General features: G+C 38.6%; 2 protein-coding genes and 2 long non-coding RNA genes across 4 annotated transcripts; 1 reads left to right on the top strand and 3 right to left on the bottom strand.

Annotated features, from left to right (window-relative positions):
* Nucleotides 1–5633: 5633 nt before the first annotated feature.
* On the bottom strand, nt 5634–7461 carry LOC125230537. The gene is made up of 4 exons (XR_007177530.1): nt 7322–7461; nt 6655–6732; nt 6395–6521; nt 5634–6015 (listed from the first exon to the last, which is right to left on the bottom strand). It is a non-coding gene; the product is annotated as an uncharacterized LOC125230537 (long non-coding RNA).
* Nucleotides 7462–7584: 123 nt separating this feature from the next.
* On the bottom strand, nt 7585–9074 carry LOC125230511. Its single transcript, XR_007177525.1, has 3 exons — nt 8861–9074; nt 8344–8458; nt 7585–8143 (listed from the first exon to the last, which is right to left on the bottom strand). It is a non-coding gene; the product is annotated as an uncharacterized LOC125230511 (long non-coding RNA).
* Nucleotides 9075–15470: 6396 nt separating this feature from the next.
* Nucleotides 15471–48403, bottom strand: LOC125230285 (ecdysone oxidase-like). The gene is made up of 4 exons (XM_048135403.1): nt 48354–48403; nt 37088–37185; nt 17291–17421; nt 15471–17130 (listed from the first exon to the last, which is right to left on the bottom strand). Exons 2-4 carry the CDS (start codon nt 37176–37178, stop codon nt 15478–15480), a joined length of 1875 nt encoding a protein of 624 aa, XP_047991360.1. The 5' UTR covers nt 37179–37185; nt 48354–48403; the 3' UTR covers nt 15471–15477.
* Nucleotides 48404–54329: 5926 nt separating this feature from the next.
* Nucleotides 54330–58283, top strand: LOC125230321. The gene is made up of 3 exons (XM_048135451.1): nt 54330–54608; nt 57565–57747; nt 58276–58283. The coding sequence occupies exons 1-3, from the start codon at nt 54425–54427 to the stop codon at nt 58281–58283; spliced, it is 375 nt and encodes a 124-aa protein (XP_047991408.1). The 5' UTR covers nt 54330–54424.
* The last annotated feature ends 13806 nt before the right edge of the window (nt 58284–72089 follow it).

Here is a 72089-nt window from a genome sequence, read left to right on the forward strand (position 1 = left end):
TTATTTTAGAAACTGTGTCAAATACCCTGGAATAGCTATGTATTGTTAATTTCTTGAATCACTACTGTACAGTTATTTGTAAACGTTGAGATGAAATGCATTGAGCCCGCAAGCTAGTCTAATAACCCGTGTATGCAGATGCAGATGCAGTGCAAACAACAACGTATAATAATGGCTCTAACGTTATTAGCGGAGAATAAATTTGCACAGGGTTCGCCGCCGATATTGTAACAAACTTGCTAATATTTATTAATTACTAGCTTTTGCCCGCGGCTTTGATCGCGTTAGAAAGAGACAAAAAAGTAGCCTATGTCACTCTCCATCCCTTCAACTATCCACTAAAAAAATCACGTCAATTTGTCGCTCCGTTTTGCCGTGAATGACGGACAAACAAACAGACACACACACTTTCCCATTTATAATATTATAGTATGGATTAGTGCCAAATTCTGTTTTTTATGGGATAGGAGGCAAACGAGCAGACAGGTCGCCTGATGGTAGGCGATCACTTCTGCCCATGGACACCCGAAACACCAGTAGTGCCGTAAGTGCGTTGCCGGCCTTTAAGATGGGTGTACGCTCTTTTCTTGAAGGTTTGTGGGCTATTTACACCATAATGACATTGACACTTGACACTGAAAATTCTGCGCCTATTTCTGTGTTGATAAGTAACATTGTTACTCAGCGTCAATAGTTCCTTGTTGAACAGGCAATGAACAGCGCAGTGTCAGTCCAATTGTCAGTATTGTCACTCTTGTGAAATAGGCCACTGTCCGTATGTAGATAATTTCACGCTTTAGTCGATGAACACAATTAGATGAAAGGCATACTTAGGTACAGTTTCTGACACAATAATTTTCAAAACTCACCATCCAACGAAGTCCCAGGTAGAAACTAGAAGGAAAATAAATGCGTTTCAGAGAAGAATTTCATAAATAACTTATTGTAAAATAATGTAATGTTTTCGTTAGTAGGTACAAAATAATTTGATTATCTTAATTTAAAACCAGTCAAAATAGATTTTTTAGATCACCTAGTTAGGTTCTGCAACGTTTAATATGTACGAAACCGAAATCCATATTTCCAAAGTGGCTCCCAAACCCTCGCAGGTCACAGGTTGGCTATCTCAGGCCTGATTAAAACAAATGGTTCCCCGCGGCGCAGTAACGGCTTATCAAAACCATACCAATCTTTTCCTGTAACTCCCCGAAATCCCGCTAGATGGCGCTGCTGGTACTTTGTTATACGTGGATTTAATTTAAGTGATGCCATTCCTATTGCGAGTACAATGTGACAAAATAAGCCCGAACCAGGATAAAAAGATACTATGAAGTTTCAATACATATGAAAAGGTTGCGAAACTGAAGGCTGCTTTTTTTAAGAAAAATGACAAACTTATAATGAATTTGCTAGTCAGCAATATAATTAGCTGAGCACCATTGCATACAAGTTTCCGCGCAGGTATATCTTCTCTGCACCATTGTAGTTTTACTGTTTATTATTGCACGTACATACATATAGAATCAATAATAATACCGTTATCGTAGCTAGCTATCTCTATTGCTCTTACATACTGGCGCGACAGAGCCAGACTGCTTTCCAATCGGCGACGTCTAGCGTCAACGAAACACTAAAATATGGTGATGGTTTCGAATTTCAAGGCCAAATTCGAGGCCCAATATCAGACCACGGGTTAAATTTTTAATTGCCTAACCACAATATTAAAATTTTGAAAAAACCCCGACCGCGACATAGTATACCGATTTTCATGAAACATGGCTAAGAACACTCCCGACTTACTCAGCTTTCAGACAAAAAAAACTAAATCCAAATCGGTTCATCCGTTCGGGAGCTACGATGCCACAGACAGACACACTCACAAACAGACAGACAGACACACACACACACAGACAGACACGTCAAACTTATAACACCCCGTCGTTTTTGCGTCGTCTGTCTGTCATCAAAGTTGTCCACCCATAGTGTTGTGAATTTAAGCTTTGAGGCGTAAACTATAAAACTCGAGTCGCGACTTCTGAGTCTTAAAGCCTCGAACCTTAAAGCCTCGTCCATATAAGCCTCAACTTAATAAGTTCGCGTTGCTGCTTACGAGCACAGAAGCCTCGAGCCTTTAGGCCTCAAGCTTTAAAGCCTCCTAAGCTTTGAAGGTTTAAGTTTATAAGGTTTGGAGCATTAAAGTCTTAAAAGCTTTCAACAAATTAGATTAATCTATGCCATATTTGATAGTTATACCACGTTATACAAGGTGCCCGTGATTAACCCGAGAGATTTTAACAGCATAAACCTGAGGTCGATAGAAGTAAAAAAACCGGCAAAGTGCGAGTCGGACTCGCCCACTGAGGGTTCCGTACTTTTTAGTATTTGTTGTTGTATCGACAATAAAAATAAATAATTTGTGAAAATTTCAGCTGTCTAGCCTACCTATCCGCCTTAACCTTAAGCGCCTCACACTTTTAAAGGAGCTGAACAATTTACAAAAAAAAATACAATGAACAAAAATGGATTTATATGTAATTTTCAAACGCGCTCACACGCGAGATATCAGATAGATTGCAGCGTAAATATTTTTGAAATGCTCTTTCATTTGTTATGTACACAGCATTATTCAAAAAACCTTAAGATTTAATTTTCACGTTACTCCCTTAAAGTAACATATATATCTAATAAAAATATATTAATTTAAGTTACATACATTTCCATCGTTGGGTCACAGGTTTAAATATGTGAACCAAATTTCAAGTGTTTGAGCTCTTAACGCTTGACTCAGGCCTTTGAGGTTCGGGGGCTTGAGTTTTCAATAGGCCCCAGTTTTAAAGCTTGAGCTCTCTATGAAGCCCGAGTCTTAAAGACTTACTCTTAAGAGCTCATAAAAAGCTTGAGTCGTTAAGGTTCTGAACCGTTTCTGAGCTCAAACCTTTAACGCTTGAGGCTTCAAAACTTTAACCTTTAAGGTTTGCAAGTCTTTAAGGTTCAAAAGTCTTCAAGACTAGTCTTTTAACAACACTAGGATTAAAGGCCATTTTTAATCACGTTACATAATATTTTTTTTAACGATTAATTATATCTAGCGTGTTTTATTGTTATTTAAAGCATGACCAGAAATATATGAATACGCGCCATGTTGCGGATTTTCATTGGAACTATTTTTAACCCCCGACGCAAAAACGAAGGGGTGTTATAAGTTTGACGTGTCTGTCTGTCTGTGTGTTTGTCTGTCTGTCTGTCTGTCTGTTTGTCTGTTTGTCTGTCTGTCTGTGTGTGTGTGTGTCTGTCTGTGGCATCGTAGCTCCCGAACGGATGAACCGATTTTGATTTAGTTTTTTTTTCTGAAAGCTGAGTTAGTCGGGAGTGTTCTTAGCCATGTTTCATGAAAATCGGTCCACTATGTCGCGGTCGGGGGTTTATTCAAAATTTTAATTTTGTGGTTAGGTTAGTCTTCATACTAAACAGAACTAGCTGTCACCCCATACATCATAGTAACAGCGCCCTCCTGACAATAGTCATATATTTCTGGCCACGCCCCGTAGCCGAATGGTACTTGTACGACGCGAAACGAAAACAAACGCCGCAAAAGGTAGTCTGGTTCTGTAGCGCCAATACGCAAGAGCGATAGAGATAGATGTCTACGAGCGTTTCGTTTCGTGAGCGTTTCGTAAGCGTTTGTGCATTCGGTTACGCACGGCCCCGTAGCCGAATGGCATTTCTACGACGCTAAACGAAAACCAAGCGCCGCGAAAGGTAGTCTGGCTCTGTTGCGCCAATACGCATGAACGATATCTACGAGCGTTTAATTTCGTGAGCGTTTGTGCCATTCGGCTACGCTCCCAGGCTTTAAAAATGTAGATGATAATTATCATACTTAGCTGCTTATACTAAAAAAAACACACTTCTTTTTCTCTTTACTATAAGTAACCAATTACACTCTAAAAAAAATTTGTTTGCTCCTATCAATATTTTGATCGTCGTAGTCAAGCATCTTGATTCCATACGAGCCTGATAAGATCTTAGACAAATGGAATAAGGTAATTTTGATTGCTCTTACTTTTGCAACGTAACTGAGACAATTAAGATCTTGTTCAATAATTACATGAAAAATAATTAGGCGAACTAAATTACCTTAGTAAGTTCAACTAAGCACTTGATAATTATTATCATGATACGTAACTGTATCAACTAACGCAAACCAGTTAGTTCAACTATGACGTTGCTCAATATTAACATGGAGAATGATTGTATTAATTATTTGACCTAAATAAATTCAACTAAGAACATGATTACATCTACTTACGAACCTTGTGAGTCTGAACTAAGATATTGGTTAATTTGAATATTAATTGTTTAATCAATTCAACTAAGACATCTGTCAATATTAACATGAAGCATTACTGTATTAACTATTTAATCCGAATAAGTTCAACTAAGAACATGATTACATCTACTTACGCACCTTGTGAGACTGAACTAAGATATTTTTCTATTTGAACATGAATTGTTTAATCGATTCAACCAAGATGTAGGTCAATATTAACATGAGGCATTACTGTAGTAACCATTAAAACCAAATAAGTTCAATTAAGGACATGATTACATCGATATACACACTTTGTGAGAGTGAACTATGATATTGTTCAATTTGAATCTTTGTTTTGTTATACATTTCAACTGAGAAGCTTGTTCAGTACTATCATTCATGTTCAATTGTACTATGACTTACTTTGTCTCATTTACTAAGACAACAACCCCTTATTGATAATTGTCATAAAACACCACGGGACTGAATTAGACAAATTATGTTTTATACCTATTTACAAATACATACGTTAACTTGACAGATAACATAAAACGATTCATATCTAATTCAGGCTGGTGATGCGTTTATGAATAACGCCATAAATAAAACAAAAGTTATAAAAAAATGACATTTATTCATAATATACTTGGCACCTACTACTACTACCTACTTAGAATAAATAGTTTTTTCTTGCGGCGGTTATCACATCACAGCTAACCTAACAACTTACAAGTTCAATGGAGGAAGAAATCGAAATTTTAAAAACATGGGAGTTGGAGAACTTAAGACGCTACAGGAGCGAAAATGCTAAAATGGAAAGGAGCCCCCCTTTCAATTTGGGAATTCAAATTTAATATACAAGTGTTATTAACTAGATTTATCGAAAAAAAATGTCCATTAAGAACTCAGTTAAAAAATATTGCGAAAAAAATCTTTAAAATCGAGGTTCCGCTCTCGACTGTTTCCCCCTTCAAAATTAGGTCAATCGTAACTAAATTTGAGAATCTGAATAACAATGAAATAATCAGTGTCGGACCGTTCAGTTTTTGTGGCTAATTGTTACCAATTTTGAATACCACACCTTTTTTACGCCATAATCAATAACACCGTTTTTGAAAATTTTCGATGGGCTCTAGCGTCTTTAAAAATAAGAATCTCAAAAAATCAAAACGGTCCGACACAGATAAAAATTATTATAATCTGTCTTGAAAAAAATCATTGCTGTATCTTGAAAAACCAGGGAGGAAATAGTCGAGAGCGTTTGTATGGAGAATAGATCACTCCTGTATCGTCTTAATACCAGAGTTCACCAGTAAGTACAATGTATTATATTTTCATTGTATTATATATTTTGTAGCACGTATCTACTGCGTTCATAATGGACTGTCTTTCATAGATTATCGATCTGCTGACAACAACTAGAAATGATTCGATTTTTTCAAGAGACTCACCCACAACAATTATGTATGGCTGGCATGACAATCCTATTTTTTGAAGTGTTGCTATGCGAAGTTCGATGGTCTGGCTAATTTCTACACTAGAGCGGATATGCTTTATGAAACCTTCCCTTACTTCCATTTTACTGGGCTTCCAATTTTGACTTGCACCGGAACCTCGCTTCTTCTTTTGGCGGACTGCCGCAGTGTTCAGCAAAAATGGAATGGTGAGAAATCCGGCTATATTCGTTGTTTCCTCATAGGGCGCTATAAAAATGGGACTAGTTAGTAAAATATTATTACAAACGATATAATATAAGGAAAGATCAATGCGGGTAAGTGAACAGTGGGGCAACTGAAACGAGCCACGAAGGTTAAACAAACTTTGCCACCGAGTGAAATACAAAATTTTACACTACACCGACACAAACAAAATATTAACTGTAAAACATCTAACTAAATCAAATCTATCAAGCTTGAGACATCCAGTTAAAATTTGTATGAAATTTCTTTGCACTCTTGTGGACAAAATGCAGTTTTGCTATCTGTTTTTGAAGACTAAAGAGAGCCTTTGCCAGTCGGTGTGGTGAAACTAACTATTTTAACATAGACAACATCTGCTTTATCAATTTTATCATATACTTACAATTGGTAAGTGCAGTAAGTTCGACTTTTTGTATTTCAGCTGTTCCTGAAGATTTATTTTCATTGATGGAAAATTTATAAACAAATTGTCCTAGTAAATTTCATGTGCTTTTGAAGTCGTTAAGCCGCTGGAATGATAAAACAAACAATTAAAAACAAAAAGTAAAAAGAAACGAATGCAGTATTCAGTTATACATATAATAATTATTTTAAAGTTACATAGTAAAAAGTGACTTAGCTAGTTAATGTTATTATATTTACCAAAGAATATCCTTGTGGTTTTTTGAGAGCAGAATATTTTCAAAATAGTGATGCAGAGTCCAATGACTTTTCCACAATCTGAAAAATATTTAGAAACTTTACTTTTCATTTGCCTCTTTAATTAATATAATTATAATACAATTAATTACAGTCATAACCTATACACTCACAGTATAATGTATCATAATAATAAATAAATTAATTAATGTAATAGGACATTCTTACACAGATTGACTGGGTCCCACAGTAAGCTCAAGAAGGCTTGTGATGTGGGTACTCAGACAACGATATAATTAATAAACAAATAATTATATAAATAAAAAACATCCATGACTCAGGATTCTCAGGAACATACCTGTGCTCATCACACAAATAAATGTCCTTACCGGGATTCGAACCCAGAACTGCGGCTTAGTAGGGACGGTCACTTAGTCACTCGCTAGGCCAGCCCGGTATCTTGCCTAACAAACAATGCAGTTATATTAAAAATATTATTGTGATAAGATGAGTATGTTACTTCAAAAATGGTTGGAATAAAATCTCTCTCTGGTATGTTGGTCTGCCTATGCAGTATTCATTTATTGAATTGTAATTCTTATAATGTTTTTTACAATAAAATACAGAACTTCCTCCTTCTAGGTAAAGAAGTCTGTTAGAAACTGCTTACCCTGGAATTATAACTGGGCTCTGCTTTCTTCTCAGCAATTGCAGATGGCACATTTTCCTTTTCCGAGGACAAGTTTTCCTTTTCTGAAGTTTCTATAACTATTAGGTCTGTGCTTATGTTAAACTCAGAAAAATCCATCAGAGTCTGGAAATGAATGATACAATTAATATCACATACCATACTACAAAATTATGAACAGCGTGGAAAAATATTTGGCCCTAGAGGAACCGTATTACATATTTTTTTAACTCAAAGTTAATATTTTTCAATATTGCTACAATATCTATAATTGGGGGGCCATTATGCTAGCAGACAAGATTTAAAATTGAAACAACTCTTAAGGGCAAAAGGTAATTATTTCTCTGTTAATTAATCTATTACAAAGGACTCCACTGAGCCTTGCCTTATATTATGAAATTACTCTCTAATTTACTAAGTTTACAGAGCCGAGGGCTAGCTACACTTGAACATGAGACTAAGGTTTTAAATTATTTAAGGGAACAAACGTGGATCAGCGAACTCTTGAGTTAAAACTACGGGTAGAAACGGTGTACGGCGGATATTAAAATAAAAGGTATAGTAACACGGAGGGTGCCAGAACCATAATTATGCCGGTTCGATGATGTAGATAAGAGTGATTGGAAAGGTCTAACCTCAAACGTGCTACGTCAGCCGCCTCAGACCACCACGACTGCCACGTCAGCCGCCTCAGAGATGGTGTCGTGTGGATGACGGCAGCGTCAGCTTGCCGCCTGTAGGTTACCGGAACACAGCGGGGAATGCTGGCGACCGGCGCGAGGATTAGGCGACGCGGCGTGAACCCTGAAATGTGTATACCAGTCTTTAAGTAAAATTCCAAAGACGGCGTCCGTGAGACTTGGATCGCCCGTAGGACAGGGGAATTGCCCCGGAATTCGAATTCCGAACGTCAACGCGTTCTGTGAAACGACCTACTGCTAATTTGGAATTACACATAACCTAAGTGACAATTTGACAAGGTTTTTAAAGAATGTACAATTTACCGTTGGTGGACAAAAGGCGAGCGGAGAGCAGTTTTGCACTTATTTCAACACCCGGGCACGCTGGGCGTCGCCTATTACCATCGGAACATGGTTTTATTAGCGTCCGATTCCGGGGCTGGAAAATATGCAACGCTTTGTTAGAAACTATCCAACTATAAGAAAATACACAACAGAATCACTATCAAAACTCACTCAAACGGGCGATTGCGCCCGATTTTGACTCGGGCTAAAGATCCCCTCGCAATTCTCTCCCTGGCAAAAATAATTCCGGTCTCTCTCATTTTGACGGAACTATAGTTACCATACCAAGTCTAAATCGGCTCGCGCCGCGAACAGCACATGCCGGACGTTCAACGAAAATTGAGCCAACTTAAATGTGTATTTTATAGACAAGAAATTTAAATGTGTATTATTACGAGATTGCATCCATTATCGGCCGGGGCCGCAGCCCAGCAAGCTATTGGCCTCGTGTCATTAGCAACTTGACTAAATAATGAAAAAAATACATTGTACTTACTGGTGAATTTTCGTATTAAGTTCTCCAACTCCCATGTTTTTAAAGATTCGATCACTTACTCCATTGAACTTGTAAGTTGTTAGATCTGTGATGTGATAGATAACCGCAAAAAAATTAACACAAGACGCGTTGACAAATCACTTCGGCGTCAGTGTTGCCAACTCCGATTTTGAAAAACGCTAGGCTAATGTATAGAAGATGTCTAAAATACGTTAACATTTTTTTTTAAATGAGTCTACCTCGAATTAAAGGCATAAAGGTACTTAAAATAAATGATTAAAAATAATTCATGAATGATTAAAAATAATTCAGTACCTATCTAAAATTGAAATGCCGTCAAATGATACCTAATGTGCAGTAAAATTCACCTTTGTTATTTGGTTACGAGTCTGTTGTTTTTTAGCAATATATTTGATGGAATTTTTATTTTAACTAATAGATAGTAATCAATAGTAAAGTAATCAATAGTAAATTACGATACAAGTGCGAAAAATGGGAAATTTGAAACGAGTTGTGATTAAAACACGAACGAAGAGAGTTTTTTAAATCGACAGGAGTAGTGAATTACCTATAATACTTATTCTATTCGTACATGTATCGTACAACGTTTTACAATACATACCATAATTATGTAATAGTACATTACGATACAAGTGCGAAAAGGTGGAAGTTCGAAACGAGTGGCAATAAATTAAAACACAACAGAAGGGAGTGTTCTAAATCAACACGAGTTACGAATTTCCTTTTCGCACGTGTATGGTACGACGTTTTTCAGTACAGATGGTCCTCCGAAGTTTCGACCTGACAAGAAATGAATCACTTTTCACACTAGTGCGTAAAAAACGCAACATCTGTACTGAAAACTATATTATAAGTCAATAAAAATATATATTAGCCCCAGTGTCAATATATTGTAAGTAATATATTATATGTTGCCCGTGTGGTGACGGGTTAAGAATTTCACAACCCCTTTCTTCCCGTGGGTGTCGTAGAAGGCGACTGTGGGATACCTATGGGTTAAATTGTGGCGTAGGCGAGAGGCTGGCAACCTGTCACTGCAATGTCACAGTTTCGTTTTCTTTCAATCCCTTATTTGCCAAGAGTGGCACTGAAACGAGTAGATTCATGTGCTACCCCTTCATGGGATACAGGCGTGATTGTATGTATGTATGTATGTATATTATAAGTCATAATTTATTGATTATTTCTCCTCATTTCCTCGCAAATTAGGACAAATTAAATAAATATACTAAAGCAATCTAAGCCTTGGAATGCTTGAATTTTCTGCCTTAACATGTACCTATATAATTATATGCTTAAAATCCTTGCACTTTAAGATGAAGCCTCACGCGCTACGCCGAGTCACGTGATCACGCGTATATATATATATAGCGTAACCGAAATTGCTCTAGTGTGGCTTCACCCTTTAGGGCTTCTAGATAGAACTTGCTACAGGCTCTGCGCTGCTTTATCCGGCACTGCGTCTGAGCTGAGCCAATTATATCATTTTTTCTGGGAAGGGGTGGATCCGTTCCTGACTTGGATACTCATGAAGAATACAAAACTGAACCCATATCGAGTCCGGCTATGCTAACGCTGCAGCGTTTTTGATAACAGTGTGCAAGCGTTATTGCGATTATTAAATAACTTTAACGATTCTGACAACACTTTCATAGTGGGCTATCAAATATGAAAAGCATGGTTAGCTTAATAGGATCAGCATGGCAATCCGTTAATAACTCACCCTTCCATTTATTTTGAAAATTGTTATATTACATCGACGTCCGCCACACACGAAAATTCATAATAAAATTGAATACCATATGGCGATGACAAATATGGTTGCTTTCAAGTTGATGCCTTAGACCAAATATGTAAAAATATGTGCCCAATGCTAAATAAAAATTTTCGATGAAAGAGCCGTGAAAATATCCCAGATCTGGTATATTTTATTCCGAGTTGGCAACACTCGCACGCGCTGCGGGAGGGGCGCGGGCGGAAGGCGGATGTACAAACGCTTACCCCTACTATTCACTTGATTGATCAGATTACCAATTATTTGATTTGTTTATTATGATAATAGATTTAACAATTCATTCTTAGTAGAACTCAATTCATTTCGTAATTGATACAACAATTTGATCATAATGGGATTGAGAAATGTATCTTCGTTGTTTCAAAATTTTATATGTCTAGAACTATTGACATACTTATCTGTCTTAAAGAATTAGTTGAGGATTGAAGCAACCTAGATTTAGTTTATGTCAAATACCAAGTCTTATTTGAATCAACAAAGACAAAATAATCAAATTAAGCATGAAAATGCTTAAAACCATTAACATACTTATTTGTTTTAATGAATTAGTTCAGGATTGAATGTACCTACACGTTTAGTTGTTTCAAATACCTAATCTTATTTGAACCAACAGACAAAATAATCAAATCAACTATGAAAATGTTTAAAACCATTAACATACTTATTTGTTTTAATGAATTCGATCAGGATTGAATCTACCTATGTTTAGTTGTTTCAAATACCTAATCTTATTTGAATCAACAAAGATAAAATAATCAAATTTACTATAAAAATGTTCAGAACTATTAACATACTTATCTGTTTTAATGAACTAGTTCAGGATTGAATCAACCTATGTTACATAGTTTTGCCTAACAAGTTAATAATTGATTCAAGGTGTTCATTGGTTAGGAATAACAAAACACCTAAGTTATTAGTTCAATCATACATTCCTTTATTGTTTTAGTAATCAGCTTTATTTGAATTGTATAAGATCGTAATTGTAGTGATTAACTTAACGTCAACTAAGAGAAAACTGCTCTTAGTTGGCCTTCATTTTTTAGAGTGTATGACAAACAACGGAGAATGTTGTTCATTTCAGTCTTAGACTGAAAATGACCATAATCTGGTTTATTTTGCATTGCACTGATACGGTTCGCTGGTCAGACGATAACTCCCAAGAGTCTTAACGCGACATTCTAACTTCATAACATTATTACTATGCATTTTACATCGTGTAGGTACAAACAAGTGACGATCAAAATGGCAGTAGTTTTGAGAAAACTAGCAACAAAGCCAGTTTTAGAGATCTTATCTTATCTTATCTTAAATCTGCGGGGACCCTTCTGGATACACTTCGATCCATCGGGATCTTTTATGCAATTACCCCCTTCGATCCTAAGATCCTTCAGCTATTCAGCAGCTTCTCGACCATCTCCACGTTTCGGATGATGAGGCTCATGGGTAGATTGGGTAGCTCTCTGAAGTCCTTTGGTACCAGGTAGCCTGCTCCAAAGTTCTTAATTCTTTGTCTGGCGAGGGCGTGACATTTGCACGTTAGATGTCTGACGGTCTCTTCCTCTTCACCACACATGCGACAATCAGTGTTGTCAGCGTGTCCCATCTTGGCCAAGATTAATTTGACCCCGTAATGGCCTGTGAACACCCCCGTTATAATTTGGAGTTATCTTTTGCCTAGCTTTCCTAGCTTTTTGCTCCATCCAGAGTCTAGGTTTTAGAGATCAGTGGGCTATTTTGCCACAGTGACATTGACACTTGACACTGACAATTCTGTGCCTATTTCTAGGTTGATAACATTGTTACTCAGCGTCAAATGTTTCCTTGTTGAACAGGCAATGAACATCTATTGTGAAATAGGCAACGTTACCAAGAGGGGATCTCATGAGCCGTGACAGAAAGTCGAGATGACGTAAGACATTTACCGCAGGATAACGGTATTATATTACTGAAAACAACTGAAAATAAGGAAAACAAATATTATATTCGGATTATCATGCGTTTAATGATTTACCCTTGATTAAAACCAAGTTAAAACATATGCAAATGCCAAAAGAGATGTTGAGAGACCATTGCTTCGCTTCAAAGACTGCGCCAAGAGGGACATGGCAGCCTTTAAAATCGACTACCAAAACTGGGAGAAGCTTGCGGAAAAGCGAACGGAGTGGCGAAAGTGCGTTGGAGATGGTCGCAAGTTCGTCGAGTTTGCGGCACTTGCTGACAAAAGGGAAAGAAGACACCATAGCGGAACGTCGCGATCGGTTGCAAGCTTCCCTTGTCACAAAATATGTCGCTCTCGCATAGGTCTCTTTAGTCATCAAAAACGATGTCTGTCGGACATTGCACCATAAATCGTCTGAAATAGACGCTAAGACCAGTAGTAGTAATATGATAGCAAAAAACATGTCTATACCTATGTCTAAATTGTCTAACAATCTATTTCTAAATACGTATGTGCCTCATATTTAATCTAACTAACAAATTATTTTGGCTCAGTGATCCAAAGTGAATCTTGGCCTCCGAAATGAAAGATCACCGCCGTTCTCAATACTGTCCAGCCTCTTGCCATATTTAATCTATGCCGTAAAAAATGTGTAGGTTATGTATGTGTGTATAGTATACACTATGTAACATAATTGCCGAAGATAAATCCCACGGCTTATACATTACTTTCTATAGTACCTTTAATTTTCATGGTGTTTATTTTTAAAAAAAGGAAGTGGTATTCGTAACCGCTATTCGATACCGGTTATGCTCTTAAATGGATCACCAGCATTAATGTTACACCCTGTACAGTACGTACGAATATGTTGCCACGCCCTAAGAGGTTCTTTTTTTATACCACGTCGATGGCAAATAGGCATACGGTCTGCCTGATGCAAAGCGGTCACCGTAACCTGTGGACGCCTGCAGCTCAAGGTTCTATGTGTGTGCCTACGAAATTTTAAGAACACTTTTGTAAATACTATGGAATCAAAAAGAATACAATCCTTTTAGAGCATTCGTGTAATAAATAAATGATTATGATTATTAATGTCATATCAAGATCATATAGTTAAAGTATAAATGGCACTGAAGGCGAGACTAATTTAATCGAGCGAAGCAAAACTGTTGTTTAATGGCAGCGGCCCTTAAGCTCTCGTTCCCGTCGTCAGTGATCACATTAATTAATTGAAATACGGTTGTACTCACGTTATTATATCGCTATTGCTGCGACATGTTTCGGGCCAATATTTTTACACCCCCCGATATTTTTACACTTGACTGTACGTAGACTTTTTGGTCTTGTCACGAATTTGACAAGGCTATTATCCTTTTGTCACTGCATGCTCCAATAACTTCCTATTCCGGACGATGGCTATTATTCTACAGACACTAGGCTTACTTCGAAGATCGTATACTTGTCATTCATATAATACCATATAATTAGGTACATATCGACTCATATGTATATCTCGGTTTTTATTAATTGATATTGTTGCTCAAAGCAAAATGTGCGGTGGTGCAAGTGACCGTTAAGGAACGAAAACTGATGAAGTGATAATGAAGAAAGTCGTAAACTTCATTAGATATCATATTCGACGACCTCCGTTTCCTACTGAAAAATCCGAAAACATACTATAAGTACCTACTGCTTGAGGGAGTTATTCACACCGACTAATTTGCAAACATCCAGAGGCACCAACACATTGTACAGCGACAATTTCGTGACAACATTATTTTTAGAGGTTACACAAGCTCACAGCCATTTTTGTAACCACAAAAGGCTTCAAAACTTTATGTAATCCACTTTGTAGGCGATACAAAGCCACTTTTGGCAACCTTGAAATATGGTTTTTAAAAACATTTTAGCGACTTAAACAGCTGCGTACATATTTGTGCGTACCCGTGGCGGCCAGTGACGTGCGGAAGTTAAGCGTTACCTAATTATCAATTCATTTAGTAGAAGCGTAAAAATAACAAATACAATCATTTGAAAACATTTAGAATGAATGACAAAAAGCTCAGGACGCGGTTATCATTAGAAATTATCGACCCCCGGTTTTATTGTACACTATATTATTAAAATATATTATTTTAACAAAGTTAAATCTTATGGCACTGTTGTTCATTGAAAAGATATGTCATTTTGGATCTGGTAAGGAACAGTTTGTCGGCGCTGTTCGCTTTTCTCCATACGATGAAAGTTATTTTCCATGACGATCTCGGTATCCAGTAACATATTAAAATTCCTACCATGAGTCTTCATCCTACACAATTTTGTTACCAAGTCGTTATCGTAACGGTAACGATTATACGAATATGGAAATCGCGCGAGTTCAGTCGAAATGAGATACGGGATTCGCAAAGCTCACGGGGGATAGAGGATTTCATATTCTTTCTCGTTATAAAGGTGTTGTTTTGTAAAATATAATCGTATATTTTCGTTTTTGTTTCCAAGGTGATTCGGTGTAGGGTATATGTAGGAGTATCACAGACTCTGGATAGAGCTCTCCTTTTGAACGGGTGACGTTAGTACTCTAAATAAATGGTTATGTAAAATTATAGAAATGACTGGGAGTGAGAAAGTTTCTTAGGTATCTTCTAAGGGTATTTTAACCTTTGCTGGGTTTTTAGTGACATCTTAAGATGCATTTAAAAATTAAAGAATACTACTCACTAAAATGAGTTTTTGGCCTCCACAACAAGAGCATGCACTTTGCTCGGTCTTGAGCGGTATCGCGCTAGCTTTCGCTGACGCCGAGCTCACGAAGGTCAAGCTCCACTCTATCAAATAATAAAAAGGCAATGTTTGTCTGATCATTTATTCATCATCATAGTCGTCATTCGAGCCAACATTGCCATTCAAGATGAAGTCAGCCACGCGTTCACCGAGGGCGATGGCAGTGGCGGCGGTATTCGCTCGCGGCAGCTCCGGCATGGCGCTGAGGTCGGCCACGCGCAGCCCGTCCACGCCGCGCACGCGCAGCTGTTCATCCAGCACCGGCCCCAGCGCCGCCGTGCCCACCGCGTGGAACACCGAGTACGTCATGTGCCGGCAGAAACACGTCCAGTACCCCACACGATCCTCCTCGTACTCTGGACATCCATCGAACTTCAAGTGCAACATAGACGCATTGTGCGCCTTGTATTCAGGCGTTTCCACCAGATGTTCCAAAATTGTGATACTGCGCAACATTTCCTCTATATCGCGCTCGTCACCTAGGTAATTCGGGAATATAGCTGGAACATCAGTAGGGTCTGTGCTCTTCAGTCGAATAGTACCTCGAGAGTAAGGTCGTAATACTACAGGTGAAACGGCCATTAAAGCTTTGTGCACGTTGGCGGCACTGAGCTGACGAACGACATCCAGTTTCAAACCGACAGCGTTTTGAACGATCAGCTCGATGCTTTGCAGTAGATTGCGGTCTACAAAGGCGTTGATTAGTTGCAGCGTCGGGAGTTCGCAGTCGGAGCTGTTATGGGTGAGCTTCCGCTGTTCGAAGTCGTAGCACTTGGTGTTCGCGAGCGCGGTGGCGTCGGTAAGGCCGTTGGAGGCGAGAGGTCCGTCTTTAGTGGCTATCCACTGCACGCCCTGCACGCCTTTAAGTCCGATCACGAAGGGGTTCAGCACGGGGATGCCGGGGCCCGGGTCGGCTTGTATAAAGCAGAGCGGCAGCACGTGGTCGCTCATGTTGTCGCCGACGGGCAGGTCGACGCGCACGGGGATCCCCAAGCTTTTCAAATGGTCGGCGTGTCCTATCCCGGACAACATTAATATCTGAGGGGTTCCGATTGTCCCCGCTGAGAGGATCACTTCTTTCCTTACGTAAAGATTGATTTCCTTTTTAAGCAAACCGAGCACATCTAGATTTTTTTGAGTTATAACCTTAATTCCCTTCGCTTTATTGTTATCGTCTAAGATCACGCCAGTGCACCGTGTGCGTTTTGCCACTTTCAGTGCTTTTTTGACGTCTTTTCTTGTAAGGTATCCACGCGCAGTGCTCATACGAGTGCCTTTGTGCACGTACCCTACCACTTGAGTTACACCAATTTGCGATTGAGCATTCACATTTGGATTGAAAGGGAAATCTAGAAGTTGTAGACTCCTAATTATTCTGTCGTGCCACGAGTTTTCGGAGTTGGTGAAGAAGCCTACTTTCATGGTTCCGTTGGTGTTGTGATAGGGAGCTGAAGTGGGTGGTAGCTCGTCCAAGACTTGCAAGCCCTCGTATTTGAGGAAGTATGGTCTGACGTCTTCCCAGGCCCAGCCGTCGATGGCGAGGTCGTCGAAGTCGCGGGGGTTGCCTCGCGTGTACATCATGTAGTTGATGCTGGTGGAGCCGCCGAGGCACTTGCCGCGGCTGAAGCGGCACGCGTTGTTGTCCCGCGAGGCGAGGCAGGAGACGTTGTTGGGGATGGTCGGGTATTGCCAGTCTATGTTTGAGCCGAGGAGAGCCTGGGCACCGCTTGGGATCTGGAAAGAAATCGAAAATAAATTGTGTGTTAAACATTTAAAAAAATTACATAATATGTCATCCGTCTTGTGTCGATATTTCTAGCATGTTCTTAAAGATCTGCAATGATACAGGAACATTATGAGGAAGATGCAAGCGTGATAATTGTTTGTTCCTTACATCGCTGAGTATATTGGGGTCGTCCCCCGCTTCCACAAGCAGCACTTCATATCCAGCCAGCGCCAGTCGAGACGCGGCGGGAACACCGCCCCCTCCACCCCCCACTACGATGTAGTCAAACTCCTGACCATCTGAAAAACAGACATTTTTAGCTGCTTCAAGTAAATTGATGACATGAGATCTGATGTCATCGGTAAAAGTTTATTTTACTTCACTAGTGGCATAGGTAGTATAGGTACCTATATTATGTGGCCTGGTTACGTTTTTACTTGCTTCAGATTCGAGACAAATTTGTTGATCCTTAATCATCATTCCACACACATTTTAACTGCATACTGATACTGTGTTCGAGCTACGATACCCCTCATTTCTCCATACAAACGCTCTCGCCTGTTTCCTCTCTGGTTTTTGAAGCTAGATCAATGGTTTTTTCAACACAGACTTTTATTATCAATATCTGTGTCGGACCGTTTTGCTTTTTTTGATATTTTTGTTTTAAAAGGAATTAGAGCCTCTCAAAGTTGGCAAAAACGGCTTAATTGAATTTGCCAGAAAGAAAGGCGTGGTATTCAAAACTGAGATCAATTATCCAAAAAAACGAAACGGTCCGACACAGATAATTTCCTTGTCATTTTGAATTCCAAATTTCGTAACGATTGGTTAAGTTTTGGAGGAGGAAACAGTCGAGAGCGGAACCTCGATTTTTGCAGTTTTTACGCGGGATTTCGCGCCTGAGCTGCAGTTGTCCCTATCGCACCAAATTTAGGGGCGGGGCTAAGTTTTTATATACGTACACTGAAATAAAGTGATGGGAAATACTCGACATCTAATGTCGATAATCTAGTGATGTGAAAAGTTATCGATATACTACGTCGAAATATCGACATACCGTGTTTGACGAACTTTTTAGTTAGAAATACGTACTATTATATGTTCATATTTAAAATTGGTGGTCCAAAAAAGACCAGTCTGCTCCGAGACCACGGGGACAATGCCGTCCTTGAAACGTCGGAGGTTAGTGTTTAAAACATAGTAAATACGCGATTAAGTCCCGTTTGCAATTTTAAATAATCAATGTAAAAATCGTGAAAGTTTGAATCTGTATTATATATTCTGTGGAAATACTAAGTCCATATTTTATAAGTATAGGTACGTAACAATTGCATACAGGTATAGGTTTATTTTATACATGCATAACTTTTCTCGTCATTGGTTTACTAGTAACAATTATAAAGTTATGCTGTATTTTACGATAGATTCCACGAATATTAGGCAACTATTTGGTATTCGGTCTTTTCAGCCATTTTGCCGAAAATTTGGTATTCGGTCATCATTGTTTATTTATTACTATTCTGCCGAACACCAATTAGGTAAGTAGTTATATTAGTCATATTATATGTACTTAAATTATTTACACACAATAAAAACAGACATAATATTAATAATTTAAGTCATGTTTTAAAATATTTAAAAAAACAATGGGCCTTATTTAGTAATACATAGTTTGTTCAGGTTGGTACCAGTACCTGCCCTTAATAAGGCCCAGTGCTTATATTTCTTCTAAGTTTTATCAATCATGCCGTTTTGTATATTTTCTTCGCAGACATAGAATCAAAAAATGCCCTAAATAGTTACTTCTCTAAATAAGGCCCATCGCTCGCTTCTTAAGTTTTATAACTTTGTGTAAACATTGTGTTCATGAATTCAATCATCAATTTTTGTGATAAGTATTTATACTACGGTCTGTCGTCTAAAATACATTTATTCAGGACTATGCATTTAGGATATGGTACTCTAAATTAGAGGGGTTCAAGTCTTAACAAGCAGTGCGTCAAGGTCAATGTGGTCAAGATAGGCAGACTCTATTTCATATTAAGTTTAAAGGGACAAAATTAGGTACTTAATTAAAGTAGTGTGCGGTAGCCTGCTGTCCTACGGGGCAATAAATATTATAATGTATTGTGTTTATGTGTATTGTGTATCATAAGTACTAGGCGTTTGCGGGGTCGCCTTCCACTCTGAGGCCACCACTCAAATACTGGCGCTGTTGATAGCTCATCTTTGAAGATTATATCCGATCCATCTCTATTTCCGCAGCGCTACTTCTTGGGTATCGAAGGTTGTGAACATGTGGACACATGGGCGGCATGGGCCTTATTTCATACCTGCATCAAATAAGACCTATAGTTTTTCTGTTTAATAATACTTACTTTTTACTTTTTTACTTACTGCGCGAAATTTTTGAACCATTTACACTTATCAAGTTATAAAATGTAGATAACATTTCGAAACTTAATAGCCGGGCCTTGTTTGCATTGACATTACATATGCCCTTAGTAGGTAGATAAAATGAGTATTACCAACGTTTTAATTCTGCGGTAACAAAAATGCTTTGCCGAAAAGTATAAATAAGATCTAAATAATAAAAGTATATAAAGTATCTATACGTTTAAATAGCCTAGGTTTAAATTTAGCTGGCAAATTAGTTAAGCATTTTTATGGTTGGTATGCATGTTGGTAACCACGAAAAAATGCACATTTTATTACATTATGATTATGGTAAGTAATTAAATAATTAAATAAATATTGGGAACACCTTACACAGATCAACTTAGCCCCAAACTAAGCAAAGCTTGTACTATGGGTGCTAGGCGACGATATAGCGCAGGACTCCGAAGGGTGTGGTTTTTCGGCGATTCCGGGGCAACTTGCCGAATCCTACACCGGGGTAAACGACGCAACGAAGCCACGCTGTTACGTCATCGCCCAAATAAATTGTTTAGTTTTAAACTTTATTGTTTGTTTTTTTTTTTTCATGTTCTTACTTACTGTTTTGTTTTTCTTTTTGTTATCTAAGTTTCGTGACGCATTGGTTTTACTGTAATGTCATGTAAACATGTTTTTACTAATAAATAAATAAATAATACATACTTAAATAGATAACATACATACATACAATCACGCCTGTATCCCATAAAGGGGTAGGCAGAACACATGAAACTACTAAAGCTTCAGTGCCACTCTTGGCAAATAAAGGGTTGAAAGAAAACGAAACTGTGACATTGCAGTGACAGGTTGCCAGCCTCTCGCCTACGCCACAATTTAACCCATATCCCATAGATAAATACAAAACCATACTTAAATAGATAAATACATATTTATATACATAGAAAACATCCATGACTCAGGAACAAATATCTGTGCTCATCACACAAATAAATACCCTTACTGGGATTCGACGAACGACGAACGACGACGGGAACCGAAGACAACATTAAAATTAGGTAGTTAATTAAAGTACTTTGAAGTAACCTGCTGTCCTACGGGATAAATATTATAATAGGTAGGTATCCATATATTTTTATTCTTTTCCTTCCGGCGACCGTCCTTTGTCACCCATGTTTCACAACTAAAGAGTAAGACGAAATTGACGAGTGAAGATGATCTGACTGAAACAATTACTTTTCATATTATTAATGTTTACCATTACACACAGAGCACAATCTCATCGGTAAATATTATCAATTTTACTTTATTTCGACGTGCGTTTATCATAGCGCTCTTGAATAATACGATTTTGTAAATAAATTATCTCCTAGATACATACTTTCAATTGTGTCGCTTAGTTTCAAACTTGGGTACTTAAATCCATTCTGCTTTAAGATTGAATATATAAAAAATATATATTAACCTTGTAGCAGAATGGATTTATCCAGGTTTGAAGTTAAGCGACACAATTACGCTTAATTCGGTATGTAAGAAATACCTTATTTTTTGTTAAGTTACTGGTGGGCCTTATTTCATACATGCAGCAATTTGGGAAAAGTGCACCTAGTTAATGCACAATTGCACATGGACCCAATTTTTTGACCCATTTACACTTATCTAATTATAAAATGTACATAACATTTCGAGACTTTTAACCGGGCCTTATTTGTATGTAGATTACAGATGCCCTTAGTTGGTAGATGAAGTGAGTGTTATATACGTTTTAATTCTATGGTAACAGAAATGCTGATATGTAAGTATAAGTTTTAAATAATAAAAATATCAAAAGTATCTATACGTTTAAGTACCGATACCTAGGTTTAAATTTAGCTGGCAAATTAGTTAAGCATTTTTATGGTTGGTCTTGTTCTGTGCTAAGCCTTGTATTTCTAATGCTAGGTAGGTAATATGTATACACAACCCTAGAAAATTAAGATTATAAGATGCATATGTAGCTTTCCATAAAAAGGTCCTTATGCTTCATATGCAATAAGATTTTGTTTGGCAGATTTTTTGTTAGAATTCTGCTAAAAAGTTTTAATTACCTTGGAACATAATCCGGTGTCTGGTAAGTATAATAGGTACCAAATTGTTACCTAGTTAAATTTTCCTACGCTGTCACTTCTTTCAAACATGTGCAAAAAAAAAGAATAAGATTTACATACATTTTTGGTAGGTAGATACTGTCAACCAATTATGTATTGGGTTGGTAAGAAAGTAATGAGCGATCGATTGAATTCCACATAAAAATTTTGAGAGAGTTCTAGAATCTTCTATGGTCGAAAGTATATAAAGGGCGAGTCGCACAGTTTCTCGTCAGTCATTCACTAGCTGTCGCCGAGCTAATATAAGGAAGAAAATGGACGAATTAAAAGTGCATGTAAGGCATTGCTTACTATATGAATTTCAGTCTGGCCATTCAGCCGCCGAAGCAGTGCGTAATATATGTCAGCGTGTTGCTCCTGAAGTTGTGTCTGAGGCCACGGCAAAACGATGGTTCCAGCGGTTTTGTAGTGGCGACTTTTCATTATCAGATCAACCTAAGTCTGGTCGACCGGTGAAGATTGATGTAGCCAAATTAAAAACCTTAATTGAAGTAGATCCGAGGCTAACGAGTCGTACTCTTGCTACTGAGTTAGGCTGCTCTCATGTCACCATAGAAACACATTTACACGAGTTGGGAAAAAACTACAAATACAGTGTTTGGATACCGCATGAACTTGATAGAGATCAACTAAACCGCCGTGCCGATATCTGCATACAACTTCTGTCTTTTCGCCGCACATTCAACTGGTTGGACCATCTTATCACTGGAGATGAAAAATGGGTCTTATATATAAATCACACACGCAAACGTCAGTGGCTAGCTCCAAACGAAAAAGGAATAGAGGCACCAAAAACAGAGCCTCACCCGAAAAAAGTTATGCTGTCCGTTTGGTGGGATATTCATGGTATTATTCACTGGAAACTCCTACCAAGTGGAATGACTGTTACCGCATCAGTATACTGTAATCAGTTTGAAAATTTAAACCAAAAAATCTGTCAGAATCGTCCACAGCATGCTAAAGTTTTTTCTTACACGACAATGCTCGCCCACACATTGCAAAAGTGACTCGGCTAAAGCTATTGGAGCTAGGTTGGAAAGTGATACCTCATCCACCGTACTCTCCAGACTTGGCACCTACGGACTACGCATTGTTCAGATCGCTAAGCAATGCCTTGAATGAAAAAAAGTTCGATGATCAAGCCCATCTACGACAGTACATAGCTGAGTTTTTTGAATCTAAACCTAAGAACTTCTTCGCCGATGCTATTCATTCTTTACCAGAACGATGGAGACAAGTAGTAGATAACGAAGGCCGTTATATTTTTGATAAATGATTAAAATAATAAATTAAATAAAAATTACAATATTGGTTATGATTCGCTCATTACTTTCTTACCAACCCAATAGAATCCTAGGCCACTCTAGAACCCTGTCGTATTGACACCGTCCTTTATTTGCTACAGAAGTCAGTTTTACTTTTACTGTGAAAGGGTCTAGATTGGCCTATGACCTAGGATTCAGATTAATTGGTTGATTGTACGTACCTACTCCTATAATATGGCTTCTCTTTGAAATCGAAAATGTTTTAGCTTTTTACATACCGAATAACTTTATTTCGCTAAAGGTGCGTTTAAACGGCGCGTGTTAAGGTGCGTTTAAACGGCGCGTGTTAGCACGATCTTACGCGAGCCGAGCCGTCCGTGTAGATGCGGCTCGGCTCAATACGAACGCGAGCCTGTGCGTTTACACGGCGCGAGGTAGCACGATCCTACGCGAGCCGACCCGTCCGTGTAGGTATGAACGAAAGCCTATTATATTGTTGCGATTTTTGTGACCGAGATGTTTTGGGTTCCATATTGATGGTTCCTCTTCATATAATTAAATAAAGCTTTGAATCATATCATTGCTCCACTCCATAATTCGAACACATGAAAACGCCGATAAATAAATTTATAGTTTAAAAAACTCTAGAAAAACACGCTTTTATAAATGCACGTAAAAGCCAAAAATAAATTATGGATCGTTCAAGTTGTCTCTATTTCTGGGATGAAGAGTAAACTATGTGCGTTTAATTATAATATTTGATTGTAAAAGCGTGGGGCGCTGCAGTCGTGCTGCAAGTCCAGTTAGCGCGCCAATCTGTGTAAACTGTTTCTCGTAATATAGTTTAACTTGATTTCTCAGCAAGTTATACAAAAAGATTTTACAGCGCCCCACGCTTTTACAATCAAATATTATAATTAAAAGCACAGAGTTTACTCTTCATCCCAGAAATAGAGACAACTTGAACGATCCATAATTTATTTTTGGCTTTTACGTGCATTTATAAAAGCGTGTTTTTCTAGAGTTTTTTAAACTATAAATTTATTTTATACTTTTTAGTCGTTAATAATGAAATATCTTTAAAATTTAAACATAAATTTATTCCAAGTAGGCGAATTTCGCAAGCCATTTGTGGCTAACACGTATTACTACTTAATAATAATTAATACCACCTGATGTATAGGTACCAAGCTTATCGCAATAAAGTTTTTCATTGATTCATTTAATTTTTATTTCAATTTCTATTTTATTGAGCCCGCATTCTCTCCATCTCCGCCAGTGTGTCTGTATTGCATGGTGTTTTACCTGTCAGCTTTAGAACAATCTAGCTCTTCTATCTGGAGAGCACTAAGTAATTTTACTCTACTCAGGGCCACATGAGCCTGTCCAACCGCAAAAGTAAGGGACCCTAAATACACCACTGCGTAGTGCCTTGCATCTTGTGCACGGTAGATGCCCAACTTGAAATCACTAGGAGTCAATGCCGGCCAAAAATCGCGATCGCGAGCGTAGCGAGCGCGAAATTTTTTTCATAGTGCTGCGCTAATTTGAAGATTAATGCAATACGGAACTTAAGGATTTCATCTTACTCTGTAAGAGGATAGAGACAAAGGGTTGAATTTTCTCAGTCACACTCTAATATATTTACGTTGGGTTGAACCTGGATATGGAACGTGGACGCGACATTTTGCTAAGCAACTAAAAGACTGATAGTGGCTCTGGGAACTGTAGACCTTCGCGACATGCTTAGCAGTAGCGTGGCGTAAAACCGTTGATAAAGCCACCCCCGGACCCCCCTTATTTTCGCTCTTAAGGGTCGCAAGAAAACCCACACCCACCTTTTTTATATACTACGTTAATCTTTCTTTTTTTCGGGGGCCGAGCCCCCCTTTATTTACTCTTAAGGGTCACAAGAAAACCCTAACCCAACTTATTTTTAATATTACGTTAATCGTCTTTCTTTTATGCGGGGGGCTTCGCCCCCCGAGCCCCTCTTACTTTTGCTCTTAAGGGTCACAAGAAAACCCTTAACCAACTTATTTTAAATACTACGTTGATATTTATTTAGGCAATCATGGTCGCGCGATAAATGATAAAACAGCAGGCCGTCCCTATCGATGCCCGATGTTTTATCGTTTATCGGGCGACCATGATTGCCTGGCTGGGCTGCATATTTAAGGGTCACAAAAAAGACCCTAACCTGACTTAGTTTAGATATACTGATTCGGTCTTTCCTTTTTCCGCTCATAAGGGTCGCAAGAAAACCCTAACCTAGCTTAGGCTTCGCTTCGCTTCGGTCAATAATAGGTTTGTTATAACGTTGAAAACGTAACGTTCGAAGTTCATTACGTGGCCTTTCTCACAAGCGCAAACAGAACTATGATACGATATGCCATCATGGAATGCCAGTGCCTATCTTCGGGCTTCATTATCAGACCTTGAAACCTAATCGTGGTCAAAGTTCATTATAAGACTTTCCTAAGAAACCCAAAAACAGCTATGATAAGAAGTTCCATCATGTAGTTCCAGTTCATATCTTCCGGCTCCAACATCAGACCTTGAAACCTAATCGTAGTCAAAGTTCATTATAATACTTTTCTAAGAAACCCAAAAACAGCTTTGATACGATGTTCCATCATGTAGTTCCAGTTCATATCTTCCGGCTCCATCATCAGACTTTGAAACCTAATCGTAGTCAAAGTTTATTACAAGACTTTTCTAAGAAACCCAAAAACAGCTTTCACACGATGTTCCATCATGTAGTTCCAGTTCATATCTTCCGGCTCCATCATCAGACTTTGAAACCTAATCGTAGTCAAAGTTCATTACAAGACTTTTCTAAGAAACCCAAAAACAGCTATGATACGATGTTCCATCATGTAGTTCCAGTTCATATCTTCCGGCTCCATCATCAGACTTTGAAACCTAATCTTAGTCAAAGTTCATTACAAGACTTTTCTAAGAAACCCAAAAACAGCTATGATACGATGTTCCATCATGTAGTTCCAGTTCATATCTTCCGGCTCCATCATCAGACTTTGAAACCTAATCTTAGTCAAAGTTCATTACAAGACTTTTCTAAGAAACCCAAAAACAGCTATGATACGATGTTCCATCATGTAGTTCCAGTTCATATCTTCCGGCTCCATCATCAGATCAGTTTGAGGCGAGCTCCAACCCAACACGGTCCCATCACTACCATTGCGGCTCAGCCGAGCGAACCTTTCGTCAATCCCTAATTTCCGGGAATTGACAGCACACGCCGCGGGCGCACCTGCGCCCGCCCAGTTCGAGCCAGACGTTCCTAACGCGCGGTCACGCCACTCGTCGCTTCGCTCGACCTACTCGCGAGTTTCGTCCAACCGACGCGTACGCGTGTGATCTCTATTTAATCATAAACTATAAGTGTTAGTGTTTGAAGATCGGACTCTGTAATTAATTATTAAATAAAGTGTTATAAAATTACTTGTGGGTTTCAGTTCTAATCTACCAATTAGGAACCCACATTGGTGACCCTGTGAACAATAAACTTTACGAGATTTAAGTGAACTTTTCGTGTTGTGTCCACTTACGCCAATCCCAGACAGTAATTAAACATTGTTTTAACAATTACCTTTACGCCTACACCAAAGAAAGGCGTTTATTAACATGGAAAACGGAGTAAATGATCATAACAACGCCCCCGAAGGCGCCGGCGCCGCCGCCGCTGCCGCTGCCGCTGCCGCCGCCGCTGCCGCTGCTGCTGCCCCGGCCCCTGCCGGTACAAACGACGTGAACCTCGGTGCTGGTGCTGCCGCCACTGCAAATGTTCCGGTGCTTCCCGCCCATGCCGCCGCCGCCGCCGCCGCCGCCGCCACCGCCGCCGCCACCACCACCGCCACCGCTGCCGCCGCTGCAGCTGCCAATCCTTCACTGCTGCAGCTGCCAATGGGTTACGAGGTGAGTCGTGTTGGGATCAGAGTTCCGCCTTTTTACCCCGACCACCCCACCGTATGGTTCGGTATAATAGAAGCGCAGTTTCATGTAAACAATATAACAAAAGAACTTACAAAATTCTACTACGCAATAGCACAGCTTGACCCCAAAACTGCCACAGAGGCGGAAGACATTATTACATGCCCGCCTAAAAATGAACCTTATACAAAACTTAAAAATACACTTATAGCTCGATTTTCGGAATCCAGCGAAGAAAAAATACATAGACTTTTAGACAAAGAGGAAATTGGGAGCAGGAAACCTTCTTCGTTTTTACGTCATTTAAAAGCATTGGCTAAGGGTGCAGGATCTGACCAAATGATAAAAACAATATGGATAAGCAGGCTACCTACACATATACAAGGGAATTTAATTTCCCAACCCTCAACAATGACCTTGGACGACCTCGGCGACTTAGCGGACAGGTTATACGGCATATCACCGAATAACCACCATCATCTAGTACAACAAGTCAACTCGCCGATGCCGACATCAACACAATGCAATTGCATCGCGAACACAAACTCTGCAAATGCTGCTACATACAATCAGAGCTCCGCAGGCGCTTTTCCTGCGAACCAACCTTTTGATATGCAAAATATGCAAATGCAAATCAATGAACTTACACGAATGGTGGCTGCCATTGGACAAACACAGCGTAACTCTTACCGTTCTTTTCCGCGTAATAGAAGCAGATCCAGGTCCCGCGCTCGCTACGCTAGCAACGATCTATGTTGGTATCATACCAATTTTGGTGCTAATGCACGCAGGTGCGAGCAGCCGTGTAAATTTGTTAAGGAAAACCAGCAGTAGGGTTGCTAGCGGCGGTAAGTAACCCTACCAACATAACAAAAATCTACTCCAACCGCCTTTATATCATGGACCGGACAACGAAGAAAGACTACCTTGTGGATACAGGTTCAGATGTGTGTGTCTATCCGTATACGTTACTTGAACGGCGACGCTCTCCATCGTCTTATGAACTATATCGCTCCTTGAAAAACATAGTGACACTATCCAAAAAACATAGGTTTTTAGTTAACAACGCCATCTAGGTCGCGCGTTCATAACGAACGCAATGCAAAGACACCTATCGATTTAGCTCGCTTAGAAGCGACAGGGGGCGCTAATGTCACTATGGCGAATAGTGGGAATAGTCGCGTGGGGGACGGGAACAATGTCATGTTTGCATTAATGACCTGGACGCCGATCAAAATGTAGTGAACTCTAAGACGAAAGTTGTCATTTTGTGTTTAGTGACGGTGTTCCGCGAGATTGAATGGTAAGTATGACAATTTTCTTATGGAACATTGTATCAATCCTTAAAGTGTCACTTTGAACTTGTAATAACTATTCAATATTGAGTTTCATTTTAAAGTAACAGTGTCATTTTTGCTATAATGACACTAGTACTTTAACAATTCTAAACGTGTTGAGATAGGTATAGTGACACTGTGCACGTAATGACGGTTTGGCTTTAAACTATTAGGCTTAATGCAGGTTAAAAATAAAGTTGTACTGTACTTTTACTTAAAATGACGTTATGGTCTTAACTCGCTAAAAAGAATTTGCATGAATGAATCGTCATTATCTGTTTAGTGTCATTTTTGATTGTATGAATTACCATAACTACGCTTGCAAAGAAATGGAATACCGCTGTTATGAGTTTAAAGGCACTTTAACTGGTAATGTTAGCTTTAAGCGCGTTGACTGATTATTGTCACTTTAAGTTTTATGTCATGCTTTGCGGTAATTAAAATTACAAAACAGTTAATGATTAATTACCTTCTAGACATATTACGTTTAATACCATTGTTCCATTTAAGTTTAGCACATAAACCTACACAATTTTGATGAAATTCTATGAAAAAGACATTTTACTCTATTTTTTTGTAAAATACCTATAAACAGCGCTAATAAAAATTAAGGTTATTTTATGTATAATTATTTTTTACGAAGTAATTGCAATTTTTGTGATCTACAAGACACAATTACTAATTTAAGATACAATATAAAAACTATGATTGCTAGTGGATAAATTTCTTGTGCATTAATATAACTAAATTATTAGCCATAAATAAGTATATTTGTTTGTTACAGTAAAAAATGGCTCAACGATATTCAAGGCTCAAAAATTCAAAGCAATCATCAATATAGTATAAACACACCAACATCTACAGATCACCTATTTGCTACATCGCCACGAGCATGCACATTTCAAGCGGCCGACTAAACTTCGCATAAGTTAGGGTATACCACGTCGTCAAAAAAAAATCGCACCTCGCGCAAAATCGTTTTAGGCAAAAATATCTCTAATCTTATTGACTGTAATCTATCAATATTTGTATCATTTCAAAGAAAAGGTGTACAACTTTCTTAAAAACAATAATCGCCAATCTGCCGTGGTTTAAAAAAAAAAGGTATTGATGCGATTTTAATGGGACTCTAGGTGTGCTACCCCAGACGGTTTTAGAAGGAGCTGTAAAGGTATCATGTGGATCTTTTGCACTCCAAAAGTCACCGAGGACGAACGCCTGCAGAAAAAAAAAACCTTGAAGGCAATAGGGGTAAAACACCAGAAAAAGCAGCTCAAGTGGTGGTACTGCTCCTAAACGGACTACGGCAGTAGCAAGTTGCTGAACGCCTAAGCATAATCCGTTTCCGGGTGCGACGAGTCTTGTTGCGGTTTCTGGAGATCAGTAGCTACATCAGGAGGCCAGGGTCTGAGAGAAGTCGCTGCACCACCGCTAGAGACGACCGGTACATTGTATCGGCCTCTTTGCGGAACCGCTTTCTTATCGCTCCTGAGCTGCAGATACTGCTTAGAACAGCTCGAAAAACTGTAGTGAATGTCTCCATGATCAGAAGAAGATTGAGGGAGAAGAAAATGTTACCCCGAAGAGCTGACAGAGGCTACCAATTGAAGCCAGAGCCAATACCCCAATCGAATTGCTATAAGGCTTAAGGATTGGACGTTGCAGCAATAGAGGAAAGTTTTGTTCCCCAACGAGACGAAGGAGATCATTTACGCCAACTATAGACGGAAAAGGGTATACAGGAGTCAAGGAGAGCAGTTTACACCAGTCTTCACCGAAGAAACAGTCAGTTACGGGAGCGGCTCGTGCATGTTCTGGGGCGGCATTTCCATCGACGGCAAAACGGATCCTTAACTGCAGGCAGTTACATTATGGAGATCTTAGAAGAACGTATGGTCTCGTACGCTGAGTTTTTTGGACCTGATTTCCAATTCATGCACGTCTACGCCCGTTGCCATACTGCCTTGATAGTGCGGGACTCCCTAATGCATGAGGTCGGAATGCATCGTAATGGAGTGGCAGCAACGAGCCCCGACCTGAATCCCATCGAACATCTCTGGGATGAGTTAAAACGGCTTGTTTGGTCACGGGATCTTGCTCCAGCCACCCTCAAAGAGCTGGAAGCCGTAGTTATTGAGGAATGGGAAAATATTCCTCAAAAACTGATCGTAACACTGATCAGGTCCATAACTGATCGCATGGAAGCTACAGGAAGGGCCAGAGGGAGGAACACTGGGTTTTAAGGTTAATTTTAAGTCATTTTTTTCGATATTTGTTGATTTTATTGCGTTTGTTTTTTTTTTTTAACCTGAATGCACTTTGGTTACTTTTTCCTGACAATTTTAATTTTTTGTATAAAATTTCATGAATTTTATGGATATTAAAATAAATGTTATATTACTAACGCAAATTTCAAGACTGAAATTTAGTGATTTTTGTTTCTAATATTTTTTTAGTTATATTTTATTGTTTAAGAGGGCAAGCCAGGAGTGTTTACACTAGTTTTTAAGGGCAGTAATGCTAAATAGATACAGGTTTTGAGACCGAATGTCATTTAATTCAATAAATTTTAATGTATATACATAAAAGGTGGTTTGATTGCTAATTATTCATTGAAATAAAAGGTAAATTTCATAAAAAAAATGGCTATAGTGTCATTTTTCCACAAAGTAAAACGAAGATATAAAGTTGTCATGTGTCCCTAAACAAAAATAAATGGAAAAGTGTCACTACCATTTTGTTTAAGCTTAATTATCTTAGAAACAAAATAAAAAAAATACAATTTACTATTATATCTATCAGGTTTAGTCACAAAACTAACAAGATCTGCCAAAAAATTACAAGTTTGTTGTAAAAATGGCAATTTTTGACAATTCAAAAATTTCAAAACTTTAAACCGTTGTACCCAAAAAAGACGTTTTTCATTTAATGACACTATGTTTTTCAGGGAGCGATATGCTGCCAATCATACACCGATAAAAACATACGGAGTAATGAAAATCAACCTCAATATCGGACTTCGACGCGACTACACCTGGTCATTTATCATCGCTGATGTAAGTAGACCTATCATCGGCGCTGACCTCCTTGCACATTACGGTCTCCTCGTTGACCTTAAAAAGCGATGCTTAATAGATTCTACTACTGGCATGACTACTCCAGGTAGGCCTGTCATTATAGATGACTCCCCATCCGTCAAAGTCATATTAGGCACAACAGTATATCACCAGCTTTTAGCAGAATTTCCATCCATTACAAAACCAACCTGCAACATTAATAACTTTAAACATAAGGTTCAGCACCACATCAAAACTACTCCAGGTCCCCCATTCGCCTGTAGAGCAAGACGTCTTCCACCTGAGAAGTTAGAAGTCGCTAAAAAGAAGTTCGACGAGCTACTCCAGCAAGGCATAATAAGACCCAGCGACAGTCCTTGGGCTTCCCCACTACATATGGTGGCTAAAAAGTCGGGAGGGTGGCGCCCTTGCGGGGATTATAGAGCACTTAACGCCCGCACTCTACCGGACCGCTACCCTCTGCGTCACATCGAAGACTTTGGAATGTCTCTTCAAGGCTCTACCATCTTTAGCAAGGTCGATCTGGTCAACGCATTTTACCATCTACCCGTACACGAAGAAGATATCCAGAAGACAGCAGTAATTACACCTTTTGGCCTCTTCGAGTTCCTAAAAATGCCATTCGGTCTCCGAAACGCAGCCCAAACCTTCCAGCGCTTCATAGATGAGATCACCAGAGACCTACCATTCACCTTTCCATACCTTGACGACATATTAGTAGCCTCACCTGATGAATCCCAACACCGGGAACATCTAAAAGCGCTTTTTCAAAAACTTGAAGACTATGGAGTCATTATAAACATCTCCAAATGTTTATTTGGCCAAACCGAAATTGAATTTCTGGGTTACAAGGTGTCAGCTTCTGGTATAGAACCTCCTTCGTCAATGATCGAAGCCATTCAGCAATATCCGAAGCCAGCAACAGTTAAATCACTTCGCAGATTTTTAGGAGTTCTAAATTTCTACCGACGTTTCATCAAAAATGCAGCTGAAATGCAAGCACCGCTCAATAATCTGCTCAAAGACGGCGTCAAGGGCAATGAGCCTGTGCATTGGTCTTCGGAGGCCGATTCTGCATTCGAACTTTGTAGACAAAGTCTTGCACAAGCTACGAGACTCACACACCCAAAGCAAAACAGTGAGCTTTCTCTTTACACGGATGCATCAGATACTGCCACGGGGGCTGCCCTTCATCAAAAAGGAAACAACGGCTGGGAACCAATTGCATTTTTTTCAAAAAAACTTACTTCAGCCCAAACTAAGTACAGCGCATATGATAAAGAACTGCTCGCTGTCTATCAGGCAATTCATCACTTCAGGCACTGGTTAGAAGGAAGACATTTCACCATCTTCACTGACCATCGTCCATTGACATTTGCGTTCCAACAGAAACCTGAAAAGTGCAGTCCTCGTCAATTCCGCCATTTAGAGTTCATCAGCCAATTTACAACAGATATCAAGCACATCAGTGGCAATGATAATATAGTCGCTGATGCTCTGTCGAGAGTCGAGGCCATTAGTCAACCAGTAAGTTACCATGAACTTGCTAATGCTCAACCCAACTAGCAAAATAGTCTTGGATTGCGCACTTTATAAGAGTAGTGGGCTTATAGCACTCTAATATTTGTTTTAGAAAATTTTATGCTCTTATATTAGCCTTAGACAAGTTAGTACGCACTCTAGAACTCTCTGTCTCATTACTTAGTCTCATATGTGTATATAAGCGCATTTTATAATACTATTATAAGCCTCTTACTCCTACAATAACATTTACGTAGATTCATTGTTCTTGAGAGTAAATGTTCTTATAGTCCACTTCTCTAAGTTTATTTGATTTTATAATGGTCCTAATAAATGCTCTTGTAAGAATGTCAGGTTAATATTTGCATAACATAAAAACACTATAAGTACATGCCTTTTTCATCTTATTCAAAACTATTATAAGATCAATAGCAGTAGTTTAGTAAGATATTAGAGCGATATTGGATCATTTGATGTTATAATAGCCTTAATAAATGCTTTTGTAAGAACTTCAGACTAATATCAGCATAACATAAAAATACAATAGTGCATCTTTTTGTGACCTTATTTAAAGCTATTATGAGATCAATAGCAGTAACTTAGTTCGATATTAGCGTGATATAGAATAAACATACTTAAATAAACAATAGATGAGATCAATATAAAGTGATTAGACCTTAAATTGATTTTGGGAACACAATTGTAAGTATACAACCATTTCACATCACCAACATTGCCATTTGAATAAAAAGTAAAAACAATAAGTATATTTGTTTTTATAGGGTCAAGTGATATAAAATCAGGTCAAGATAAATAAAATGAGGTTCTATATAGGTAAAGCAAGGAACCCTAAATTAATTAAACATGGCCGTATCATTGGTATTCAAGAATGCTAATATTAAGTAAATGATCTTATAATAGTCTAATAGCGCACTGAGAAAATGCAACTATAACAATGGCGTCTTTTTACTGCAAATATAGAAATAAAATAATTAACGAGGATACAAAATACTATTATTTGAGTGGGCGCATGAAATTTGAAGTGTAAATAAGGGTCCATTTTACAGTAAATAATATTTTCCAAATACTTACTGCGCAATATGAAGAAGCACCAAGGATAATAAACACGCTATTATAAGTTTATAAGTATTACTAAATGGTAATTAGTACCTTCAGTGTTTATTTTGTCACAACATTTTTTTTATATTATCACGCTGCAGACCAAGCGTACCGTGTTGTCGTACAAAAATCAAAATAAGCTTGTTTAGGCTCATAAGAGTCTAACGTTGGACCAAAATAAGCCTATGCAGGCTTATAAAATACTTACCTGAAAGCGATATTAGCCTAAGGAGGCTTAAATTAGTTTTGGCATGATTACTGTAAAAGCAAACAGTATGCAATAAAAGTGATATTAGAACGATATTAAAATAAATACGCTTATAATTGTGCCCAAATCCAGGATTATACGATGATATAGAATCAATATAAAACCAAAAAAATGTAGTCTTGAGATCGTTGTAAGCGCGACTTTTGCTAGTTGGGAAGCTTCCGACATAGAGCTACAACAACTCCTGGAACACAATAATACAAGCCTTTTATTCAAGAAGATTGTTTTCCCTGATACTAACACACCGATCTACTGCGACACCTCGACTACCGTAGCAAGGCCGTACATTCCAATGCCACTCCGACGAAAGGTGTTCGCTTCGCTGCACAACTTAGCACACCCGGGAATTAAAGGAACAACGAAGCTAATCACCGATAGATATGCGTGGCCCGGAATCAGGAAAGACTGCGCTACGTGGTCACGTTCTTGCCTTGCCTGCCAAGCATCAAAGATCAGCCGCCATGTTACTGCCGCACCTGGATCTTTTGCACCACCGAACACCAGATTCGAACACATACACGTCGACTTGGTGGGACCCCTGCCCTATTCGCGGGAATACAGATACCTGCTTACAGTAGTGGATCGATTCTCCAGACTACCAGAAGCGTACCCACTGAAAAACATAGAAGCAGAAACCGTTGCACGAAAGTTATTTTCCGGATGGATATGCCGCTATGGCATACCACTTCGGATAACTTCAGATCAAGGCAGACAATTTCAATCTGAACTGTTTTCATCTCTGTCTCGATTATGCGGCTTCCAACATATACATACCACTCCTTACCACCCAATTGCAAACGGTTTAGTCGAACGTCTGCACCGACAGCTTAAATCAGCCCTAAGGTGTCATAACAACCCATCATGGACAGATGATTTACCAGTTGTTATGATGGGTCTCCGAGCGGCCTACAAAGAAGATATAGACGCTACTCCAGCCGAAATGGTTTTCGGCCAGAATATTAGACTACCTGGAGAATTCCTATCGCCCGAAAAATCCACAGATCAACTTCAATCAACATTCGCGTCTTCACTCAAATCAGCATTTCATCGATTAGCGCCAATTAGAACATCTTGCCACGCAAAAACATCAATATTCGTCTACAAGGAGTTGGATTCAGCAACACATGTTTTCGTCAGAAGGTTTAACAAGACAGGCCTACAGAATCCGTACGAAGGACCTTTTAAAATCACTGACAGACAGGAAAAAACCCTTACCATTACCGTCAATGGCTCACCCCGTGTAGTTTCCATCAACAATGTAAAACCTGCTTTCATCGACGCTGACGACTCTGCACCAGCACATATCTCTAGTCGACCGGTTCCTGTAACTATCCACAAACCAGCCCTTGCTAATGCTAAGCCACCACCTGTATCTGCCATGAAACCACAGCCAAGCACTGCTACAACCAGGACAGGTAGAACAGTAAGATTTCCTGATAAACTAAATTTATAAACAAAATGTAATTTACCTTTTCTCTGGGGGGGGGAGTACTGAGGCGAGCTCCAACCCAACACGGTCCCATCACTACCATTGCGGCTCAGCCGAGCGAACCTTTCGTCAATCCCTAATTTCCGGGAATTGACAGCACACGCCGCGGGCGCACCTGCGCCCGCCCAGTTCGAGCCAGACGTTCCTAACGCGCGGTCACGCCACTCGTCGCTTCGCTCGACCTACTCGCGAGTTTCGTCCAACCGACGCGTACGCGTGTGATCTCTATTTAATCATAAACTATAAGTGTTAGTGTTTGAAGATCGGACTCTGTAATTAATTATTAAATAAAGTGTTATAAAATTACTTGTGGGTTTCAGTTCTAATCTACCAATTAGGAACCCACAAGTTCAACAGTACCATATTATTGTATTGTCATCAGGAACTGCATACAACTGCCAATTTTCATTACGCTACGATCCTTGGAAGAGGGTTAAATTAGCCTCGGTAGATTCCATTACATAGTTAGTTACATACACGACGACCTAATAAAAGCGTGTTAAAAAACTTAAAACTCGACTTCCGTCGTCGCGCGCTTTGTACCATCTGTTTAGACGGCGCGTATTAACACGAGCCGAGCCGAAGATGGCGCGCGCGCCTTTGATCCGTGTCGAAAAAACCGACAAGTGATGGATCGCGCGAACTTTGCCGAGCTGAGCCGAGCCGCGCCGAGCGTAGCTGTTTAAACGGCGCGTGGCGCGCCGGATCACGAGCCGAGCCAGGCTCGGCTCGCGTTATCGCGCGCCGTTTTAACGCACCTTAACAATGTGACTATCTTAAAAGAAATCATCTTTTAAGATAATCACATTATGTATAAGATAAGGAATTGTTTCTACCATTCCTTAAAACATTACAAATTTGCATTTTAGTCAAATCAGTACACTTAATATCTTCACGGAGTCCAAAACATTATGCATCGGAAGTCCGAAACTAGACAAATATAGAGAGATTAGAGAGCGCTTGAGCGCGAGTAAGTACTTGTGCCGGCGGCGGACGCGGGTGTGTGCGTGCGCACGCACACAGGGCCTATCTGTGGGTTCCACCCCCGTCAGCGCGACGGCGATAAAGACCTAAAAATCTCAAATTTGAATTCGTGCTTCGGTATCGTATCCTCTTAAGTTTGTTGTCCAAAGATCCTAAAAGATGTCGCTGTCCCCGACGTAAACTGGGCAACGATAATATTTTTTATAGAACCTGATGTAAGAAACTGTCATTATAAGAATAAAATGTTTGGTATCGTAATCGTAGCAACGTGCCTTTTTCAAAGTGGTCCTTTGAGCCGGATACCTAAATATTTTTCTATAATTACTCATTGCATTTACTTCCTTTATATTATTTTGTAACTTTTAACACCTATATATTTTCAGTGTATTAATTAGTGCAAAAGTGTTTACCTTTCAGGTTAACGGACCGGGGCAGATCTGTGGCGACCAGCGCGACGCTGCTCCTCGCCAGAGCCAGTAGAAAGAGCCACGGCGGCAGCATGGCGACCCTGAGGGTAAATCAGAACACTTGGTACAATTTTATTTTTATTTCATAAAGTACATAAAACAGTCAAGTGAATGCCGTGAAAATGAGAGCGTTAAGAAGCATGGCTGGTGTGAAGTTGAGTGATAGGATCAGAAATAGCGTGATAAGAGAGAAGTGTGGAGTGGATGTAGATGTAGTGACAAAGATTGAGATGGGTATGTTAAGGTGGTTCGGGCATGGATGGGCAGGATGGATGAGAGGAGAGTAACGAAGAAAGTATATGAAAAAAGAGTGGAAGGGTCAGTTGGAAGTGGAAGTCAGACCGATCATCAAATAATGCATAGACTGCGCTGACTGCTTACCATCAGGCGACCTTGTGGTACTTTTACAAAACTCATGGATATCCCAAAATGAACGCATACATTTATCTATTCAACTTTTCAACTAACTGGTACTTAAAAAGGTCCATTTGAAGCCAAATTAGTCCCGACTTAAGCATAAAAGTTTAAGAAAAATCGTCTTTTGCCCCGCAAACCTCGGGGCCATTAACGCGCCCTCTTTCAGGGACTACAAAAAAGGAGTTTAACCTTAGAGCACATAATAATATACTAGTAGAGCGGACAAACCGCAGGCGGACGTCTCGCAATTGTCAGCTCATTGAGCATACAGTTGTCTTTGGGTACGTGCGTACGTGTGATGACATGACTCCCTGGTGTGACCATGTGACCTATTTTACAATAGTGACAACTATCCCCCAACAGTGACACTGCGCCGTTCATTGCCTGTTCAACAAATAAATATAGACGCTGAGTGACGATGTTACTTATCAACCCAGAAATAGCTACAGAACTGTCAGTGTCAAGTGTGACTGTGTTGAAATAGCCCAATGGAAAAGATGCGCGTATATTGCGCAATAGCTCAGTAGAAGCACACTATAATAAAGAGTACTATCGTACAGTATGGCCACTCCCACTCCCCGCTGAAAGTGCCACCCCCTCTCGGTTACCTCACAGTTACCGCCTGCCAAAAACGCGAACAATCGACCTGTCATATGTCACTCATACAAACATGGTACGCGTTCACCTACACGAGCTTGTGTGTGTCATGTGTGCTAGGAACGCGCCTCTTTCATATGTTTGATCGCCAGTGTCCGAGATGTGGTAGAAGCGTCCATCTACAAGTGTGTGTGGGTTCAAGAACTTGCGACCGGCGTATTCAACACAAATCGTCGGGCATGTCCAATCTCCTTCCTTCCTGTATGATGTGGGTTTGACCTAAGGCTAATTCTAATTACATTAAGAGCTGGCTTCCATATCTAAATTACAATCAGAGTCATACAAACTGTTCCCGAGTGCTTCTCAAACAAAACGGAGGAATGTTTGTACCTGGACAAAGGGTTGGTCATGAAAAGGTTAAGCTTGTTAGAGATAAGATTTTTGCGCTTTAGATACGTTGCAAATTAACAGGGATTCTTCAGTGCTGGAGGTGGTTGTGTGAATGATTTAAAGAATACTAAGTTTCATATTTGATGTAATAGTTATTTGTTATACAAGGGTGCAAGTTGTATTTTAACGCCGTGTGTGGAATAAGAAAAACGAGCAAGTTTTTATAGTTGAAGCACGAGCTGGTCCGAGAATAGAATCCTGAACTTGCGAGTTTTTTAACACACGAGAAGTAAAATTTTGCACTTTGCAACAGGTGTAACACAAAACTTTTCTCCTCACTATAGCCAGGAAAGTACCTACAACGCAAAAAGCGCGTTTATCAATGCTTCCAGAGGTGGTTGTGAATGATTTGAAGAATACTAAGTTTCATATTTGATGTAATAGTTATTTGTTATACAAGGGTGCAAGTTGTATTTTAACGCCGAGTGTGGAATTGAAAAACGAGCAAGTGAAAGGATTTTATAGTTGAAGCACGAGCGAAGCGAGTGGTCCGAGAATAGAATCCTGAACTTGCGAGTTTTTTAACACACGAGAAGTAAAATACATTTGCACTTTGCACCCGAGTGTAACACAAAACTTTTCTCCTCACTATAGCCAGGAAAGTACAACGCAAAAAGCGCGTTTATCAATGCTTCCAGTAGTTCCACAGGTGGTAAATCATCGTCATCACTAGATTCACTCACTTTTATCAATTTTAAAGCAGAAAAAATGACTATATTCAAGGTCAAATTACTTTATCCACTAGTGGATAAAATGCGTTTTTACTTTTTTTGCTGGTATTGAAGGACAAAACACGTGTTTCCGAGCTAGTGAGGGGAAAAGGTTGTTTAATGGCTATACAGCTCGGTTAAGTGTCATATACTATACATACTCGTACATACTTTTACGTAACGTAACGTTGCAACGGAAATATCTCGGGAGGACTTTTGACTGTGGTTTGGGAGCGGTAAATGTATGAACTCTTTATATATTTTAGTTTAAGTTGAACAGGCCAGTTGTAAAGGCCACACGCACTTTGCCTTCCCATATTAACCTAAACTACAAAACATATTTTTAAATTAAAGGAAAAATAGAAAAATACACACCTCCGGCAGGACTCGAACCTGCGACCTTTCTTTAATTTAAAAATATGTAATATCGCTCGCAGACGTTTCTGCATGATAAAAAACAAATCTAAACTACAACACTTTAAAAACAAAAACAAAAGTACCCAGACGAGTCAAGTCAGACCAAAATACTCAGGTACCTATAGAACTGAGAATTCAACATTAAAATGACACTGATATTTTCATGATACGAATATATCCTTACACGTGGTTCCGACATGTGATGGACATGTGCGAATGTCATTCTTTAGCGGAGCTTAAGGCATCATTCCCGGTGAGAGGCGTTTGTAAAGACCTCACAAGGGCTTAACACGAAAGGGGGCGAATCGTCCCCAAATCAGGTTTTTATACAAACGTACTTTTCATTTTCGTCCGGATATTGACTTTACTGGACATGCTTTTTCAATACATTATGGTGCTTTATTTCCGCACTACATACCTATGACAAAACAGTACCCTACATTTCCTGTCGTGGCGAAATTTCAAAGGGCCATAATGTACTGAAAAACGTCGAACAATGCACGTGCGAAGAAGCCAGGAAATTCGTAACTCGTACTGATTTAAAACACTCCTTTTTGTCTTGTTTTATCGCCATATATTCGTTTCGAACTTCTCTTTTTCGCACTCGTATCGTAATGTACTGTTATGGCCAATATGGCCATGAGTAAGACCATTTATAATGATTAAAAAAAATAGTTCACTCTTCATTTTACTTGAAAGTTCAAAAATCAAATCAATCAATAGATCAATTATTTCTTTTAGAATTTTTATATTCCATAGCATGGTCAGTAACAACTGCGAGACATTGCTAAGATTAAAATTATTATCAAATCGTCTAAAAATAATACATTCCATAATTTCAATATTCAGAGAGGAAATTCAGGACTACGGTTGTATGGAGAATCGAGCATTCCCTTATACTCTTAACGATGCCCTTTATTTTACGTTTGATGCCGACCATATTTACTGCTCTGGAAATGTCGTCAGTATACATACGAGTATTATCACATGCTCTTTATGAAGTTTGGAAGAGTCATGCAGGGGGCAGGGGTCCCGCGTGCTTAGCGAAACTGTCACAATAAGGGGCCGGGCCACGCTCTTGTGATGGCAATCAGTTATTAAGAGGTAACTAACGCTCTACGATGAGCCGGGGTGGCACGGGTCATGTGATCTGTGCTCTATTTCACAATTGTGACAATAGTCGAGACGACTAAAAAAAACTAATAAGTCCGTCAGTTAGATTATCAAAGAATTTTAGACGGGACGTATTTTTTCTTTTTTCTCGTAAACGAAAAATGACGACGGTACAGTGCGTTGAATTTTCGCGTGACGTCACGCCTAAGTACAATTTTTACTTAGAAGTGACGTCACAAGCCCCCACTCCGGAACTTTGATGCTCTATATCTTTGTATTTTTTCATTAATTAGAAAAAGCGAAAAATATGTGTTCAGTATTTTTGGACGATCTAACTCACAGAATAAACAGAATGCCATTTTTTATGTAGTTATCATCCCTACTGTCGGGATCGGTCTTCGGTTTGGAATCATGAACAAAAACAGGTGCGCTCGAAATTAAACAGAAAAAATATCTAAAGGTTCTCTTAATTGCACTAGATAGTCTAGATACCTTCATGTCCTAATCCTGTAGTAATCCTGCAAAACGCTAAGACTTAGGCACTAAACTTTGGACCTTAGTTCATAATGAGTGTCTGTATAAATGAGTTCATTAAGGAACGCTGGAGCCGAGATGCTTTAAGACTCGACACTTTCTAGTGCCTCGACTTAATCTCGTCTAATCAAGGTGCCTGAAATGTCTTTATAAAGTACTATGCTATTGGAAAGTAATATTTTAAGGGTTGAGTTCATTTTGTTACTGAGTTGAGAGATTTATCTTTTTAATTTTAGTGAAAAGGTACGAGTAAGTGGTAATTTGTACAAGATATTGTCCCATTTAGAAAAAAGATTGAAACTTGTCATAAAAGAATTTGATATTTTTAATTGCGATCTCTCATTTCGGAGGCCAAGATTCAATTTGAATCACTGAACCAAAATAGTTAGTTTATTTAGTTTATTAATTGAATAATAAAAATTTTATACTAAGTAGTCAAATTTTGATGACACCAGACCTAGAGGTAGAATTTAAATAATCAAAAGTAAATTTAAGTAATAGACACGTTTTTATCATTCAAACATGCAATACATGGCAGTCATAATATAAAAGTTCGTCAAAAGTTACTGTTAACTTGAAATAAACAAATAAGATTAAGTATAAGTAATATAATGAACGTGGATACCTTTTTTCTAATACCACATTACCATTTGAAATAAAAGAAGCAAAACAAACTAATCACCTAAACTTTCATGAAATACCTAATCTATCTGTATTACAAGTTACCCAACGAATTTTACTGTAGTCATACTTATCCAACATTTGGCCAGTTCAATTATCCTTATCAACGTGATGGCAAATAACGAAGTAGGTCACATTTCCAGTTTCCTTTATTGAGCTTTCGTCTTCGGCCGTAACGTGACATGTTGTTATTTTCAACATAACATCAGCTGATGCCGATTCTGATCAATTTGCTATTGATATCATTAGGCATCTCACATGCATTGTTGTTGTTGTTTGTCCTAGGGCATCCCATAGGTGCATAGACAAGATCCTTTCATGCCTTTCTGTCTTGAGCCATCGCCTTGGGCTTGGCCTCGTTTCAACTCAATTCGAATTCCCGCAGCTCGTTCTCTACGCTCCGCCTCCAGTAAAGTTTGCGCGCTCCCTTTCCTCCCACATGCATTCATCATCTTCCTTTGCGTTATCCCGGCATTTGCTACGGCTCATGGGAGCCTGGGGTCCGCTTTGACAACTAGTTAGCCTTCGGGTTGAAAGATCAGATGGCAGTCGCTTTCGTAAAACGAGTGCCTACGCCAAATTTTGGGATTAGTTGTCAAAGCGGACCCCAGGCTCCCATGAGCCGTATCAAATGCCGGAATAACGCAAAGGAAGATGATGAATGCATGTGGGAGGAAAGGGAGCGCGCAAACTTCTAGGCCTTGTTGGAATTAGTCCGGTTTCCTCGCGATGTTTTCCTTCACCGAAAAGCGAAGCCGTCTTCCCACATGCATTATTAAAACGAAATGACACGACACCACAACAGGGCAGGGTGGCTAGCCGAATGGCACAATCGCTCACGAAACGCTCACGAAACGAAGCGCTAGTAGATATCTATCTCTATCGCGCTTGCGTATTGGCGCGACAGAGCCAGCGGCGTATCGCTTTCGTTTGGCGTCGGAGAAATGCCATTCGGCTACGGGGCCAGTTCTGACAGAATGATAATTACTTGGATAGTGATATGTATTATTTCATTTCATTTATTTAATTCACAAGCAATATAAATCGCATTTGAAATTATTACACTTATATACATACAATAAAACGTCCTAATTAGCAATAATTGACACAAATAATACAAACATATTTTACCAAACTAAAAAAATTACACGTGAAATCTATTAATTTATACGAATAATAAGGGAAAACAAACATGTGCGCGTGCGGTACCCATATACATTACAGTTGGGTGGCAAATCGTCCACAACGGTCCTAAACTCGTATCAAATCAAGACAACGTCCTAAACAAATTGTTAATTTAGAATCGACATCCGTTAACTTGACCTCTTTTGAAACATACCTAATCATAATAATAGTTCCTGTTACTTGGAAATGTTATTAGCTATTATGAATACTTCCCGTTAGATGGATAATATGGAAATATCATCATCTATAAAGATTATTTTCTTTTTCAATTATAATTAGACAATTTCTCGAGGAACTTCAAATGCTGTAGATATGTGAAACCTACTTTGATAAAGAAAAGGTAGGCGATCAACTGAAATAAATCATCAGGCATCCGTGTTTATAATTGAGTACCTACGCTAGTCCGAATCCAGCATTGGGCACTTCGAGGCCTTAATCATTTTTTTTGTAGGTATACATTTATTTCAGTTTATAATTAAAATAGTAGTGTGACTGCTAAAAAATAAAATATAAAAACACTTAATAACTTAAACTTTGAGGTAGGCGATCATTTGCTAGTTTATATTTAATTCAATGAGATTAATACTTAACACTTTGTGAAACCTATAGACATCGAAAATAGAATTCATAAATATGTACATTGAATAATATTTTATACAAATTACGTTAAAAATAAAAGAAAAAATAATGTACTTCATATTTTAGGTAAGTACATAAACGATCCGCGCCCGTTTATATACGTAGAAAACATTTTAAGAATCGACTATTGTGACCTCAAGTTCCCTGTCAATTTGGGACTCAGTGGACAGCTAGGGTGACAAATTGGATTGTTCCCGCGGAAACTGTCTCAGAAATAAACTTGTGACGTGTTTTCTTTTAAAGGCTATTTGCTTTTATGTCGCCATTTGTGGCACATTTATGAGAAAAATGGATACCTATCTATAAACTTTCCGTGTGGTGACGGGTTAAGAATTTCACCACCCCCTTTCTTCCCGTGGGTGTTGTAGAAGGCGACTGTGGGATATGGGTTAAATTGTGGCGTAGGCGAGAGGCTGGCAACCTGTCACTGCAATGTCACAGTTTCGTTTTCTGTCAACCCCTTATTTGCCAAGAGTGGCACTGTAGCTTGAGTGGTTTCATGTGCTCTGCCTACCCCTTCGTGGGATGCAGGCGTGATTGTATGTATGTATGTATGTATCTATAAGAATGCACCCCTCTTAAAGGCTGGCAACGCACCTCTCTCTTCTGAGGACTATTTCACCACAGTCACATTGACTCTTGACACTGACAATAAAAATTAAGTCCCTATTTCTGTGTAGATAAGTAACAATTGTCACTCAGCGTCTATATTTCCTTGTTGAACAGGCAATAACCGTTCATTGCGTAGTGTCACTGTCGGGCGACAATTGTCACTGCTGTGAAATAGGCCACTAGCGTTTAGGGAGTCCATAATCGCTTACCATCAGATGACACGTCTGCTCGTTTGCCTCCTATCTCTTAAATAATAAAGATGTTTGTCCTCTAACCGCTGCTTGTATCGTAAGAAGCGCCTAGGCAACCTAGTACGGTCGGCCAAGAAAGTTTTTGACACTATTTGAAACACATAAGGTCGAAAAGTGGTAAACCACTTTTTTGGCTAACTGAACAAAATTGCAACAAACTGTTTGACATGAGTCATATCTTCGGATGGTACTAGATAACTGAATTTATATTATAAGCTAACGTATATTTTTCTACTCTCGAACTGTTATTCGTCATTTACAGGGTCGTGCATAGATCTTTAAAACCCTACATAAAAGTCTATTTCCCAAAGCCAGCGCCCGCCGACTTCTGCGCACGCGCGCAGTAACGAAAAAATTGAAAACGCATTGTTTGACTCTGTAACCATGGCAACGTACGCCGGCGGAGGATGGCTTTGAGCAGCTGCGCTGGCAGTGCAAAATACAGGAAACAGTGTGAATTTTACGAAAGTATTCTAGAAATCAATTAAAAACTAAGTGCATGGTCCGGTCATTCTCAAGACGTAAGGGTGAATTCTAATTACCACGACTCATTTGTTTTCAGTGGAATTTCAGTTCTAATTCTAATTTATCAGAATTCAAATTGCACTGGAAATATAAGCGTCACGGCAATTAGAATATGGACTAGACGATTGAGAATTACCGGGTCATAGAAAAAGTATTGTATGCAACGGTGTTTAACTGAGTCCAAAAATACTCGAGGCGTCTTTATTAACAATTTTCGGCTTCGCCTCAAATTTTTACCCACACCACTCGTCTTTTTTGACCTCATTTAAGCGCCTGTTGCATAAAATACTATTCTGTACGTTTTATAACTAACCTGCTATTACAAAGTAGTGGCAACCAAGGAAAAACAATAAAATTACACATGATATCTTCGTTATTATAAAATAACTACACAACATGAAAACACAGCCACTAATGATACAGTACAAGTGTTAAATGTCGCTACTTATGACAACATACTTCTTTTGTACTATTTTATGTCGTGAGGAACCGAAATCTTCATCCGGGTTCAGGCATAAAAGGCTGACTTTTGGCGAAATCAATAGAGTTACCTTCAGTTTATTGTTAATCCTCTACACAGAGTGTAACAAAAATGGTGGTGATCCGTTTAAGGGCGTACTCAGTATCGTATTCTTATCAGGAAAAAGTAGAAGAAAATTTTTTTTTCGCTAAAATAATTTAATGTATTGGTATTATATTATAAGTACACCTTATTATATACATAATATAATGAAACAAGAAACCTCTTATTTTACTTATAATTGTTACAGTGTACCTGTGTGGTGACGGGTTAAGAATTTCACCACCCCCTTTCTTCCCGTGGGTGTCGTAGAAGGCGACTATGGGATATGGGTTAAATTGTGGCGTAGGCGAGAGGCTGGCAACCTGTCACTGCAACGTCACAGTTTAGTTTTTTTCAACCCCTTATTTGCCAAGAGTGGCACTGAAGCTTTAGTAGTTTCATGTGTTCTGCCTACCCCTTTATGGGATACAGGCGTGGTTGTATGTATGTATGTATGTATGTAATTGTTACAGTCGAGGTGTTTGTTTTAAAACAAAACTCAAAGTTAAGTTTAAATTGACGCCTTTACCACAGTATAATAAAGAGTACTATCGTACAGTATGGCCACTCCCGCTCCCCGCTGTAAGTGCCACCCACCCCCTCTCAGCTACCTTACAGTTACCGCCTGTCAAAAACGCGAACAGTCGACCTGTCATATTTCACACATACAAGCATAGTACGCGTTCACCAACACGAGCTTAGACTGTGTGCCAGGAACGCGACTCTTTCATATATTTGATCGCCAGTGTCCGAGGTGTGCCTTTACTGTGGCAAGTATAAGTATGTATTGAAGTAATAAAGTGAAGTTCATGTACTTAATTGTAAAGATAATAGAAGTTTTAACAGGAAGCATGTCTATTCTGTGTGTATTGTGACAAACAAATAAACGTATATCTATCTATCTACTTTAAAGCAAATTGCCTAAATGTGCCAAAGATATTTTTTTTTTGAAAATTGGCAAAGGTTTGGGTTGTAAAAAAACCTTCCGTTATTATCTAAATATTTACATTTTATGTTATATGTTCGATTATGAGTCTTTTGAGTCACAATTAAAATTGTCATGAATTTCCTACGTGACTCTGCCTACTTTTCCATCGACCATTTATGACACCGACAACAGAACTCTGTCACAGTACAATAAAGAGTACTATCGTACAGTATGGACACTCCCGCTCCCCGCTGAAAGTGCCGCCCACCCGCTCTCCGTTACCTCACAGTTATCGCCTGTCAAAAACGCGAACAGTCGACCTATCATATCCCACTCGTACAAGCATAGTACGCGTTCACCTACACGAGCATAGAATGTGTGCTAGGAACGCGCCTCTTTCATATATTTGGTCGCCAGTGTCCGACATGTGATGTGACTCTGTGTCACGTATTTAGGAACCCCGGGTACGTAGCGAAATACACAAACGCTTACGATAATATGGTTTTCGTAGCTAACTAGAGATAACGCTCTTCCGTATTGGCGTGACAGAGCCAGACTGCGTTTCAGGCGATTGTCATTTCGCCAAGGCCGGCTGGGTTTCACAAAATGAGACCTTGAAGTCATGTATATGTATGAAAGGGGTATTGAAAACATCTCCAGGGTTCAATCGAGATACGACACTTAATATGGCTTGCTGAGGGCCGCTCTGGGATAGCAATCTTGATTAAATGACCTCTAACGCATCTTAATCAACCTTTACTACGGTCCTAGGGGTCCCACTTCATAGAGCTTTGGCGAGATTCTATTTAGTAGAATTTTGAATAAAGGTTAGACTTTGACTTTCTTAAAAATAATGCAAGTAAAATATCATCATCAACAACCTAGCGTTGTCCAGGCCATTTCATATATTTGCCATTTCATAGGAAAGTCTGAGAAAGAATTGGTGCACTAGTTTTCATGAGATTGCCGTCTGATCTTTCAACATTACGGCAAAACGAGGTTAGAACAATTCATCTGAAACCAAACATAGCATTGAGTTTTGATACACTAATGCATATTTGATATATCAACAATGTGAAACTTACAAAGATGTAGGTATATTAATTTTGAAAGCTATTTCCAATCCTTTAAAAGTCCAGTTTGAATAGCCACCATTTTGTAAACCCGTCACGTCCGCGGCTGGGATATCGCAAATCGCCCGACATATTTGCACGGATGAAACTTGTGCCGTGGCACGTCCACGGTTCGGGAGAATATGGAAAATCGCAACTCTGACTTGAAATTGGAAATCACCAGGGAGCGTACTTTTCGTGCCGATGACATCAATTTGACGTCACGCTCCATATACTTAGGGTGATCACAAATTGTTTTATTGTAAATTGTTAATCATTAGTCATTAATCATTTTAAGTTATGAATTTCTTTGCATGGTAATGAATGCAAGAAGGATGGTGTGCTTTACGTTAGAGATGAATTCTCTTTTCTACGTATTTATTGTAATGTGTTGTTAACAATACTATTTAATTAAATTTGTGTACATATAAAAAAATATATATTCACGTAATTAATTGAAATACGGTTGTACTCACGTTATTATATCGCTATTGCTGCGACATGTTTCGGGCCAATTCGGAGGCCCCTCTTCAGGCGTATAGGAGTTCACGCGACGGCTAGACTCCGCAAACTGAACGCGCCGCTCGCCGCTCCGCCCGCTGCGCGCGCGCTGATAGGACGGGGGAGGGGGGCGCAGAGCAGTATAATAACGTGAGTACAACCGTATTTCAATTAATTATTTGAATATGTCTCACGGAAGTTTAACGTGTATATATATTCACGTTTCACATTTCAAGTAGGTAGGTATTATTTATGCCACATGTAATGGTATTTAAAGTAATTTGTACACGATTAAAATGATTGACGACTAATGATTAATAATTTACAATAAAACTATTTGGGATCACCCTATGCTGCCACGCTCCGTGACGTCAGATTAATGTCATCGGCATGAAAAGTACGCTCCCTGGAAATCACATAGGTGCGTTCGTTCGTGCGTGAGTGAGCGTGCGTGCGTGAGTGGTGAGTGTGTGTGTTCGCGGTAAACTCAACCACTATTAAACGGCCTTGGTGCGCTTGTCACCTATGAACGGACCTATGATTGTTGAGGAAGGTTTCGGTATATAACTTGTTATAGGTCGCTAAAGTATGTATGTAAGTAACATCTCCCCGACATGTTTGCACAGATGGAACTCGTGGCTTTGACTTGAAATACGAAATTCTATACTTACAGAAAGTGCGTGCGTGCGTGCATGTGTGTGTGTGTGTGTGTTTTCACGATACGAGTAAACTGACTTCAAGCGAACTCTTTACCCCTAGTTAGGGTATTAATTTATTTAATCTTTATTGCACAAAAGAAAAATCTTGCAGTACAAAAAGGCGGACTTAATGCTTGTAATGGGTACTTCGAAGTAGTGTGTTATATGTATAAGAACACTTCTTTTCATTAAACTTAGTAAGACATTTCAACTAAAGGGAAATGTTACATCCGTGTGGTGACGGGTTAAGAATTTCACCACCCCCTTTCTTCCCGTGGGTGCCGTAGAAGTCGACTGTGGGATATGGGTTAAATTGTGGCGTAGGCGAGAGGCTGGCAACCTGTCACTATAATGGCACCATATCGATTTCTATCAACCCCTTTTTGCCAAGAGTGGCACAGAAACTTTAGTAGTACATGTGCTCTGCCTACCCCTTTATGGGATACAGGCGTAATTATATGTATGTATGTATGTGGAAAAGTTACATGAAATGAAAGAGTCATTATAGTTACAGATATCATTAATTTAAGAAATATCATATGTGTATTATTTGACAGCTACTATTTAATAACAAACAAATTAATATTTAAATCATTAATTTAAGTAATATCATATGTGTAACTACTATTTAATAACAAACAAATTAATATTTAACTTTCCTTTGCTAATCCGCGAATAGATAACGTGCAAGTCAATCAGTGCTAACCTGTTATAATTACTTGCGTATTTTTTACATGCAATTAATTTTCCCACCCTCCCACCGCAAAAATAAAAATAAATACGCAAATAAATATAACAACCCACCACCAAAAATACAAAACTCGACACGTGTTTCGCCTCTCTACGAGGCATCCTCAGGAGCTGATGTTGACGGTCCGAAGTCCCGCAACTGACTCTAACTACTAGTACTATTAGCAAAGGAAAGTTCTAGTTTACGATTAACATGGATTTCCGCAAAGTAACGCCTGATTCCATCGATTAAATTAATATTTGAATAACGCAAATACGAGTGACGCGGAAAAGCCATGTTTTATTTGCCCAGGTGAGAATTCAACTACCGCATTACGTTTATTGGAGTAAATATGTGAGCACTTCCGAGTTTTTGGCTCACGGTGTTACTTATTGTGAAGCTAAAGTTGGGAATTACACGCACGTGTAGCAACACGTGTTATAGATAGCTTACTGGCGATGTTTTACATGAGTACAAAGTAGTGTAGAAAACTTTTGTTATGAAATGCCTATTTATACCTAATATATTTAATCGTTTCGTCTCAAAACCTCCATAAAATGGATTCCACGTGCCAGTTTACTGAAAACCTTTAAACTCCTAATTTAAATAGTATATAATATTATATACCCTTAGTAACTAATGAGTAAATTAGTTATTTAGTGTAGATTAATTAGTAAGTAGTTTAGTTGTGTATTTATTACAAGTGCACTTTTCTTCGTATCATTGTATTTTTTTAAATTATTTTTCTAAGCCACATAATATCCACTGATTTTTTTAAAGACATTTTTGAGTAACTTTAATTCACGCAAATCGGAATAAACCTTAAATATAGCTACTCTCAAAATATTCCGCTGTCGGTTGACTGACGGACGCACATTCCTACCCAAATATAGCATTTTTATGAATCTCTGATAATGTAATAGAATAAAAACCCGGTTGTTCGGCCCCGATCCATCACCCGCAACCCTTGCCCTGCAATTTATCAATACTCCGTGTCAGACGGTTTTTACTGGAATAAATAACGATAATCACCGAGAAAACGTCAGGATCGTGAAAATGAATTTTTTCCGAATTAATAAAAGTAGAATATTCGCTTCGATCACTTCTTCATACAAACGTAGTCCCCATTACATCTAGATATTGACATTTCACATTATGGAAAATCCATACTAATTATTATAAATGGGAAAGTGTATGTTGTGTCTGTTTGGTTGTCCGTCTTTCACGGCAAAACGAAGCGGCGAGTTGACGTGATTTTTTAAGTGGGGATAGTTGAAGGGATGGAGAGTGATATAGGCTACCTTTTGTCTCTTTCTAACCTCTCTCTTCCCTAAAGTGGAGGGTGGAAGTTTGTACATTGGACAATCTGCAATTTTATACTATAATGATGTATAAAAAGCTAGTGATTTTATACATCATTTTGATGCATACTGACCATAAAGAACTACGGCTCTATTTTTTTATTAATGTATTATTTTCGCATAAAGTCTGTTTTTATTGCTCCCAATTTTGTGAAAATTAAATTGACCAATAAACGTGGAACAGCGACATAAATTACTTAACATAATATTTAACATAAAAATATGCAACATGATTTTTCCGTATGTTCCTCACACAAGTAGGTACTCGAGCTAGGTACAATTAAATGTATAATCGAGTTCGTTAGCATATTTGGCACAAGATACATTAGTATAATCCAACAACAACATTAGTACCTACATACTTCTGAAGATAAATGACCCTGTAACAACGCAGCACTCAACCCTTCATTCACCTGACGCAGACAGATGGTTCCAAACCGAACTGCCATTCTGATGTCTTCGTCTTATCTACAATTCATTTCAATTCAATTCAATAATATCAAATAAATCGATTAATATTATTATCGATCTGAAGTTTCAACGGAGTGAAATTAGGGGTAGGTAATGTAAAAAATAGAAAATATTAATAAATACTACCTATTTAAGTCGGAGTTTGAGCTTGTCAAATAAAAAAATATGATTGACGTCACTGTCCGCGACTTTATCTCCGTGGGATGCTAATGGCGATCAATGCGATCATGCACTGCATAAAATATGCTAAGCCTTAATTAGTCATATCATAGTATATTTCCCAGCCTACTCAAACTTTATGTAGGTAGTGACTTTAGTGACAGGTTTCAAAATTCTAAAATTTCTGATATTTTCATGCGCAATGGTTGACACCACTGTTAGTGACTCGTGGTAAGAGTACTACGCCTCTAACATGATTTTTTTACGTTTTATACCTATACGTTACTCTTATACAGTTTTGTTTTTAACTGTGATCGGAAGGCGCACCAATCACCAAGATACGATCAGCGTCGCATACGAACAGATCCTGAACATGTTATTTCTAGGCCCTCTGGCCAAGCATGTATCGTTGACGCTTCATATCATTTCTTAGTTTTCTCTCCCAATCTCTCCTCCGTACAGGCGCTACAGCCAATTGAGAAGGCCAGGCTGAGATCCGATCATACCGCTGCAAATCATCAGCCATACACACATGGGGATGGACTGCTTCACCACTCAGCGAATGCGGAGCGGAAGAACAGGCTACTGAACACATCTTCCAACGATGCCCACTCCACTCGTGCCCCGGGCTCCGGGTTGCTGAAATCTGAACATCCTGACACCGAACTTGGCTGTCTGGCTTAACAACGTCAAGGCTACACTCTGACTGCTTTTAATATATAATTTGCAACACGATACGTACCAACAGCAACTATTGTCTGTTTGGCTAGAGGCCCTCAACCTGTTATTTCCAGTCCGGGGAACGGACTGTATTATTTGCGGCCACAAATCGCCTTATTCCGTAATCAGTAGCCGCTATCACCGTTACTCCCATTTTCCCCGTTTGATTTAGATTAAATAACTTAAAGAACAGATACACCACTCTGTTCAAATAAAAATGAAATAATTAATCCTATAAAGAGGACGCTTAGTGGGTTCTTTTATTCATTTATTTTTAGAAAACCAATGGCACTATGGACTCCAATAATAATAAACGTGATTTTTTTATGTACATAGCTATAATATCTATAAATTATGTGCATGTAATCTTCTATATTATCCTATAACTTCCTATGCGTTTAGCCACGTATAGCGAAAAATATATTATATTTGTCAAAGTGTTTGTAAAAAAGCGCTGGGACCCGTTTCTCAAAAGCTACAAGCCTTGTATTACAAGTGCGCGAACTGTCAAATCGTATGGGTTGTCATGGAAACACACTTGTAATACAAGGCTTGTACCTTTCGAGAAACGGGCCACAGGTGACCTAACGGTAAGAGCGTGCGATCCCCGGCTCGTACCAATGAGTTTTTTGAAACTTCTATCATTTGATATTTGCCAACATCGTGAGGAAACCGGACTAATCTTAATAGTTACCCGGGTTGTATTAAGGTCAGATAGCAGTCGCTTTCGTAAAACTAGTAGGCCTACGCCAAATCTTGGGATTAGTTGTCCAAGCGGCCCCAATCTCCCATGAGCTATGGCAAATGCAGGGATAACGCGAGGAGGGGAGATTGTCAAAGTGGATACATAAATGTTGTGTTTGCTTTAATTTGGCATGTTCAATTCTGGCTTATTAGCGATACAATTTGGAGTGTAATATCTGTTGTAGTGTTATGTAATCCTCGAGTTTACCCCCTCGGGCTAGAAGGAGTTGATTGTGCGGCGCCTAGGGAGGCCAGGATTGTTTACATTGCTGCTCGGCTGATCGAGTTCGTGAGTAATAGGTAACTTTCTGTGCTAGTAGCGAAATGGGGTTTATATGAAATGTGGCTTGCTATGCTAGTCGGATCACATGCATTTTGTATATTGCAAGCTTAAGGTCTGACTTGGCTAGTTTTCATTTCTTCTGGGCGAGCTCACTCAGTCTGTGGCCAAGAGTAAGCCCATTTATAATAATAAAAAAACCGGCCAAGAGCGTGTCGGGCCACGCTCAGTGTAGGGTTCCGCAGTTTTCCGTATTTTTCTCAAAAACTACTAAACCTATCAAGTTCAAAACAATTTTCCTAGAAATTCTTTATAAAGTTCTACTTTTGTGATTTTTTTCATATTTTTTAAACATATGGTTCAAAAGTTAGAGGGGGGGACCGCACTTTTTTTCCCTTTAGGAGTGATTATTTCCGAAAATATTAATATTATCAAAAAATGATCTTAGTAAACCCTTATTCATTTTTTAAAACCTATCCAAAAATATATCACACGTTGGGGTTGGAATGAAAAAAAAAATCAGCCCCTACTTTACATGTAGGGGGGGTACCCTAATAAAACATTTTTTTCAATTTTTTATTTTTGCACCCTGTTGGCGTGATTGATATACATATTGGTACCAAATTTCAGCTTTCTAGTGCTAACGGTTACTGAGATTATCCGCGGACGGACGGACGTACGGACGGACAGACAGACATGGCGAAACTATAAGGGTTCCTAGTTGACTACGGAACCCTAAAAAGGTATAATAATAAATTTGAACTCTTACTCCACGATGCATGCCATCCCTAGGGCATGCATTCTAACTACAAACAATATTTGTGCACAACAGCTCACTGAATTTTGTTCCAGAGATCTGTGCGCGATTAAACTACAAGTTCCAATGCCAACAGGCTGTCGCGACCTAGTCCTCGTCTCGGCTTACATGCCCGGGGAGGACGAGCCACCGCCACTCGAACTACAACGACTGGTCAGCCACTGCGAGAGAACAGGCCTCGCAATCATCATCGGGGCCGACTCTAACGCGCATCACCCTTTGTGGGGTATGGAGACCAGTAACAACAGAGGTAAGACACTTGTGGAATATCTCGTGACTACCAATCTAAACATTCAAAATATAGGTGCTGAACCAACATTTGTAAACAGACGATGCAGGACAATCATTGACTTGACTCTCGCCTCAGAGGAGGTAGGCGAACTCATCACGGAATGGCATGTCTCTCCGGAGGCCTCTTGCTCAGACCACAGATGGATTCGTTTCAACCTACAAGTATCAGATGACATTCCAGCAACTCGCAGAAACCCCAAAAAGACGGACAGGTTAGCATTTAGGACAACCCTGAGTGAAAACCTGGACAAGTCCCGTCTATCGGCCGAACCTCGGGAACCGGCCCAAATAGAACACCAGGTAAACGTCTTGACTGACGCCCTTATAGACAGCTACCAAAAAGCATGCCCATTAAACCCGCCAGCCAGAACTGCTATAGTCGGACACAACTGGTGGGGCCCCGAACTAGAGAGACTCCGTCGAAAGACCAGGAAGCTCTTCAACAGGGCAATGAACACGACGGCCGAGGTGGACTGGGACAACTACTACGAAACCAAGGCCAGGTACAAACAAAGACTGCGGTACTGGAGATCCCAGTCGTGGAGGAACTTCTGCAGCAGCATCGAAACACTAGACCACGCCAATCGGGTAAGGAAAACCTTAGCATGCAAATCCACGACTCAGCTAGGCTCACTGCGGAAACCCGACGGTACATATACATCCTCTCCTACGGAGACTAAACGCCTACTCCTGGAGACCCATTTTCCGGGATGCGTAAGTCTACCGGACGAAGATCAGCAGGAGGAGGAAGAACATATCACATCAGAGAACAACTGGCAAATGGCTCATAGGATCGTCACCGCTGAAAAACTAAGGTGGGCCATTGACAGCTTTCATCCCTTCAAAGCAGCCGGTCCGGATGGCATCTTCCCAGCCCTCCTACAGTGGGGTTTAGGAATCATCCAGGACAAGCTGAAGAACATTATGGTGGCGTGCCTAGCCTGGGGTTACGTTCCCAAGAAATGGAGGGATGTTAAGGTAATATTCATACCCAAACCAGGTAAGAATGACTACACAGCTTCCAAATCCTTTAGACCCATCAGTCTCACATCATTCCTGTTAAAGGCCCTGGAGAAACTGTGTGACAGAGACCTAAGGGACAGAGCGCTTAAAAACATACCGATGCACATCAATCAGCATGCATACAGCTCAGGTAAATCAACAGAATCGGCGTTACACATGGTAGTAAGCCGCATTGAAAGGGCGATCCATGACAAGGAAATGTGTCTCGGCACATTTATCGATATCGAGGGCGCCTTTGACAAGACCCACTTCAACAGTATAGGGAACGCCCTGGCAAGCCACGGCGTGGAACCTGGACTAATTCAGTGGATCATGAACATGCTAAACAAAAGGACTATAAGGTATGCTGGGGAGCCACAGGCAGTAAAGGCGGTCAGGGGATGCCCTCAAGGGGAGTCCTGTCACCGCTGCTATGGAACCTAGTGGTCAACAACCTCATAACCAAACTGAACGAGGAACGCTTCTATACAATAGGTTACGCAGACGATCTGACGATCTTAATATCAGGTAAATTTGCCAGTACAGTCTGCGATCTCACTCAGTCAGCGCTTCGAATTGTGGAACGCTGGTGCCGAGAATTCGACCTATCAGTCAACCCCACTAAAACAGAAATGGTAATGTTTACTAACAAAAGGTCTCTTGGCAACTTTACCAAACCAAAACTCTTCCAAGCTGAGCTAAATCTAACAGAAGAGGTAAAGTACTTAGGTCTAACCCTCGACAGCAAACTCAGCTGGAACAACCACATCAACAAACGAATAGACAAGGCGGCAGTCGTCTTCTGGCAATGCAGAAGGATGATCGGTAAGAGATGGGGACTCAACCCGAAAATCACCCTCTGGCTCTACAAGACGATAGTCCGGCCAATGCTCTGCTACGGTGCTCTGGTCTGGTGGCCAAGAACAAACCTAGGCAACGTGCGAGACAAACTACAAAGACTCCAAAGGCTCGCATGTGCGGCTACCACTGGCTGCACGAAGTCTACTCCGACGGCAGCCATGGAGGTCATGTTGGGCCTTCCACCGCTATACCTGCACATACAGCAGGAAGCAAGCTTATCAGCGGTAAGGTTAAATACACTCAACATCTGGTCTAACACAGGAGTTCTTCACACAAAATGCCTGGAAAAAGTATACGACGAATTCCCAATCCTCAGGTCAGGTACGGATCGAATTCAAAAACATGTCATCTTCGATAAAAGGTACAAGATACAATTATACGAGGACGACAACTACGAGGGGCTCAATCCCAAGGAGCTTAGAATCTTCACAGATGGGTCGAAAACGGACAACGGGTCGGGCTCTGGGACCTTCTCAGAAGACCTGAACATGTCGATTACCACTCCGCTAGGAGCTCACAACTCGGTCTTCCAAGCTGAGTGCATGGGCATCATTAACGCGGCAGCTGCTATAACTGCAAGGAAGGTAGTAGGATCCTCCATCCGCATACTCTCTGACAGTAGAGCAGTCCTTATGGCTTTAAGGGCCATTTAATTACATCCAAACTCATACACGAATGCCATAAACGACTAATGGAGGTAAGTCATAAAAACGAGATCATCCTACAATGGATCAAGGGACACAGCGGATCCCGAGGTAATGATGCTGCAGACGAGCTAGCCAGACAGGGGTCGAGTGCGGGGGCCATTGGCCCAGAACCAATTCTCCCGATACCATTCAGCAAGGTACGCTCAATGCTACTATCATATACAGGGAAACTACACACAGCACACTGGCTAAACCAGACTGGATGCAGGCAAGCGAAAATGGCCATGCCCAGCATCAGTGAAAAACTCACAAGAACGCTCCTTCAACTAGGGAAGGTCCGTCTGAGAATGGTAACCAGTGTCATAACAGGTCATGGACTATTTAACAAACATCTTTTCATAACAGGTGCTACGGACAGTCCCCTGTGCCGAGGGTGCATGGAGACAGAGGAAACAGCTGCTCACGTGGTGCTGGAGTGCATCGGGGTGGCTCCATACAGGGCAAAATATCTCGGATCTCCGAGAGACCTCCCCGAGTTCAACATCAAGGGTCTAGTTGACTACGGAACCGAGTTGCGGAAAATCGCCCGTAAAAAATACAAGGGTTCCTATAATAATAAATTTGAAGGTGCGCGTTAGTTTTCGAATGCTAGTTTTCGGTTCGGGATAAACCACTTGTTCTTGTAGAAATAAAAATAAAATATAGTATTTTCTAAATACCTAACTTACTTTTCCCTTGAAGCTATAGTACCTAACCTTATTTGCAACACTTATTGTGAGAGCTTTTGTCGCCTCATCTTACCATTAATTATTCCAATCAATTTGATTAATCCAAGATGGCGGCCTTCAATTTCGTTTACGTCGGACCCTCTACCATGATTTTGACGTAATAGAATATTAAAAAAAAAAAAAAAATAACTTTATTTAGCATTGTGTAGTACATATATGCTTACAGTTAATAGTAAACTTATAAATATCGTGATTTAACGGTTACATAAGTTATAATTATAACTTTATGGTAACTGGAATGAAACTTTGAGTAAGCGGCATCTGATCCCCGTACTAGTAAAAACTGTATCTGTACTGTATAATATTGTACTCGATTGATAATTTTCAGAGAGTTGAGCAGACTCTATTTTGTTATTATTAGGTAAAGTAATGATCACAGCAGAGGCCTATTTCGTCACAGTGACATTGACACTAAACTTGATGACAATGACAATTTGGTGTCTATTTCCAGAAAATAACATTGTTACTCAGCGTCATTATTTCTTTGTTGAACAGGCATCATCATCATAATTTCAGCCCTTAATCACCCACTGCTGAGCATAGGCTTCCTTTCGTGTAGGTACGCCACTTATCGCGGTATTGGGCTAATCTCATCCAGAAGTGCCCCGCAGTTGAACAGGCAATGGATGGCGAAGTGTCACTGTCGGGCGACCATTGTCACTACTGTGAAATAGGTCACTCACTGGTAGCTACAGCTATCAAAATAAAATGTATGGGTATGTATTTATAAAGTAAACAGCGACGCCAAACGATTACTTGAACCAAAAATTACACACTCTTTGACGTTTATGCTATCGAGTAGGTAACGTACTCGTATTCTAATTTTAAAACATCAAACTTATGGTAGGGGCTCGGGATTAGGCCCGCCAATAGCCTTGTTACATTAGACGGGAAATATTTCCTTAATTGTCCGTCGAATCCATCAAGACAAGACGGCTGAGCGATAAAACGCGTACACTGAGAGCTAGGCCCGGAATAAGGAAGCCCATCAAAAACAATGTGAAATGAGAGCCAAGTTCAATCATATTTATTTGTTTTACAAGGGGGCAAAGTTGTTGTTTAACTGCGCCTGGCAATATTGATACCCGAGCAAGCGAAAGATTCCAATATTGAACCGCGAGAGTAGCGAGTGGTTCAAAAAGGGGAATCCTGAACGTTGCGAGGGTCTCAAGGCACGAAGGAACTTTGCCACCGAGTGAAACACAAATATTTTCACCACACCTAACGAACAAAATACTGACTATAAAACATTAAACTAAATCAAATCCATCAATTTATTCAATATTTATGATTCAAAATCATCATTTATAGGTAAATTCTACCAGCCCACTTAAGACATTAAGTTAAAATTTGTACGAAATTACTTTGCACTCTCGTGGATAAAATACAATTTTGCTATCTGGGGGCCGATCTTTGAATCTCGGCTACACTATAAGCGATTTAAATGCTACTAACAGAATCGGAAACGGGTGGTCATTACCACTATTTTTAAAATTACCAGCCGTCCTTTTTCCACAGACTTTCGAACGGCGAATTCGTGCGTTCGAAATTTAAAAATCGATCCCCTGTTTTCGAAAAGCAAAGAGAGCCTTGCCCAGTTGATGTATTATAATGCCTTGATATTTGATGTCAACGACAAAAGAAGTAAGATCTAAATGGATGCCAAGTTCAATGGTCAGTCCTGAAATTTATTTACCTATAACTCTTAAGGTCTAAAATGACTAGTTTTCATACAAGGATAAGGTATAGAACATTTGAAGGTGCGCGTCAGTTTTCGAATGCTACTTTTCGGTTCGGGATAAACCACTGGTTCTTGTAAAAATAAAAATAAAAGGTACTTACAGCTATTATAACGTCGTGGACTTGCAGTGAAAACACTCGTATATGTACAGCGTTGTCGAAGGCAGAAAACAGAGTGCAAAAAACTATCAACATGTTTAACTTGATTTTAACTTGTTTGACAATTGTAAGATTAAAATTGACACAGTTGAAAACCGTGGAAGAAGTACTCATGTATTTGCCAGACTAATTATTTGTACATGGCTAATTTACATTATAATAAAAAAATAAAAATAAAAATAAAATATTTTATTGAGCAAAAATTACCGTACAGCCAAAAGTGTAGGTCCCTGACTTCTGAGCTAGGTAAAACCTGTGTTACAGAAGTCAGTGTCCTCTCCCAGATTTTGTTTTCATATAATCTAATCTTAACTAATTTTGCTTAACCGCTAACATTTCTTTGCAATATATTTTTTTTTTTAAATATAAACTAGTTTTCTTATCATTGAGGAAAACCCGAGGGTTAACCCTCCATTTTCGTTGGTGCAAGTGGCGCTTATAGTTGTATAATGAATATCCACTTATAATTTAGGAGGCAGATACACAAGAACAGTAACACTGATGGGTTATCATTATCAAAACATTTATTTTTAGTTGAAACTCGTTTTTTATTGATTACCTCTTTACAGTTACAGGCGTTACAGCAATATTAAGTAACTAGCTTTCGCGCGCGGCTTCGTTCGCGTTAAATCCGAAAATTGCGAAATGCTTCATAAATACTTCCACACCCCCTTTTAGGAAGATGAGGGGTTGGAAAGAGACAAAAAGTAGCCTATGTCACTCTCCATCCTTTCAACTATCTCCACTTTAAAAAATCACGTCAATTATATTGATTTAGACTAACACGATTTGCACATAATTTTAAAACAAAAACGGGACTTAATCGCGTAAACACTTACATTTTTTTCTCAAACATGCAATGAAATATTGTCTTTACGTTCCTTAAAATGGGCTGGGAAGTATCGCTTTTTGGGCGCAAGAACTCGAGAGGACTGTAAAGGGATTTCATATTATTTTTTAGGCCTAGGCCTGCAAAGTAACTTATTTTTATAAAATATTGTCCTTTAGAGCATTTTTTATTTTATTTCATTGTATGTTTGAGAAAAGCACTATACATGCCTCGGCGTGAAAGCGGATTCCCGGCCTCGTATCCCTATCCGTATATACCCACTTGGCCGGAAATCCTCATTTTCCCGGCCTCTGATGTAATGTACTATTAAATGAGGGGCAGGGAATTTCTTCTTCGTGGAATCCAGTGATAAGCAAATGAAAGCGTGAAAAAACACCTAGGGACACACCGGCTGATGTGAGTGTTGTGTGTAGGCAAAGTGACAACCCTAGCGCAAAAGTGAATAATCAAGAACAAGTGCGGGTAGTTCGAGAAACTCGCGCGGCTAGAAGATGTCGATGCAATTCCTCGCCAGTCTACCCGTGACCACGAACATAATGTGATGTTCGAAACGTCGGGCCAAATATAAATGTAAGTCTTTACGCCATTAAGTCCCGTTTTGTTCTAAAATCACGTCAATTAGTCGCTCTGTTTCGCTGTGAAAGACGGACAAACAAACAGACACACACACTTTCCTATTTATAATATTAAGTATAAGAAATCTTAAAAAATTAAATTAATAGCCCAAATCTACTACAAAATATTATGTTTAATGTACCGCATCGCTCCTTACGTCCTCGTAATTTGTTTTATGTGAGTTTCGCACGTACTAATTATTCTAGGCATACTTTTTTCAAACGTGTATCTAAAAATTACAATGAGTATTTCTATGACATCGATCCATTTACGCATTCACTTCCAGCTTTAAAAGGACATATTAGATCTAAACTTTTGTTATTAAAGTAAATTTATCATGTTTTTCTCCTCGCTAAGACGCATTTGCATGTTTTTGATGTATACCCTACTTTTTAAAACATTTATGAACCTCCAGGTGCAGGTCTTTTATCCCTTATACATGTTTGCTACCTATGTTATTTGATATTATGACTGTATGTGTTCTGAACAATAAATAAATAAATAATTATAAGTACTAGGTATAGTGACATCAGTGACGTAACACCGCGGTTTTAATTACGTACTTACATTATGTATTTAGGTAAGAATCACTTCAAAAGAAGTTTATGTAATTTTAAGGCTGCTTTCAAAAAAAACGTCAAAAGAATGTAAAATTGATAGTTTTAGTCGGTGAAATACTACACTTTCCGTTATCCAATAGATTTATTTAATTCAAGTTCCAGTTAGAGCATCTTATTATCTTGATTTTTATAAGACTGGATTTTTGAAAACTAACTCACTAAATTAATTATGAATTTTTCTCTAATGCACGTTTAGAAAAACGCACGTATAGAGCTGAATCAGTCGATCTTATTTGTAAAATTTGGACAATTTTGAATATTAAAACGGGTAAATTTATAATTCGTATATCCTGTACCACAATCATTTCAGACTAGATTTTTATTTTACGTTTTTGAAAAAGAGTAAACTAGCCTAAGGCGAATTCAATTTTTTTCAGAAATTACCTAAAATTAAGTGACAATTTCTTTGAAAATCTACATCACATCGAAGTAAGTTTTGTACTAAATTAATCTGCAACGTTTACTTAAATTGCTGTTATGCCTAAGTGATTATAAATTGCTATTATTGATTTTTGCCAATTTTTTGAAAACGAGCCTTCATCGGTACACTTATTACCACTTTTGGACATTTTCTCATATTTTGTTAGACCAAGTAGAAAAAGTCCTATAATGTGATATATATTTATAAACTACTCGCAAAGCCCTTTAATTTGATACCACACACGGTATGATCAAGCGCTCGGTTGCGATTTCACTATTTTTAACACGAAAGCCCTCTTAATGAACGAATCATTTGACTTCTGGAGTAGATTATGATTGTGTCGTGCATTTTACTTAGAAGTAGATACTATACCTTGTACTTTTAGCTGTTGAAAAAAGTGTAAACAAACCGGAGCCGTCAAATTTGACAGATCCAGGTGTAGTGAACCTTTTAAGGCCAGATCGAAGAACAAAATTGTAGGTGGCTACTTACTTGGTACTTTTTATTCATGGTGAGCCAATTTAATGATTATAAACGCATAATTGGTAAGTAAGGTGAGAGTAACAATGCGATTCCTTGTATTTTTAGGTATTTAAAAAACTGTGAACAAACCGTCAAATAGTTGTTTATCAGGTAACGTTTGGTTCCTGTTAAAATTTTCGTATTTAAAAATAATTGAGCTAACTACTATAGTCCGTTCCATTTCAAAAACATATACCTACTTCCGCTTAATTTTACCAAATACACATGTACAATTAGACAAGACGAGTGTAAGTAGGTACAAGTTTATAATGGGTCAGCAAACGCACATTGCTAATGTGAAACCAGAAAACTGGAGAAGATGCGAAGAACATGTCATCAAGGAAGAGAAGAAAATGAAAGAGTTAGACAACAAGATTAACGATTTGGCCGACAGAATAATAATAAATGTGACAGAATCATCTTCGTCTTCATCCTCATCGTCGTCATCGTCTTCACCGGAATAAAATAACGTATATACACCGTGTTTCACTTAACACTAAAAACCTGAAAACTGTTTGTTCAGAATCGAGAGTAGAATCGATTGAGCTATATCTTGATGGGGGTAATATTTTTTGTTTTAATTTGTATTATTAGTTATTGTTTACGTGCCCATTCTACAAATTCGTAATACAACATTGTGCATATCATATTGCTAGAGGTTGTATACCTTTTTCAGTATTTAAGGGTATTAATACTGGCTGGTTACTTGGACGATTATTTTTTCCGCTACGAGATAGACGTTGTACGTCAGTTTAATTTTAAAGTTTATCATAAGTCATAACAAATTGAACTCGTACCTAATTACAACCTTGTCATTTTGAATGTTAGGTTTAAATTTGCTTACTGCGTCACCTGTCCAATTTGAAGTTTACTGTGACACAGGTTAAAGTGCTTTACAGTGACATAGCTGTCTATTGGTAAACCTTATGTCGTTGCAGTAACATACACAATTAAACAGTTTGAAGGTTTATGATGGTAGCTAGCAATTATTTTATTGAGTGTAGAGTTAAAAGCCGAGTAGAGCTGCACAGAAAATTAAAAATTCAATTAAAAAAAATAATAATCATCAGATTAAAAAATGAACATTGTAGATACGTTTAAAAAAAATAAAAATCAGTTGGGGTGTCTGAGGTTTTGAGTGATACCGGAAACACGGTGTATAAAGTATTGTATTTTACTTAAAAATATACATATGTTTTCACCATTAAACACATAGAATAGAACGACATATTTTTTTATATTTTTTTATTATTTCTTGCACAAATAATCTTAATTTTATTTCTATTGCTTTTTTATATTTCTCTGTCTTTCATCAAAACTTACTGTGGTACCTATAAATATTACTGAATCAACTAAACTACCTAATCTAGTATAAAAAAATACATAAATATAACAATCATCTCATACGGAGAAACGGAAGCTCGAAAACACAAATATCAAATTTGGAACAGATGATGATGATTGATAATAATAATGTAATTAGATGATAATTCGACTTCTTTGTAATGTAATGTATATTTTTTTTTGTTTTTATTTAAGTTAGTGTATATATATAGTTATGTTGCTATGCCCTCTCAGGGTTCATGTTGAGACTGTGTTTTATACTTAGCCTAAGATCATTATGTGTACACATGAATTGCAATAAAGCATTGAATTGAATTGAATTGATAATAAGCAATGGAAAATGTCAGATAAAATTAAAAATCGCGTAAGGTCTAGTACAACCTTTATATTTTAGTAGTGTTACACCCAGATTAAAATGGACCATGAGTTTTAAACCTCTGCAAAATTGGATACTTTTTGGTTGATGATTCCCTGAAGAAAATAATAATATTAATTAAATGTAATGACGATATGCTTATATTCATGAAGGTGTATTATGTTTCGTCAAATTAAACGAAATTACATGTTAGTGGAATGAAATGGAAAATAGTGGTAAACTCAATTTATTTTTAAATAGAGAAAAAAAATCAGAAACCAAACGTTACCTAATAAACAACCTTCAAATTTGACAGCTCCGGTTTGTTTACACTTTTTTCAAGAGCCAAAAGTACAAGGTATAGATAGCGATTGAATTTTAACACTATTACCACCGCAGACCAGCCGTGCCTCTAAGTAGCATACCTGTGTATCTATGTATACGCTGTGGAAGAAGACACACAGGTGTTGTAAAATAGGAGAAAATAAATGAGGGCGCCACTTTTTAATTGACACATTTTTGACGAAAAATTATTTAACATGGCAACATTTCGTATGGAAATTGTTATTTTTTTTATAGCTTATTACTAAGTGTACAAGTCGATTTAACCCTTAAATGCATGAATTTTTCTTTTAACGAGATACTAATATATGTGATAGACAATGGTTTTCTGACTCTGGGAAAAATAATAAAAAAAATATTTAATACCGATTTTAATACTAAATCAGTGTTAGAAGTTAAATAGGCCAAAACTTATTTATATAAATATATAATTATTGGTAAGTTTTATTTGTAAAGTTTGACTACTATTAGAAAGGTACACTATTTGTGAAACCCCCATGATAAAATGTTTAAACATAAACTAATTACTAACTCCGAAAAAATCAGCCTAAATCACATACTAAAAATCGCCGCTGTTTTTTCACACTTTTCCGCCATTTCATCTTTGTCCTGAAATCATAAATAGTAAATCATAATATTATTTAATTTATTTAATTATTTATTAAATAATAATAAATACTGAATAATAATTAAGCTATAAATGTGATTTTGGATAGCTACATATTGAGCCACAGGCCATCAAATATATGATGCATATACAGAGTGGGGCCTGTAACAAAGGCGAAGAATTGAACTCTAGGCTATTCTCCTTATACTGATCAACATTTGTTCGGCGACTTTTAAAAATAACTTGTATTTTGATTTTTATCACCCTTGAAAGTTTTTTCTAAGAGGTAATGTATTGCGAATTCAGGCCCCGTAGCCGAATGGCATTTCTCCGACGCCAAACGAAAGCGATACGCCGCTGGCTCTGTCGCGCCAATACGCAAGCGCGATAGAGATAGATATCTACTAGCGCTTCGTTTCGTGAGCGTTTCGTGAGCGATTGTGCCATTCGGCTAGCCACCCTGTTAAGTCTAAAGTGTGACAGACAACGTCAATGACAACAATAATGGCGTACATTGAAGCTAATATTTATTTTGTATGAAAAATTAAAAATTTTAAGACTTCTTAATTTCTAAAAGTCACTGAACAAATGTTGATCAGTATAAGGAGAATAGCCTACAGTTCAATTTTTCGCCTTTGTTACAGGCCCCACTCTGTATACATCACCATGCATTTAAGGGTTAAACTATCCGTTTCTATTGTGGTAAATTTTCTCTCTCAACCGTTGCACAATAATGACAAAAACATGCAATAGTTATTTGTTATACAAGAGTGCAAAGTTGTATTTTGACGCCGAGTGTGGAATTGAAAAACGAGCAAGCGAAAGGATTCTATAGTTGAACCACGAGCAAAGCGAGTGGTTCGAGAATAGAATCCTGAGCTTGCGAGTTTTTAAACACACGAGAAGTAAAATACATTTGCACTCGTGTGTAACACAAAACTTTTCCCCTCACTATAGCGAGGAAAGTACAACGCAAAAAACGCGTTTATCACTGCTGCCAGGTAGTTCCACAGGTGGTAAAACATCTTCATCACTAGATTAACCCACTTTTATCAATTTTAAAGCAGAAAATTTGCCTATATTCAAGGTCAAATTACTTTATCCACTAGTGGATAAAATGCGTTTTTACCCGCTGGTATTAAAGGACAAAACATGTGTTTCCGAGCTAGTGAGGGGAAAAGATAGTTTTCATCTGTTTAGAAGCACATCTATTACGTCTAGACTTCAAAGCAAGGCTTGTAAAGGCTTGAAAACCTTGGCTTAAACCAAATTCAGCCGCAAATCCTTGTCTTTCTCCAGATGGATTATTCAAGGCTGTCACCTACTCGAATATCTGCGTCTCATTCACTCTACTAACTGTAGAGATGGACAACTTCGGATCTAATTTATAAGTTTGTTAGTTTACTTAGTAAACAGTTTCCGTAAATGTTGATTCGGTTGTGGCTGAATTTTGCATAGGTACAAGTAAAGGGTGGTAGGGGTTAAATATAGACAGGGATAATCTTATTTGTCGATTTAAACCTTTTGTTTAGTTATGGAGTTTGTGCAGAGATCTACACAGCTCGCGAGAGAGGAACGTAACATCCTTTTCAGTACATGTACATAATCCTAATCATCATCCTCCTTGCGTTATCCCGGCATTTGCCACGAGTCATGGGAACCCGGGGTTCGCTCTGACAACTAATCTCAAGATTTGGTTTTGGCACTAGTCTTTACATAAGCTTTTGCCATCTGAATTTCCAACCTGAAGGGTAACCTAGGCCTTATTGGAATTAGTCCGGTTGATGACAATGAAAAGTTTTGAAACATTATTGACTTTCCACACATTACTCACGAAATTTAACTAATATAACAGGCACTGATTAACTATCAAAGATATATCAAAACAATAATATATGAAAATCTTAACAAGTTCTTCAATCAGTATCGGACTCCTAATTTTTGTAATTTTAATCGCTGCTATTAATATCAATTGTATAGCTGACTGTACAATTTTACATTCAGAACGACACAATATAACGTATTCCCAATAAGAGTGCTCTTGAGTTTTTACGCAGGACTCCAAAAGGAATAAAATAAATAAGCACCTGAGGAAATTGAAAACCTTTTGTTATTTAAATGAATCCATTCTGCGGATGCTATCGACACCATTTTATTTTCACACCACGGTTTTTGCATTCGAGGTGTTGAAAGAAAGATTTAATAATTGTATATTTTATTTTCGTTTTCTTTCTGCCTCTTAATTCTTAAGAGTGTGGGTCAGTGATTCTTGAGCAGTTTCATGTGATCTGCCTATCCCTTTAAGAAACAGAAGCGTGAATTTATGTTTTGTTTTATATGTTAATCTACTCCTATATTTTTTAATTATTTATGTCATTTTCAAACTAACAATATAAAAGATGAAAATTTTATAAGATTATCAAACTTGTGGTAAGATTAGGTACATTTGTCTTCCGTGTTAGGTATATGTTAATTTACCCGTACATTGTTTAAATATTTATGTCTTTATCAAACTAGCAATCTAAAAGTTTCAGAACTTTTTCAAAATTACCTTAAATTACAGGAAAATTACAGACAATCAAACTTTTCTTACCTACATTTTTTTCTTAGCTTAAATTTGTCTTCCGTCTGACGAGACTCAATAACAACAGAGTAAGTTATTTAAAGTAGTTAAGCTACGAAATCCTTTCATCGTTCTTCGTTCGACCGTTTGCTTCATGTAGGTAAACACTGGCTTTGGTCGCGTATCTAATCCGCTGGATCCCACGATCGCATCAGCCCAAATTGGTTTGTGGTAAAATAAAGACGCAAGGCGATATATCCTTACGTAACTCGTGTCATGGACAAATAAATAATAAGACATAGAAAGAAAGAAAGAAATAATTATTTATTTGCAAGATTATGTACAGAAAAGGTGTCTTGACATTGGTACAAATACTTATAGTAACAATATTCAGCCATGCGGCATGCAAATATTAAATAAATATTATAGGACATTTTTAACCACATTTTTAACAACCTTTTATCCACCAAGAGGGCACCTTATACTGGTCCAGAAAATCGACTTTAAGGTTTCGTAAAAGTCGCCTGGTTTTCGAGATTAAAATTAATAGTATTAAAATTTTAAAAATTGAGAAAATCTCGAAAACCAGGCGACTTTTACTAAACCTTTTTTTGACCAGTATAAGGTGCCCTCTTGGTGGTTAAAAGGCCTGTCGCCTGGTTTTCGAGATTTTCACACTTTTTAAAATTTTAATACTACCTAAAATTTTAAAAAGTGTGAAAATCTCGAAAACCAGGCGACTTTTACTAAACCTTAAAGTCGATTTTCTGGACCAGTATAAGGTGCCCTCTTGGTGGATAAAAGGTTGTCCATTAATTACCGGGCACCCTGAATACATTAATGGGCCCTATTCGAACCGTTATCTAACTGTCAAGTGGTATCATTTCAAAATCAACTGTGGATAATGGTCGCATGTGAGATCGGATCGCAAGTTGGTTTTGAGCCAACCAAAACGTATTAATTGAAAAAAAATATGAATCTAAAATCAACTTTATCTTAGTACAATAGGGCTTATAGTTTTTTACATTAAGCAAAACGGTACATGATTCATGTGTCCTTTTTACCGTTGACAGCTTTTGGTACATGTGGATTTGGTCGCTAGACTTTTTGTCTATGGAAACGCTGTGCACGATGCGGTGGCGAGTAGCGGAACTAAACATGTCATTTACCGGCTATCAAAAAGAGGTTACACTGGTGATGGTCGATAAAGACTATTATTAAACGAATTTTAGCAGCAATGAAGCTTTATTGACAAACGTTATTTTTGTGAAACCGACATCTACACGTCACATAATGCTAGCTCCACACATTATGAAATAAACGCCACAAATTATAGGAGGTATATACACGTCACCCAATCTCAAGTTGCTTCTAAACCACGCTTACGGATCAAGTCGTAAGTACATTCACACATTTTACAAAATACTTAAATTGAATTTTTTTTCTCCTACAGAGCCGCCATTCATAGAGTCTGACCGGAAAGTGAAGAGTCGTGAAATGTATGGGGTCTAATACATTCCACGACTCACGACTCCTCACTTTCTGTACAGACACTAGTACAAGGGGTTTGCATTGAAATTCAATGAGGAGGCACACTCGAAGCTTGTGACAGATGGCGCCACCTTATAAGTCCATTGCACAGACAAAGAATTTAATACGTGAGAGTGAGAAGAAGATATATTTTTCTCTCTCTCACACATATGAACGACAATGACATGCCCATTATTACACTTACGTACAGGCGCCGCCTAAAATGTCAGTGCCCGGCGGGATAACATGTCAGTGTGTCTCCTCATTCACATTGACAAAATAGCTTGAACATGTTAAATCCATTAAACTGCAATTGAAATTCCTATCTTTTTTGTGCCAATGTTTTCATTTCAATGACATACAAACACAACTATTAAATATGTGTTTGTATTGTTTATATTTATCAAGAATAAATGATTTGTATTATGATAATAATAATGATTTGTATAAGGCGGAAATTAGTTTTTTACCTCACCCACACAAAAAGGGACTTTGTTTTTTTTTCTACGAGGGAGCAAACTGACAATTTTCTGTTCGAGAACTTTGTTGTCAGTACAGAATATTAACGCAACGAGTTTGCATACCTTTAAATGTCTGTCACATAATTAATAATTTACATCTTGGGCGTTAACATTTCAATACCTACTATTATCGAAATCCCTCGCTACGCTTAAAATTCAATGTGATTGCCATGCCCACAATATTGCTGCCGATATACAAATACAGTTGTATTTTTATAGCACCCTAAAGAAAAGGATGCATATAGTTTTCTTTGTTCTTGTTTACTGACACACTTGTTTGACAAAGTATAGTACGCACTTTGTAACAGAACAAGCGTCTATGATGAGGAAATGGACTCGTTATTACATATAAAACTTACGGCGAATCAACTTTTCCTTGACCAACTTTTTGGTGCATATTTCCTTCGGGATTTCATTGGATATTTTAACAAATAATATCTGTGATGTTTTATCACATGTATAGTCACGTCTTCACTCATAAAATTCACTATTATTAAATGTAAAACAGGTTGGAAAAACGTATTTATCAATAAACTACGTTCACATGGACGAAATACTGACACTGACAGTTGTCAACTGCATAGCGTTCCGATATTATGTCTTGGTTCCAATTACGAGTCAGAGAGGTAATAATGACTAATATTGATTATTATACTTCCTGAATATATCATTCAATGTAACATTTAGTAACAGATAAAATATTTCATTGCGAAATTACTTACAAAATAAATAAGAATGTTCCACAAAATAATATTTACGTAAAAATATTTGCGAATCGCTCCACTATTGGACTACATAGGTATCAATATCAATAGCTCTGTCTCTCTCTAAAACACGTGTACTCGGCACGTGTTGATAAGCAAACATCCGTGTGTTAATCGTGAACTCTAATGCATAGGGCATAAGACTTAGTAAACAAAGCACACGATTGAGTAGCCATCTTGTCGGAAGTCAGAAGTCAGAAGTCAGAAGTCGGAAGTCGGAAGTCAGAAGTCAGAAGTCAGAAGTCGGAAGTCGGAAGTCAGAAGTCAGAAGTCAGAAGTCGGAAGTCGGAAGTCAGAAGTCAGAAGTCAGAAGTCAGAAGTCGGAAGTCGGAAGTCAGAAGTCAGAAGTCAGAAGTCGGAAGTCGGAGATAGAATCTATAAAAGGGTCGGAGCGAGCCGACGCGCGTCATTCTTAAAATATCTACAAGACTAACAGTGTCTCTGGCTTTCGTGTGTTATACTGGTGAGTGAAGTTGTTCTGCTATTGTTTCTCTGTTTGTTTTTACTAGGAAATTATTCCAAGTGATTGTAAACTTTGAAATTGTGTCTCTGTTTGATTGTGCGAGGACAATATCGTCGTACAGTTGAACTTAGACCTATGGTGGAATTGCTTTACCGTCAGTTGTGGGGTTATTTTAGTGTTCTATTTATAGTGTAGTGTTACATTTAAATTAAGTGTATAGTGAAGTTTTCTGTGCTTTGTTTCATGAGTGCCGTTAAGCAATACAAAGACTGGGTCGATGTATGGCTGGTGCTTGGAGATAAGTCTGTGTTTGGTTTTGTAGTAAGGAATTCTTGCAAAACTAAGCTTAGATTACAGCACGTAAAGGAAACTTCATTCGTTTGTTTAGTTGGTCAGTAAAATTGAATTTAGTAATTTTCTATGGGGTTATTTTGTGAAAGTTATAAGCCAGATCATTGTTTGTGACAGACTGTTGTCCGGCTAAGCGCTTTATACCTTGCGGCTGTTAAACATAAGGCGTTTAGGGGTCTTTTTGTTCCAAGTGGAGGGCTTGGACGCTTTTCTATACTTACAAAAGCGTATTTTCTCACCGGTCTCAAAGAGTCCAACTGTTAGATGGAAGTGAGGACTTTCACGATTGACGAAAGGCATTAGGAGTAATCCTTGCTCACTAAAGTCGGCAGTATTTGAGGCTGGGGTCCTATATATATTTATATTTATTTACTC

This window comes from Leguminivora glycinivorella, chromosome 10 (assembly GCF_023078275.1).
Source record: "Leguminivora glycinivorella isolate SPB_JAAS2020 chromosome 10, LegGlyc_1.1, whole genome shotgun sequence".
In the NCBI taxonomy this organism is placed as follows: Eukaryota; Metazoa; Arthropoda; class Insecta; order Lepidoptera; family Tortricidae; genus Leguminivora; species Leguminivora glycinivorella.

Excerpts from the sequence above, each read along its gene's own strand:
- LOC125230321 (XM_048135451.1), top strand. The coding sequence starts at position 54,425 with ATGCCAACAGGCTGTCGCGACCTAGTCCTCGTCTCGGCTTACATGCCC. Across the intron at positions 54,609-57,564 it reads GGAGACCAGTAACAACAGAG|GTGCTACGGACAGTCCCCTG; the intron begins GTAAGACACTTG and ends TTTTCATAACAG.
- LOC125230285 (XM_048135403.1), bottom strand. The coding sequence starts at position 37,178 with ATGCTGCCGCCGTGGCTCTTTCTACTGGCTCTGGCGAGGAGCAGCGTC. Across the intron at positions 17,422-37,087 it reads CCGGTCCGTTAACCTGAAAG|ATGGTCAGGAGTTTGACTAC; the intron begins GTAAACACTTTT and ends TCTGTTTTTCAG. Across the intron at positions 17,131-17,290 it reads ACCCCAATATACTCAGCGAT|ATCCCAAGCGGTGCCCAGGC; the intron begins GTAAGGAACAAA and ends ATTTCTTTCCAG.